At 35.4% G+C, this 70,815-nt stretch overlaps 8 protein-coding genes across 9 annotated transcripts in view; 2 read left to right on the top strand and 6 right to left on the bottom strand.

Annotated features, from left to right (window-relative positions):
* The window catches only part of LOC110724757 (cytokinin dehydrogenase 5-like), a 6,794-nt gene extending 6,792 nt beyond the window's left edge, over positions 1-2 (bottom strand). Inside the window, exon 1 of the mRNA XM_021904212.1 lies at positions 1-2. This exon is cut by the window's left edge and continues 1,154 nt beyond it. The gene's annotated coding sequence lies outside the window, so the exon portion shown is untranslated.
* Positions 3-22,336: 22,334 nt separating this feature from the next.
* On the bottom strand, positions 22,337-35,255 carry LOC110724509. The gene is made up of 14 exons (XM_021903932.1): positions 34,171-35,255; positions 33,851-34,066; positions 33,345-33,617; positions 33,004-33,237; positions 32,426-32,920; positions 32,107-32,334; positions 31,422-31,742; positions 27,587-29,926; positions 25,003-25,206; positions 24,285-24,782; positions 23,925-24,155; positions 23,359-23,751; positions 23,030-23,248; positions 22,337-22,943 (listed from the first exon to the last, which is right to left on the bottom strand). The coding sequence occupies exons 2-14, from the start codon at positions 34,058-34,060 to the stop codon at positions 22,647-22,649; spliced, it is 5,943 nt and encodes a 1,980-aa protein (XP_021759624.1). The 5' UTR covers positions 34,061-34,066; positions 34,171-35,255; the 3' UTR covers positions 22,337-22,646.
* Positions 27,247-30,308, bottom strand: LOC110724755 (pentatricopeptide repeat-containing protein At1g19720). The gene has a single exon (XM_021904208.1). The coding sequence runs from the start codon at positions 30,086-30,088 to the stop codon at positions 27,425-27,427; it is 2,664 nt and encodes an 887-aa protein (XP_021759900.1). The 5' UTR covers positions 30,089-30,308; the 3' UTR covers positions 27,247-27,424.
* A 91-nt stretch (positions 35,256-35,346) lies between the features above and the next one.
* LOC110724756 lies at positions 35,347-38,252 on the bottom strand. 2 transcript variants are annotated; one of them, XM_021904209.1, is made up of 5 exons: positions 38,163-38,252; positions 37,889-37,997; positions 37,755-37,799; positions 36,069-36,166; positions 35,347-35,752 (listed from the first exon to the last, which is right to left on the bottom strand). In XM_021904209.1, the coding sequence occupies exons 2-5, from the start codon at positions 37,940-37,942 to the stop codon at positions 35,677-35,679; spliced, it is 273 nt and encodes a 90-aa protein (XP_021759901.1). In that variant the 5' UTR covers positions 37,943-37,997; positions 38,163-38,252; the 3' UTR covers positions 35,347-35,676. The 2 variants fall into 2 exon arrangements, with proteins under 2 accessions (XP_021759901.1, XP_021759903.1); XM_021904211.1 differs by having other exon boundaries at positions 37,889-37,963; positions 38,163-38,245.
* Positions 38,253-50,964: 12,712 nt separating this feature from the next.
* On the top strand, positions 50,965-57,810 carry LOC110724752 (beta-galactosidase 3-like). The gene is made up of 19 exons (XM_021904206.1): positions 50,965-51,462; positions 51,918-52,013; positions 52,189-52,301; positions 52,449-52,515; positions 52,626-52,718; positions 52,843-52,986; positions 53,096-53,184; positions 53,289-53,394; positions 53,498-53,585; positions 54,643-54,761; positions 54,834-54,995; positions 55,080-55,258; positions 55,659-55,756; positions 55,907-56,016; positions 56,112-56,222; positions 56,307-56,420; positions 56,541-56,743; positions 56,826-57,162; positions 57,247-57,810. Exons 1-19 carry the CDS (start codon positions 51,295-51,297, stop codon positions 57,355-57,357), a joined length of 2,508 nt encoding a protein of 835 aa, XP_021759898.1. The 5' UTR covers positions 50,965-51,294; the 3' UTR covers positions 57,358-57,810.
* Positions 57,811-58,255: 445 nt separating this feature from the next.
* LOC110724754 (thioredoxin H5-like) lies at positions 58,256-59,900 on the bottom strand. Its single transcript, XM_021904207.1, has 3 exons — positions 59,694-59,900; positions 58,847-58,969; positions 58,256-58,741 (listed from the first exon to the last, which is right to left on the bottom strand). Exons 1-3 carry the CDS (start codon positions 59,766-59,768, stop codon positions 58,574-58,576), a joined length of 366 nt encoding a protein of 121 aa, XP_021759899.1. The 5' UTR covers positions 59,769-59,900; the 3' UTR covers positions 58,256-58,573.
* A 1,281-nt stretch (positions 59,901-61,181) lies between these two features.
* On the bottom strand, positions 61,182-62,955 carry LOC110724751 (thioredoxin H-type 1-like). The gene is made up of 3 exons (XM_021904205.1): positions 62,788-62,955; positions 61,680-61,802; positions 61,182-61,570 (listed from the first exon to the last, which is right to left on the bottom strand). The coding sequence occupies exons 1-3, from the start codon at positions 62,863-62,865 to the stop codon at positions 61,409-61,411; spliced, it is 363 nt and encodes a 120-aa protein (XP_021759897.1). The 5' UTR covers positions 62,866-62,955; the 3' UTR covers positions 61,182-61,408.
* A 4,625-nt stretch (positions 62,956-67,580) lies between these two features.
* LOC110724543 (putative germin-like protein 2-1) lies at positions 67,581-69,145 on the top strand. Its single transcript, XM_021903960.1, has 2 exons — positions 67,581-67,789; positions 68,308-69,145. The coding sequence occupies exons 1-2, from the start codon at positions 67,648-67,650 to the stop codon at positions 68,895-68,897; spliced, it is 732 nt and encodes a 243-aa protein (XP_021759652.1). The 5' UTR covers positions 67,581-67,647; the 3' UTR covers positions 68,898-69,145.
* Positions 69,146-70,815: the final 1,670 nt, after the last annotated feature.

The following is a 70,815-nucleotide window of genomic DNA, read 5'->3' as shown; positions in this document are numbered from 1 at the left end:
TAGAAGTGTTATGTACTTGTGTTTGGATGCAATTTACATGTATAATGTTGGGGGAGGACCGAATCTTAGATGGTATGAATATATGTCGTCACTGTTCGGTCCGAAGTAACAGTCGTATGTATTAATGTGAAAACGGTTTGACAGTTCGGTTTCGGTTCGGTTTGAAATCGGTTCGGTTTGAAATCGGGTCGGTTTGAAATTGGTTCAAAAGTCTTACGGGCGGTTTCAGTTCGGTTTAAATAATTATCGGTTCGATTCTGTTTCGGTTTATTCGAACCACGGTTTAAATTCGGTTCGGGTTGTATACGGTTCGAGTAGTAAACGGTTCGGTACAGACGGGTTGCGGTTTGTTAACGGTTCGGTGTAAACGGTTTTTATCCCAGTTTAAATTCAGTTCGGGTTGTAAACGGTCCGGGTAGTAAACGGTTCGGTGCAGACGGGTTGCGGTTTGTTAACGGTTCGGAGTAAACGGTTTTTATCCCGGTTCAAACAGTTTCGGGTTAGAAACGGTTCGGTTCTTTTTTGTTTCAGTTTTATTTTAGTTCGGTTCGTTAACGGGTTCGGTTCTTAATTAGTCAACAAGACTGTTAATCAAGACTCGTTTATCATTATATATTTGTATAAAGTTATATATGAAGATATTACAAAGTAGTTTGATTTGTATAATGAAAGAAAACATTAATGAATAAGAAGGTAATATTGATTCTTCTTTCAATCAATTATACATATACATAACATCTAACCATCTCATATTCTCATAGTTAAATATTTATTAGTATAAAGGGATGAGAATCATAAGATTATTATATTTTTGTATATCCTTTACTGGTTCACCCCTGAGGCTTAAGTCATTAATTAATAATTACTAATTTCTTAATTAGACTAACAAGTTAATAAGAAAGAGTAACTTTTAACTTGAGTCTAATAGATCAAATACTGAAATGCTATTAGTATATTACCGAGTAGGATGGTCTAGTACACTGTTAATTAATCTGTTATGCAATTATGCTAATTGATAATTGCTCATATAGTCATATTAGTCAATCACTCATGTAGTCATATCTAATTAAGTATCTGTATTTATGTACTAATCTACTAGTCAATTCTATCATTTATAAGTTTACACGATTACAAGTGTATTGCTTGCAGACATAGCTAAACTGATATAAATATAATCATATAACAAATCCGTAGTACTTCTAACTCTCTAATATATGACGTCATTATATTATTATACGGTATTCGATTTTTTTATTAATCGCAACGCTAGACATTTACACGCTAACCGATTCACATTTTATACTTTAAATAACTTAATAAGTTAATGTGTGTGTTAAAAAAAAATATATAATAGCTGATATTATGAAGGTATATATCGTTTTATCGGGATTCGAGAAATGTAATTAATTTATAAGCGGTTTGTAAACGGTTCGATTTATAAGTGGTTCGGTTCATAAACGGTTCGGTTTATAAACGGTTCGGTGCAAACGGGTTGCGGTTTGTAAATGGTTCGGTGTAAACGGTTTTTATGTCAGTTCAAACGGTTTCGGGTTAGAAACGGTTCGGTTCATTTTCGGTTCGGTTTCCTTTCAGTTCGGTTTAGATTTGGTTCGGTTCTTAAACGGTTTAACGTTTACTCGGATCGGTTCAGTTTCGGTTTTACTAACATACGGTTCAGGTCGGTTTTCGGTTTTATAAAATCGGTTTTTAATCGGTTCGGTTCTCATTCGGATCGGTTGAAACAGTTCGGTTTCACCAGTTCGGTTCGATTTTTGACAGTGCTAGTCGTATGCCTGTATTTATATAGGATTATTGTTTTAGGATGTTTGGAGATGTATTGTGATAATTTTAATAGTATTGTACTATATATGAAAATTGAAACTTATTAAGTTGTTAGAATTATTGGAACTAGGAATTTATAAGAAGATATCAAATCTGATTTTGTATAGAATTGAATTAAGATATCCTTAACTAAACCAATTTAAATTAGATGTACAACCTACTTGTACCATTTGGTAGCAAGTTAATGGGTCCGCTAGGCTACATTTTAATTATAAATATTTTTAAATTTAATAGAGTTGATATGTTCAAATCTTGACTCCATTGTTACAAAATCCGCTATTACATTTTGATGCAACATTGTATGATGACATATGATAAACAAACAAAAAAAATGATTATATATCGACATTTTATGTAGCATTATATACTTGAATACACCCAAAAACACAAGGACTTAAAAGTCTAAATAGATGTTGGAAGATTATAACTAATCTAGAGTTTTATATTATATATTAAAATGTGGATACTCCAAAGATGCTTCAATGTGATGCATATATATATAATTAAATTAATTAATAATTAGTAGTTACACGAGGTAGAAGACACTATAAATTGATAATGTTTGGACATAAAAAAATCTAGCTTTAGATTACAAGGCGGCCAAATTTAGTAATTTGATTGTAAATTTGTGAATAGAACACTCTTATTAGTGGGGGCTACAAAATTAGTTTAATGCCGTCCCAAACTACCAACGATGCATATAATTTGTTACTAGTCCATTTGATTATTAAATCAAACGTGTGCCGTGTAACATTTCTTGCGTGACTAAAAAGGAAAATAATTTAAAGTTTGGTCCCAATAATTTTTATGCCTTGACCGCGGTTTTATATCATATGATGGAAGTCAAATGTGAACACAACATATGCTATTGACTTTTTAAGTGGACATTTACCAAGTCTTTTTATTTATTTGTACGTACTCTTATTTATTTTACGTGTTTGCTTTTTTAGGATACCAAAGTTCAGTTTTTGCATTGCATGGTGGCTTTCATGGGAAATCATATTGATATTTCAGTATTAAGGCACTTATTATTTGTTTGACTATTAGCATAATAATACATGTTTAATTAACTCGATCTAGAGTAAATTAAAATATCTGATCTAGAGTAGATATTAGAAAGTATGGTTGGTAACTATCATTAGAGAGGTAGGGTACTGGGTGAGAGTTGACATAAACGCATATTATATGTGTTAGCTTACAGATATTAGACTTGGTCATGGTCTAGGCAAATAAGTTCGTCCATTTCGATCAGACAAATAGGTCGATCTAGGCTCGTTTGGGCCTAAAATTTTTGCTCAAATCAGGAAAAATTTTAGGCAGAACTACTTTTGATCATGTCTAAGGGAGATACTCAGCCTTTTCATTTACATATATTAATAAGATTTTGTTCTTATATTCTTTAATTACTTGAAATAAGGAGTTTCAGTCTAAATTATTTTAGTCTGGCATGATCTTGTCTAATTAGGGCTTGGTGTTCGTGCAGGTAAATTTCATGACCAATAACAGTTGTCAAGTTCATATAAATAATTTTATTTACTAAATTAATATAGAATTTCATATAAGTACGAAAAATTAAATAAATGAAACGTATGTATATCCGAATGTCACAACAATAGACGACGAGTCAAGTGTTTTCGATAAGCTTGCAATAATTGAGCAAACTGACCAGTATTCTAGAGATTTACATTAGCAAATAGCAATAATAAACAATTTTCTATAATGCTTGTTAGCTAGGACTTAGCTAAGAAAATTGTGACACCTTATCCAAACCTTTTCCCCAGAAAATGAAAATAACAGTTCATTTGAAATAGTCTTTTGTTTGGGTCCAATTTAGTCAAAATTGGGCCTGAGCACTAAATGATCCAATTAAAAGCCCAAGGTCAAGGTTCAACTCTCCAATTGCTCAAAAGTCAAAAGTCAGCCCACAAAGTAAGCCAATTGGGCTAAAGCCCAACCTCTCCAAATATGATGAGGTATAAAAGCCCTCATATTAACACATTCAAGGAGAATCACATACATGATCAGACACAACATACACTATCAGACACATTATCACTGGCATTATCTCATACACCGATTATTGCAATTCATATGCTCATTCTTGCATTGAGAAATACTCCACAAAAGCCTCAAGCTACAAACTCTCTTGCATAGTGTCTTCCTTTTTACACATTGTACTGACTTTAGCATCGGAGGGGCCTTCCTCGGAAACACCCCCGAGGCTAGTTTACGTGTGTTCACCGTGCAGGAAACCTTCGGCCCAACACAGCTTGGATCGAATCCAGTCTTCTCCATTTTAGTGGACCTTCGGCAAGGTCCCATTGTTTTCAACCGAAACAATTTGGCGCCGTCTGTGGGGAAGACTTTCAAAAATCTTTAAGCCAAATTCCTAACCAAGATCATCTTGCAATTATCTTAGCAGCCATGGCTAAGAACCGCAAGAGCAAAAGCCTCCGTCAAGGAGCGGGCGAAAAGCCTAAAACCCCTACACCATCGCCCTCGCCGGACCGGAACTCTCCCAAGGGTGCCGGCTCGGGGGGAGGATCACACAAGGAGGATTCCCTATCTCCTATAATGCATGACTCCCAATATAGGCCTGACCACTCTCGGTCTAGCAGGGGTCAGTCTGATCATAGGACATATTCGGTGTCCCGAAGCCAACCATCGGCTGCACGGCCTCATGCCCACACTCGGCCGGGGACCCCTTTGACGGGGCCCAGTTCGGAAGAGGTGGCAAGAGCGCTGGCAGTACTCATGGAGGCAATGAGGGCACAGAATATGCCACCGCCTCGTGATCGAACTCCTCCGCATACCCGGCATCAGCGGAGGAAGTTAGACCATGACGGTGGGAAGCTTCCTTCCTTCCGGGAACTGGAAGAGTGGGAGGAGGATTCTTGGAAAAATGAAAAACAGAGGAAGAAGAACTCTCAATTATTTAAAGGATCCTCATCCTCAAGACCAGCAGCGCATAAGAGCAGCAGCTCAGCTTCTCGGCCAGAATCTACTCGCCGGGAACCTGAGACTGCTCGCAGAAGCGTCCTTGACCGACTCGGCGGCCAGGAACCGAGCGTGCGTAGTCGCCTCACGTTCCCTGCAGCCGAGGCCCAGACTTCCCAGCCAGGGACGAAAACCACTCCTACCTCTCTAAGAGGGCGGAGCGCGGTCCCTTCGGCCAGGAACAAGGGCAAGGCCATTATGCTTCCCGCTAGTTCACCATTCGAGCAATGGATACTGGAAGAGCGCGTACCCACGGTTAAAATACCGTCGCATATCACATATGACGGGACCACGGATCCGAAGGACCACGTGGCCTCATATGAGACTCATATGCATCTTTGCCCCAGATCCGAGGCAACTTGGTGCAAATATTTCCCAACCACTCTCAAGGGGGTCGCGCAAGCGTGGATCTCCAAGGGAGTAAGGCAAGGCTCCATAACAGGTTGGGATGATCTGTCCTCCAAGTTCAGGAGCAAGTTTTCCACGGCAAACCGCCGAGAGAAGACTACCGCAGAGCTCATGGGTCTGCAACAGGGGGAAACCGAAAGCCTCCGAGACTACCTGACCCGTTTCAGTAACGAGTCATCAAGCGTCTCTCAGCTGGACCAGGGGCTAGCTGTTTTTGCAATGCAGAATGGCCTTCAGCCAGGAAAATTCCTAGACTTCATGGTCATGCATACCCCGCAGACCTTGGAGGAAGCTCTTAGTGCTTCGGATAAGTTCATCCGAGCCGAAGAATGGAATAAAGCAAAAACCCAACCTCAATCCGGGGGAGGGAAACAGAGGCAAATACCCTTGTCTGAAGGCCAAGGCCATAAGGCAAAGGGAAAATCAAAGGCCTCGGAGCCATCTTCGGCCAGCGACCTAAAGAAGGACAGGTTTGCCTCATATACAGGCAGATACGAGTCCTACACTCCGCTCTCTCTTCCACGCGCCAAAATTTACAGTGTGACGAAGGAGGAGCAGAGTTACCGAAAGCCGAGACCACTCCCAGAGTGGTATCAGCGAAAAAATAAAAATCAGTGGTGTGAGTTCCACGAGTCTTCGGGCCACAACACTGAGGAGTGTATCCAGCTGAAGGACCAGATAGAAGACATGGTTCGGAAGGGATACTTGAAAAAATACATCGCGGATCACCGCGAGAAAAAAGAATCCGAAAGGTTAGCAAAGGACCCTCGGCAGGACCTTGATTTCCCTCGGAAAAACAGTAAAAAACCGGAGGGGAAATTCCCTCCGATCAATGTTATCTCGGGAGGAATATACTCTCGGAGGGAGCACAAGCGTCACCTTAGAGCTTTGACTCACCAGGTGAACAACGCTGACATTCAATCTCCCCAGTCGCCGGTGTCGAACATGACGTTCACAGCCGCCGACTGCCGGGGGATTACGTTCCCTCACGAGGATCCGTTGGTGATCATCGCCACGGTGGCCAACCACGACGTCAGTAAGGTCCTTGTTGACGGTGGCAGCGGAGCAAACATTCTGTTCCGAAAGGCCTACAACCAAATTAAGCTGAAGCCCAAGCACCTTACGCCGGTACCCTATCCGGTATCCGGGTTCAATGGGGCTTCAACTTATCCAGATGGGAAGGTGACACTTCCTGTCACCATCGGTTGCGATGAGGCAGCCCGGAACGTCATGATTGAGTTTTTGGTCATCGACGCTCCTTCAGTGTACAACGTGATTTTGGGGAGACCCATAATTCACGAGATCCAAGGGGTCGTCTCAACTTATCATCAGCTGATGATTTACGTCTCAAACGCCGGCTTCCCCGAAAGGATACAGGGCAACCAGAAGGACGCCCGAAGGTGCAACTACCTCAAGCCATCCAGTAGTCGCCCAGATAACGACAAGGATGAGGAGGAGAAAGAAAAAGAAAGAGAGCCAAGCACAAAAAAGCCGAAAGGCCTAAGTGCTTCGCCCCAAGGATCAGTGCCCAGAGAAAAAGGTCCCGAAAGGGAAAAGGTTGACTCTTCATCTGAGCCGAAAGACTCAGAGAGCCAGCCGAAGAACACAAAGACTGGGACACCTGCTGACATTGACAGCAGACCAGATTCTGAAGAGTCCAGTCCATCAGCAATGGACATGGACCAACAGACTGAAACAGCAGAGTTGGCCGAAGGAGATGCTGAGAAATGTGTAACAATCGGGATGGACCTTGATCCTGACACCCGTTGTGAACTTATTCAGCTCCTTCGGGATAACAGAGATGTGTTTGCTTTCTCGGCAGCTGATATGCCCGGGATAAGTTCAGACCTCATCTCCCATAACCGAAGGGTCCATGCAAGGCCTCTCAAAATTGGGGATCTTGTCCTTCGGAATGCTGCTGCAGTTCAGAAAGGCCGAATCCATGGGAAGCTCTCAGCTACATGGGAGGGACCTTATGAAATTTATGATGAGCTTCAGCCAGGGACATACCGACTTCGGCAGTTGGATGGAACTGAGTTGAAGAATCACTGGAATGCTGATGTACTGAAAAAATACCATGTGTAAACCCTTCGGGGCAGAACAATCTTTGTAAGTACATTTTGAACTAATGACAGGCCTTGGAGCCGCCATTTATATAAAATTTACAACTGTTTATCCTTTCAAAATTTTCTTTGTTCTATCTACTCTTTGAGGGTTTTTTATTCAGCCTCGTCTGAAGCCTTCGCCTTCGGGTAACTGGGTTTCAGATTGCTGACAAAACCTGTCTTTTTAAAGAACACCGGTCTTTCAGCTGAAGTCAAACTTCAGTAAGACTTGTTCTCCAAAGACATGAGTCCATGGACAATTCTGGGATATTGCCTTAACTGAGCCCTGTATCCCAGAGAGCCATTATCCGAAACATTGCCTTAAGTTGGCCCTGTGTTTCGGGTATCCATTTTTCAAAGATAGCCAGAAAATCAAGGATAACAGCAACAGTTGAAAATTTTTAAACCAGCCTCGTCTGAAACCTTCGCCTTCGGGTAACTGGGTTTCAGATGGCTTACAAAACTCAGTCTTTTTAAAGAACACTGGTCTTTCAGCTGAAGTCAAACTTCAGTAAGACTTGTTCTCCAAAGACATGAGTCCATGGACAATTCTGGGATATTGCCTTAACTGAGCCTTGTATCCCAGAGAGCCATTATCCGAAACATTGCCTTAAGTTGGCCCTGTGTTTCGGGTATCCATTTTTCAAAGATAGACAGAAAATCAAGGATAACAGCCTTTTTAAATCAGCCTCGTCTGAAACCTTCGCCTTCGGGTAACTGGGTTTCAGATGGCTTACAAAACTCAGTCTTTTTAAAGAACACTGGTCTTTCAGCTGAAATCAAACATCAGTAAGACCTGTTCTCCAAAGACATGAGTCCATGGACAATCCTGGGATATTGCCTTAACTGAGCCTTGTATCCCAGAGAGCCCTTATCCGAAACATTGCCTTAAGTTGGCCCTGTGTTTCGGATATGCGTCTTCTTTAAGAACGCTGGTCTTTCAGCTGAAGTCAAATTTCAGTAAGACTTGTTCTAAAGAGGTTAGTCCCAGAAAGCTAATATCCCAAGCATTGCCTTCAGTTGGCCCTGTGTTTCGGATATCCAACTTTCAGACAATCTTCAGTAAGACTTGTATCCCAGAAGCATTGCCTTCAGTTGGCCCTGTGTTTCGGATATCCAACTTTCAGACAGTCAATCTTCAGTAAGACTTGTATCCCAGAAGCATTGCCTTAAGTTGGCCCTGTGTTTCGGATATCTATTTTGAAGAAGTTCAGAAATTGCTTATTCAACTAAAGTCATACTTCAATTTCTGTGGGGGCAAGAAGCACGCAGTGCAGCTATGTTCGGCAGAGTTGAAGAAAAGAAACAGTAAAGCATTCAAAAATAAAGCAACTGAAGAAGAAAAATTGAGCTACAAGTTCAATAATTCAGTATCGGCAGCCGCCCACAAGCGGAAAATAACAGCTGCCGAAATACGTACATAAGCAAAAAAATAAAACTGCTGTACGACAAGGCAAGCTGAAGCAAAAAACAAGGCAAAAAACTCAGAAAGCGGCAAGTCTAAAGTTAAGCACATGATGAACCGCAAGATTCTGAAGACGACTGCCCGAGTTCCTATGCTTCAGCCGGGGGATCAGACTGATCAGCGTTGAGTCCCATGGTGGCCTCAGCCCCAGCAGCAGAAGAGGCGGGCTTTGCACTTTGCCGAGCCTCCCTTTCCCTCTGCTCAGCTTCCAACTCCAGTCTTTCAGCTTCCTCTTCGGCTTCCTCAGCCTTAAGAATTTCAGCTTCAGCTGGAGTTGCATACTTCATGTGAGGGTCTTCGGGATTCTGGACCCACTCAGCACATTTAGACCAGTCCAGTTTCGGCTCAGCATGAAGGCAGACTCTTCGGCATACTCGGAATCCGTTTCTGAAACCCATCTCATATTCCTCTTGGGTATAAACACGGACCTTGAGTGAAGCCTCAGCATCAGCCAGCTTCTTCTGGGTCTCCTCCAAGTCTTCCTTGGATTTCTTCAGCTGTTCAGCGACTTTGGAGGAGGAACCCTTCAGCTCATTCAGCTCTTGCTGAATTTGGAAAGCCTTTGTCTGAGCTTGGGCCACTTCAACTTTCTGGATCAGCAGTTGATCCTCAGCCTCTTGGAATTTAGCTCTTTGAGCTTCAGCAGCAGCAGCAGCCTCTGAGAGTTGGACGTCTTTGGCCAAGAGCAACTCTTCAGCAGCCATTCGGCTGGCTTCAAGAGCCTCTAGACGCTGCTGCACTTCAGCTTGTGCAGCAGTTCCTTCTTGAATTCGGCTCTCAATAGCAGCCTTGAATTTGGAGACGTCCACTCCCATATGCTCCTGGAGGAATTTTTCCCCTTCCATCAGTGGGGGAAAAACCTCCATCTCCATAGCATCGCAGAAGGTTTTCAGAGCTTCGGCAGCTTTTTTACCGTACTCCTCAACCTCCTGCTGCTTCTCTTCAGCTGCTGCTTGCTTCAGCTTAGCAAGCTTAACTTCCTCTTCAGCCACCTTCCTTTCGTGCACAGCAGCGTCTACCCTATCTTGTAGGGTATCAATCAGCTCTACAGTGAGAGTCTGATTGTGCACGAACTGAAAACAGGAAGACAAAAAAAAAATAAGTAATAAAAAAAAAATAGAGCTGAATTTCGGAGGAAATGAAGGAAAATTACCTGCATCATCAGCAGTTGGTTAGACCTGGCTGGGTCAGGAACTGATCTACTGGATTCGCCCATCCCAGCAGTGGCCTTCAGCGACCAGATCCTTGCCCTGTCTACTTCGGACATGCCAGCAAAACTGCCGAAGTAGGCTTCAGCTCCTTCTCGGTTTTGACCCCATATGAGGTCCCAGATGTGATCTGGGATTGGAATTCGGGGGGCCGAGAAACCCATTTCTCCAGAATGCAGAGTCTGGAAAGAAGGGAAGGACGACGATGGAGCTTGATTAGCTTTGGTTGTCTCAGCATCGTCCTTCTCAGAGGAGTCAAGTACTATGACCTCCTCTTCTTCAGGGGTGAGGACGAAAGCCTCAACCTCTCTTGCGATATCTGCCGTGAAGCCTTCAGCACTTGACATCACGGCATCTTTATTTCCGTGCTCAGCAGCACTCTCCTTGATTTCTTCTTGGACCCCTCCCTTAGGTTCGGGAGTCCTCTGATCCACCTCCATCTCAGGAGGTGGCGGAGGGGTCTTTTGAGGAGATTGGGGTGTTGGCTGGGGAACCCTCGGCGATCCATTGCCTTCCTCAGGTTCCCTTATTGCGACGCCGATGGTCATCGGCCTCTGCTGAAAATCATGAGGGCCGATGATGGCCATCCTTCGGCGCCTTTTCAGAAGGGGCTGCTCGTCCATATCTGAATCTGAAGACTCTTGTATTTGATCTTCGGGACGAACACGAGCTTTGCCTTCTCTGTGTCTGTTACTCTCTTCAGACTGTAACAGACAGGGGGGAAGAAGAGTGTGAGTAAAAAAAAAAAAAAAAAAAAAAAAAAAAAAAAAAAAAAAAGAAAAGAAGAAAAGAAAAAAGTTGTCTGAAAGCTCACCGAGGTCTTCAGCAAAGCCTCGTCTTCTTCAGCTGCTCTAGCTGCAGCTTCGGCTTCAGCAGTTCTGGAGGACCCTTCTCCTCCTTCACAAGCCTCAAGTACCCGTGCAACCTCTTCGGCTGTGCGGGCAGCTTCAGCTTCTTCGTTCAGCAGCTGAAACCAAGGGTCTCTCTTCTTCCACCAAGGCTTCTGCCTCTGATACAGAGCAACAGCCTCAATTTGGAAGTGGGAAGAGTCCAGATGAACTTCCCTATGCCTCGGCTCAGTGATAGACGGGGCCCGTTTAGTTACAACTCGCTCTCGGTTAACACCAAGACGAGCGTAGTTAATACCAACGTTGGTCTCGTCCCGCTCTGAAAAAAGGAAAGGGAAAAAGTTTAGCTCAGATATGTTGGCACAGCATAAAAAAGCAAAGCGAGAGAAGAAAAAGAGGTAGTTAAAAAGCCTCGGCCCCAGCCGAAGAAGCTTACCATCCTTAAACTTTCGGCTGAGGCCAACAGCTGCTAGCATGTTCTCTTGGAAAACGTAATGCGTATCGGGGAGCCAAGTCTCCGGGATATGCTGCATTCGACCACTTCCCCCCGGGTTCGGCAGCTTGCCGAAGATATGTTGCTGATCCAAGTTCGGATCCGCCCCGTTATCTGCGGGGGGACCTAAACTTCCCATTTCGGGATCAGGCTCAGCTAAGTACCGGGGAGCGCTGAAGACGCAAGGGTGGCCCGGATCTATGGGTGCCCTAACCCAAATCCATTGACCTCTCCAGTCCTTGTCTGAAGAGTCATTTGGCCACATGGTCAAGTATTGGGGCCGGGACTCAATCCGATACCACCCAGAACCATGGCTTCCGTGCCCACTCTGAATATTTGGCACTAGCCGATGGAGCTTTCTGAAGCAGTGCAGGTTCGGCACGTATTTGAAGAACTTGCAGACCCATAAGTATGTCATCACCCTTCGGATGCTGGTGGGGGTTAGCTGACATAGGGAAATGTTGTAATGGATCAGCAAGTCTCGGACGAAAACGTCCAAAGGGAACCTCAGCCCATACTGAAGCTGTCTCGTGTACACCCCCACATACCCCGGGGGTGGACGATGGATTCTATCGGATGCTGAGGGCATTCGGCACCAATATCCATCAGCTTCAAAAATGCCGTAATGCAACTCAATTTGCTCGGCAAATCGATATTGATCGGCGTTCTCTACCCACCATGAGTAGGGGCGGTTCTTTATCATGGCCGAAGCGACTTCGGCATTCTCCCACTCTGAAAACCCAGGGAGGATATCCCAAAGGACAGCGGGAATTTCATCGTCCCGTCCAGAAGCACTCGGCTCATCCGTTCTTTGAGGAGGAGCCGAGGAAAGGGGAGTCGCCCTAATCCCATCAGCAGGGTCAGACTCCGGCCTTCGACCATTCCAGGTCCCAATCCTATTCCTAGGATCGGGAATCGGCCTTGCTCTTCTTGGAGCACGGGCTCTACCTCTAACTCCTCTTGCCATGGACTATTTCGAAGAGAAAAGTCGAAAGAAGAGGGGAAGGAGTTCGAATTCGAAGAAAAATAAACTGAAATCAAAGGAATTTACCTTAATCTGAAGCGAAATTTGCCGATTTACGAGTTCGTAGTGGCAAGTCTCAGTTTCTAAGCTCAATGCTCGGGTGAATTTGCGAAGTTTTGATGCGGGTTCTTGGATTCTCTCTCGAAGAATTCTGGGTTTATGTTGGTGAATCAGTGAGGAGAATGACGCGCCTCTGTTTATATCTCCAGGTACGGGATACGAAGAGTCTGTGCTTTAATTTCTCTTAAGTACCCACTAAGTAACCATTAAACACATGTCTTGTGATTAAACCGCCCATTATCCGTCCAACTTCCGCAAATCATCAACCGTTGTTATCTCATTAATTACGGTTTAAATTCAAATTCAAATTTTTGGATCAATTAAATCATTTACTTCCCTCCTTTTCTGAGTTAAATCAAACCCGACCCGTCATTCTTCCAAATCGGGTCTGGGGGGCAAGTTGTTTGGGTCCAATTTAGTCAAAATTGGGCCTGAGCACTAAATGATCCAATTAAAAGCCCAAGGTCAAGGTTCAACTCTCCAATTGCTCAAAAGTCAAAAGTCAGCCCACAAAGTAAGCCAATTGGGCTAAAGCCCAACCTCTCCAAATATGATGAGGTATAAAAGCCCTCATATTAACACATTCAAGGAGAATCACATACATGATCAGACACAACATACACTATCAGACACATTATCACTGGCATTATCTCATACACCGATTATTGCAATTCATATGCTCATTCTTGCATTGAGAAATACTCCACAAAAGCCTCAAGCTACAAACTCTCTTGCATAGTGTCTTCCTTTTTACACATTGTACTGACTTTAGCATCGGAGGGGCCTTCCTCGGAAACACCCCCGAGGCTAGTTTACGTGTGTTCACCGTGCAGGAAACCTTCGGCCCAACACAGCTTGGATCGAATCCAGTCTTCTCCATTTTAGTGGACCTTCGGCAAGGTCCCATTGTTTTCAACCGAAACATCTTTCAAATTCGTAAGACTAAAATTTGACAAATCAGTCAACCTCGTGAGCCCCTCTTACAAATTTGGTTGATCTTGCTTGTTTTAATAACAACTTTGAAATTTTCTACGAGTATATATATAATTATTGAACTTTTGTGATAGTTATTTTTAATGAATTATCTATTGGTTTAACATATCTAAGTCCATTTAAACAACACGACATGCACTAGCACCATTTAATGTTTGTTATTGATCTTGAACACTTGATGTAGTTAAATACCCAAATTAGGGTGTCTTAATCCATATATATGAGAAAGAGTTTTATATTATATTATTAGTTAATATTTTGATATTATATTACTACAAATTTACATAATATTAAAGAAGTTGTACCTATATAATTGATTAAAAATTGACTTATCTTATTTGAACTTATTTGCAAAATGAGCTATTAAAGTGTGAAATACATTAACACAAGCTAAATCTACATAAAGTTACTGGCCTACACTTTAATTGCTCTTGTTGTACGGTAATTTATATGGGCATCATATCATCCACTCTTTGTTATCATACATATTCTTGGGTCACAACCATATAATAAGTTTAATCTTTTGGTTGAATTGGTCCTTTAACATAGTATGTATCAAAATCAGTGTGACACAAAGGTCACGGATTCGAATCTCATCCACCCCCAACTTTCAAGTGGAAGATGAGGGCCCATGATGTATCTACATTTTAAGCCCAAAGGGCTTCCATGTGAGAAGACGTGATAGAGTATAACCCATATTTTTGGACCTCAGCCATCAGCTTAAACTTTTGGTTGAGCTGATCCTTTAACACAAACAAGCTAAGTTAGATCCTTAACTCTATATTGCAAGTCTTCTTGTTATTGCCAATGTATATGGACTCACAAATTTACTAGTTACTTACTTATGTATGTTGAACTAAAAGATCTTAAAATAAAGATCTTATAAGAAATACGTGACACTGTGTAGGTATAACTTGTATTGGCTCCATGACACTTGAACATGAGATCAAATCCCACTATATGCTATATACGTGCGGCGAATTGAAAGATATATGTGTTTCTGCAGGAATCCGATGACCCAACTCCAAGATCCGAAGCTCGAGTATATAACCCGCTCTGCTCCTATCAGTCAAACAAGAACCTACACACGGAGAAGAAATTAGCTAGCCCCGGGGTGAATCCGAGGATAACCACTCCAATGATTAAGTCAGTAATTGTTTATAGAAAGAAGAAAGATAATTTAGAGAGAGAAATTAGTGAGAGAGAGAGAGTGTGTAATAAATACTACCTTATTTATGAGGTAAAACCAGATTATTTATAGGTTGATTAAGTGACGGGTGGCAGTTTAATATGCAAAGTAATTTTCGCCACGTGTCAAGCGTGAGAACGACACGTGTCAGCTGCTTACATGCCGATATATATACTTTATATATAAATGCCGATATTAACAAGAATTGCTGATGAACCGGATTCGAATAGTATATCGGCCTAACAAACAATATCGTCCTATCATACAATATCGGCCTTAATGTAAATATCTCCCCATACGAGGTTAATTTTTTATGAAAAGGATGTGAAAATGTGAAAAGTAAAAAAAAAAGAGAAAAAGAGGTTAAAAAGGAAGTTGAAAAGGTGACGTTTGATACGACACATTGTCAGAAATCTAACGGTTAAAACAAAATGGTAATTTAAAAAATAATTCGTTAGATCATCAACACGTGTCCTATATTTATACAATCTTCCCGCTTAAAATTTTAAGTCACTCGTATACGAACATTAAACTTCCAAACTCACAATTAAAGTGAACCTAGTTTGCTAACGGCAAACAAGGTTACTTGGGGGGAAAAACGGAGTTTTTTTTTTCGCTCCCAGCCCTATTACAATTATAAAGTAAACCTAGTTTGTTAACGGCAAACAAGATTACTTGGGGGGAAAAACGAAGTTTTTTCGCTCCCAGCCCTATTATAATTAAAGTCAACCTAGTTTGCTAACGGCGCACAAGGTTACCTGGGGAGAAAAAACGAAGTTTTTTCACTACTATCGGTAATAATTTACATGCCCATGCTTTTTACTCATCAAATACACAAAAATATACCAGAAGTTATCCTAAATATTCATATACACCATAAAAACTAAAATGCTCAACAGAGTGCAAGAATACACTGTATTAATCACGTTAAAAGCCAAATCGCAGATATATTACATCAGAGTGAGAACGTTAGATCATATAATCAAACATCCTCACTTAGGGGGGCTAGTTGTATGGGGAGATATTTACATTAAGGTCGATATTGTATGATATGCTGATATTGTTTGTTAGGCCGATATACTATTCGAATCCGGTTCATCAGCAATTCTTGTTAATATCGGTATTTATATATAAAGTATACATATTGGCATGTAAGCAGCTGACACGTGTCGTTCTCACGCTTGACACGTGGCGAAAATTACTTTGCATATTAAACTGCCACCCGTCACTTAATCAACCTATAAATAATCTGGTTTTACATCATAAATAAGGTAGCATTTATTACACACTCTCTCTCTCTCACTACTTTCTCTCTCTAAATTCTCTTTTTTCTTTCTATAAACAATTACTGACTTAATCATTGGAGTGGTTATCCCCGGATTCACCCCGGGGCTAGCTAATCTCTTCTCCGTGTGTAGGTTCTTGTTTGGCCGATAGGAGCAGAACGGGTTATATACTCGAGTTTCGGATCTTAGAGTTGGGTCATCGGATTCCTGCAGAAACAATATGCATACATCGACAACATAGTACAAGCTTTAGCAATAGTATGGAACCCAATCTAGCTAGGTGCATGCATGCTATCTAGAAGAATAATTTAGACATGGGTAAGCTAAGCAATCTCTTCTTTGTTGCACCCTTGAACATTATCCACATGACAAAAGATAGGGAAAAGAGAATATAGCATGACATTATGTTTTTTTTTTTCTTTTATCTCCACCCTCATCCAAAGAAGTTGACCCATATGGTTGTTAGCTAGGCTTTCTTGAGGGCCAATTTATTTTTATTTATTTATTTATTTATTTTTGGCAACAATAATGAACTATACACATACACATAGATAATGATCATAAATGCACATGACCAACTTTGTAGCAATAATTCAAAGGAATATATAATTTCCCATGCATCTAAAATTGTCTACCTTTTAAAGAAAAATATTACTAAAAATGGAAAATTTACCACTTGGAAAGTTCAAAAGAGGAAAGAAGATGAAGATTTACAAGATCTTAAGTAATTGGGCCACAGTTGGAAGTGTATCAATCATGGGGTCATAACAGAGATGCTATTGGATGTCTCAAAATTGTTACTTGTATGGGAGAGATCAACAGGCTTTATCATCTTTTCTCGTCAGTTTTTGTTAGCTATGAAGCTTTATGTGTGGTTTAGCTTTTATCTACACTTTGTTTTAGGTTTTATGAAGGAATATTACATGGATATTATTGTATGTATGGTACATGCAATAGCATATATAGCATCTTCCTGTCTTGGCTCCTCGTTCATTAATTATCATGCATCAATTGAATTCAAGATCTGATCTCCAAATCCTTAGTCCTTATTCTCTTTGTTCTTGATTGTATTCGTTTTTTCACTTTTACGAGTTTAAGTTAGTGGATTATAGGAAAAATTGAGTTTAGAAATCCCAATTTTGAGCGGTTTACTATAAAAAATCTCAACTATGTATTATCCCTAAAAAAATCCCAACTTCGATACCCATTTTTTTTTAAAGATCCCAGATGACCGGTTACCTGAAGAGAAGGTTAACTCGTTTTTTCTAAAAAAAAATTGCCACTTGTCAGAATTTTAGTGGTCCAAAAAATAAAATTAATTTTTTTAAAAAAATCTGATTTATTCAAAAATAAAAAAAAAAAAAAAAAAAAAACAGCCCCCAGCCCCCCACCCCATCCCGGAAAACACCTCACCCCCACCCCACCTTGCCGGGCAATCGCCCCCCATCCCGAAAACCCCTCCCCCGCCGCTGGAAAACGGCGCCCACCCTTCCCCCACCCCCGATAATCCCTCCCTGCCACCGGAATCCGGCGAAAAACCCTCCCCCCCACCCTCGCGAAACCCTCCCACCCCCTCCCAAAACCCCCACCCTCGAAATCGCCCCTCCTCCCTTCCCTTACCCCTGAAATCGACCCACAGTTAGGAAAGGGGAAGGGGGCGTTTTCGAAGGTGGGGGTTTGGGGGTTAGTGGGTGGGTTTCGCAAGGGTGGGAGGAGCAAAAGGGGTGAGTTTCGAGGGTGGGAGAAGGTTGGTCGTCGATTTCGGCGACGGGGAGGGGTTGTCGGGGGTGGGGGGCGATAATCCGGCGGGGGAGGGGTGCGGGTAGGTTGTTTTCCGGGATGGGTGGGGGCTGCTGTGTTTAATTTTTTTTTTGGTTTTTTTAGTTTTTTTTTTTTTTTTTTTTAATTAATTTTTTTTGGGTTTTTCTACATGGTACCCCCCAATTATTGTGTATTCTATATTGTGCCCTTCTAAATCCAAACTTCTACACGGTGCCCACAAGTTTAATTAACTTTATCACTTTTAACCATTCATTAAGTTACTGTTAAACACTTTAAATTAACTACTAACTATGGTTAGCAATATTTTTTTCCATTTATTTTATTAAAAACAAGGTCAGTAAGATGTAATTATAACTTTATAAGATAATGTGGTTCTATTTCCCCCAAATTCAAGATCTTCCACCATTGTTAGCTCCTTCTTCTCCATAATAAACATTGATAAAATGAACTCTTTTACTCTGAACTTTCTCAATCTTCTCATCACTAATTAAAATCCAAATTCTACAACAACGAATTAGCAATCAACCTCAACCAATTTCTAATCCGCAACCTTCCCCGTTAAAACCCAAAAATCCCTCTCCCGTAAAACCGTCCAATTCAGCCCCAATATTCACCATATCGTCATTCTCCGATGTCAAATCGACTCAAATGTAATTGCAAAATACAAAAACATGCTAAATTGAAGGTGTCTTCTACGAATCACAATTTCAAGAAGGGGGTGAATAGCAATCTGTCATTATTTTGCTGGTTATTTTTATGTAAAAGTGAATTAATAATTAAGAATGAATTAGCTTTGATTGTAGTAAGTTAAAGGATGATTAGCTTTGTTTGTTTTGTAGGTGGATTTGTGTGAACATCATCAATGAAAAAATTCAAATTTGTGCCAATTCTTTCTCTGTCATTTTGGTTTTCTTTGCCTAGATTATTTAAATATTCTTTCTGTCATATTTGTGAACATCATCAATGAGTGTGAGAGGTTTAATCAGAATGGGCTTTTAATTATGTATTTTATGTCATTTAAATTTAAGTAGTAATTAACTAAGGTGGGTGATTAACTTAACCATAAGTTAATTATGGTTAACAAAACAGCTTATAAAATAATACACAAAACTTGTGGGCACTGTGTAGAAGTTTGAATTTAGAAGGGCACAACATAGAAAACGCAATAATTTGAGGATACCAGGTAGAAAAACCCATTTTTTTTAGTTTTTTTTGAATTATTTTTTGACCAATCCCGTGTTGACACGTGGATTGTAACCTAAAGTAACAGGTTTGGTGACCTGTTGGGATCTTTAAAAGAAAATGGGTATTAAAGTTAGGATTTTTGAAGGATAATGGATAGTTGAGATTTTTTTTTATAGTAAATCACCCAAAGTTGGGAATTTATAAACTCAATTTTTCCTAAATGATAATAAAGATATATTTCAGTATTATATAAGAAAATGAGACCATTTAGATGACTCCAAATTAAATGCATGGAATATGAGACAAACAAATAGAAATATGTGTTTAACTTTGAGCACTTGAATGTGTGAAGACTAAGGGCATGTTCTCATTGACTGAACTGAGCTGAAATGAACTAAACTGAATTGAGCTGAGCTGAGCTGAACTGAACTGAGCTGAACTGAAATGAATATTTTATAAGAGAAGGAAATTAGGAGCTGGACTGAACTGAACTGAGCTGAACTGAACTAAACTGAATTTCAACGTAAGAGAACAAACCCTAATTAAGAGGTTAATAAAACAAATCAATCGATCATCTCTCAAAAATTATATGTATATCTCTTGTTGTTATGAGGTTAATATACCTAACATCATTACAAAATTTAACTAATCAGCACATTTTTTACGGTAATAATTTAGATTCTTAGATAACATGATTTTTTTTTTCTAATGTTGTATAGAGAGACACAAAGATTTTTAAATATAGTCGAGACTTTATCATGTTTTAGGTATCTCCCTAAAATTTGTCAACAAAGCCAAGTGATTAGACATCCACATTCGTAAATTGACATGATAATTACTACTGCCAAACTACTTGTAACATGCATTTGCTTACCATTTTTAAAAGTACGTCATATTGAAAACCATCACCCACGTAAGCTAAGCATCTTTTAAAAAGAGTCGTGATGAACCACAAAAATTATGTACGTACTTCCTTACTTTGTTAATATGCATAAATGAAATGAACTAAAGTAACTAAATTCGTCACACCTAATCTCCCTAATAAGGTTGAAAACGAAAAAATTATCGAAGGACCACTCTTCTTTGAATTATGGTGCATATTATTCAACTATTATATGCTATATGAGTCATATTCAATTTTCTACTATGACAATGATACTATATAGGAAATAGAGCACAATAGGTTTGCTATTAATTTAACACGTTGATTCTTTCTTTGTGTCTAAGGTTTTCATCACGTTTAAAAATAATTCAATATATTGACATGCATTGCAAAGATATAATATGATATTTTTTTTTAATTCTAAGTTATAGGATGAGTTGATAACGATTAAGGAAATTGTAATAGAGGAGGGGAAGTTGATAGAAGAGTATAGGTTATGATGTGATCCGATGCCCTACGTTAATTCTAGACCAAGATGAAACCAAGAAGACAACTACTAGCCTTAACTTAATAGTCTAATAACTAAAGTGTTCCCGACCCTTACAAATTGATTTTAGGACATAACATCGCCGTAATGAGTAGGCCAGTAATTCGGCTAATTCCTTTATTTTTCAATCAAGCAAATATAATTAAATTATTAACATGAGAACCGTCGATGATTGTTCATATGTATTGTGTATTTCATTTTGGAGCGAGAGCTTGTACTTACTTTGTGCCTTTGTGGGATACTTAGCTTAACACTAGCTAGGCACATCCCACCACTCCACTAATACACCACAAGTAACTCAAATTTCAACAAAAGTTGGTACATAAAAAGTGTAATTAGTTGGTAAGAAATCCAACATTATAAACTTTAATATGTAGTACATGTGATAATTAATGTACTAAACTTTAATTAGAGCATCTTCTTAGAACCCCTAACTAATTAGCTTACAACTTTAATGTAGTACTACAAATGAGTGTTTGAGTAGTACAAGATAATAAACTTTTTTAAAAAACAAAAAAGGGTTGAAAGATAGATTTGGATTCCGATTGGGTACCAGTTTCTACGGCTTTACATTGTTAAAGGTCTTTACTTTATACAAGTTTTTTTGCTTACAAGGCAACATTAACATCTAATAGTGGATTAGTTATGTTTAATTCTCTTAGTTTCTTGTTTAATTAACTTTCTTTTTTCCCCCTTAAAATAATTCACAAAATTTATATTAAACTTTACAGCATGCAATATCTTACAAAATATCCAATTTCTCCCTTTTTTTTAAAATATACTGAATTAATTAAGAAAATACTTGTATTAAAATAGATTTTTTTTACTTAGTTTTGAGGGATTACTAAAGTATAAAGATTGGTCCATATGCTATAAATATAGGATGAGGTTGAGAGTAGGAGAATCCGCATCATTTTTGCATTATTCTGACACCCTTGCTTGTATACTTTGGTTTTTAGAGATTAGATTCCCTTCTTTCTCTCCATCTCATATACTTTAAATTGTTTCTTCCTATAAAGTTTTTAATTTTCTTAAAAGTTTATATGAAGCAAAAAGAATAGTACGATTTATGATTTAAGCAATACTTCTCTATTTTTTAACCGTCTTTTAAGATTATATACAAGTATTCTTAAATATTACTCGTAATAATACATTTGTATCTTTAGATAATGAGTATGGGTCTACGGGGTATAGTACTAGTGTGATGATACATAAACAAATGAAAACATCGTGTATAATTAGTTTGTTTTGATAATATGATATGAAATTAGAAGAGTAACTCTCTATAGTTAGCTTAGTAAGGAATGTACAAGCTAAAGTAGGAAGTGATACAAAGAAGGAACCAAAAACCAAAAAACAGAAATCACAGTGATGCCAAACAAACCCTTAATTAGTTAAAATATTAAGGATAATTGTAAATATTACTTAAGTTTTTTTTTTTTTTTTTTTTTTTTTTTTTTTTTTTTTTGTCCTTTGCTTTTCTATTTACAGTTTACACCAAATTAATTAATAAAAATAAAATTTCAGACCCATGCTGACTATGGCTTATTGGACCCAACTAATTCAGCCCTTGGGTCAATATAATTAGGCTATGGATCAGATTTGGGGATAGGTTATTTGGGTCAATTTCATGCTAATTGGGCTTGGCGCAAATTTGAGTAACTGACTCAAATAGTAAAAGAAAACACCCACCTGCTAGAATTTTTTATGGCATGAAGGTATATAAACTTCATACTACTCTTCCGTACAACTTTTAAACTCCTTCCATCCCTCGGTTGCTATTTGGGCGCCTATTTCGCGCTTTTACGGTATTCACATATTTTACTTTGACCATTTTGGTAGTTTACGGCTAAATCGACAACTATCTAATCTTGCCAAAATCACGCCTGATTAACAAATGACAACTCTAGCAATTCATAAATGCATGACCACATCAAATGTACTAATTCATGGCTCTGATCTTGCTTGCATCATCTACTAGCATTACAGAGTTGGATTTTTGCATATTCACACACATGCAATTCATAATCAAGCTGTAATATTTCACAATTCTAGTCCTATACTCGGTCAAAGTTAGTTCATTAAGAATTTCCTTCCAAAAACATAGTCCAACAAGAAATCAAGAATCACACTAAACAATCCTTGAACAAAATAGTACACTTAGAATCCAAATGATTCAATCTAAAGTCGTCTTTGATTCAATCTAAAATTGTCTTCTCAACGATTTCCCAGGAAAACCAAAGGTTCGCAACAATCTGCCTTGATTTACATTTACTTTGTACTGTATACTGTATTATCGAAGAAGACATCAAATCGTAGTTATTCACTTATTCAGCCAAACATGTTGAACAGAGAAGGTTTTGCCTGCTTGTAATTTCCTAACCAGTGCTGCATATGAACACCAATAGCATCCAAGTATGAGCCACTTCTTCCGTGGAAGCCAACCACTTTTCCTTCAGTAGTTGTTGATGTGAAGAACGTTCCTGTTTCCTCGCCAAATGGACCGTACTTTCCTCGACTAGTATAGAAAGTTAACGATCTGATGACTTTGGGATGATCATCCTTGGTAACTGGACCATAGTAACCTGATATACAGGTAAGGCTTTCATTTGGATACTCCAGTTTGATCTGCAAGACAATGATGAGAAAAAATTAACATCAAATGACTCAGAATAAATTTCAAGAAACTTGTAAAAGGATTAAAGGCATTATACCCGATGTGTCTTGGTGCCAGTGTTAACGCCATGTTTGATGGACCAAACTGACTGTCCATTTCGATCATATTCAATTTGTATTGAGCAAATTACTTCAGATTTTGTCAGAAAAATCTGTTTAATTCCAGTGAAGACTCCATCATCCCAAGGCTTCCCTCCATCACCGCCCCAGGGTCCAGGTCCACATGGTGCTGGTTCTTTTACAATCTTGTGAGCAGGCTAAAACATATGAATTAGAATAAATAAAAAATTACTAGGTTTCCAAACCTGTGATTTGCAACTCAAAGTACACAAAAGAGGAGATAGAATGTTGAACCAAGGAGTAATACCTCTTCTGTTAGTGCTCCTCGTGCAACCATTGGTTTGCTAGGCCACAAGGGATTCCCTTCTATAGCAGGTTTAGTAGCAGGTTTAATAGCAGGTTTAATAGCAGGTTTATTGTCATTCAAAGGCAAAGGAGGGCGCACTTGTGGTATTACTTTTCCCTCTTTAACATGAACCCCAATGGCATCCAGGAAAAGACCTTTTCGCCCATGAAAGCCCACAATCATCCCTTCCTTCGATTTGGAGGTAAAGGCCACACCTTGCTCTTCACCATATGGTCCATATTTTCCTTTCGTGGTATAGAATGTGAGTGATTTAATGATGCTAGAACTGATCATAGTAGGGCCATGAAATCCCGTTATATGTGTCAAGATTTCATAAGGATAATCAAAGATTATCTGCCAAGGTGCAATGCAATACAACACAAAACATATGGTCAGTACAAGAAAAGAAGCTGACAAGTCATTTTGATTTGTCAGTTATGATCCAAAAACCAACATGTATTGAATCTGATTCCATTAGTCCAGACATTGACATAGTTGCAAATTGAAAACACAGTTAAAAACTTTACCTTGTCTTTTTTGAATCCACCAGTCCCTCCATTTCTTCTTCCCCATACAGCTTCCTCTTTCTGCTCATATAACACTTTCATATAGACAATACCAACATTTCGAGATATGATAATCTGCCTGATGCCAGTGTACGTTCCATCATCAAATGCAGTTCCTCCATTACCACCCCAGGGTCCATGAGTCACAAGACCTGCGAGCTTTTTATCAACAAGGGGAGTAGGGGCAAACACCTGTACCAAAAAAAAAAAAATAAAAAAAAAAAAAAAATAAATAAATAAATAAATTCACTATTCATAGATAACTGCATTGAATGATGTCTGAATATAACAGAATAATTGTTCCTGAAAGATGTTTCCCACCTTATCTTTACTCTCTACATCAGAGGAGTCAGAAGACTCAGAACGTGAACTTTGTCTTGAGAATGTTAATGGTGAAGTATTGGAGTCCAATTCCCTTATTTTTGGTGGAGCAGGAGCATTACCGAAGTTTTCCCTCTGTTTTATAGCAAGCACTATATCATAATCCTTCCCTAAACTTCCATGTATAACTGAGTAACCGGAATTATCAGCCCTGTTAGAAACATAGTTTTGTGAATAAGGTACAGGCTTCTTATCAAAAGGCTTCAGATACACTCCAATGGCATCTAGGAACCAACCACATCTACCGTAGAAACCAATGATCTTTTCCCCAACCTTTGGGCAGGAAAAGAATGTTCCCAGCTCCACACCAAATGGTCCATGTGTTTTTTCATTGCTGACAAAGGTCAGTGATCGAACACAGAGAGGGCCACCATGATATAAGGGCCCATAGTAACCATGGACAGAAGTCAAAAACTCTTCTGGATATGCAAGTTTTATCTGTAGAATGGAAAATAGTCCGTTAAACTCTATATTCAAGCAAATATTTCAGTTTTATGCAAGTCAGTATTTATTTCCCTTCCCCTCCTGTTCCTCCCCCTTCAAACTTCTAAACAATCAGATATAAGAATTTTAAAACAAACAAGGGGGAAAAAAAAAAAAAAAAAAAAAATCTCTTCATGATACAGTGATTACTCAATAATACATAGTTGTGACAAACCTCATCTGTTTTATAGCCTCCAGTTCCACCATGCTTATCTGACCATGCTGGATGTCCTTGCTTATCATATTCAATGTGAATGGAGTCGATACCAGCTCCATGTGTAATTAGTATGCGTCTCACAGTTGTGTATACTCCATCATCCCAATTAGATCCAGTTTGACCACCCCATGGCCCAACAGCAACTGGCTTTTTTTCTCTATCCTGAAAATCATCATGACAAATTCAAATGAGCCATTAAGGTTAAAATCTTATACTGAAAGACAAACAAATTACACCAAGAAGTTAAAGCCAGTAGTTAGTCTAATTACCATTTTTCAATGCTGAACTACTGCTAGAAAGCAATGAACCAGCTTATCAATTTGTTGGTGTTTCTACTATGAGCTGCATACAAAAGAATTTATAATACCTACAGAACTTATTCCAATATGGCAAATTCCCAGAAATAATTCAGAAAAATTCAGAAGATGCTAATTCTATCACCCACTTTAAAAGAGGGGGGATGAAAGTAAGAGCATCAGATTCAAAAGGAACTAATTCAGGAATTGCTTTAGATTAGAGAAGCATTCTGCACTTAGAACGGTCGTATTTTTATCTTAATTTTTTATTGACAATGGCGCACAATAAACACATACAGTAAAATCAACAATAAATCTTATTGACAGAAAAATAATAATTGAGAGACTAATTTAATAGTCCGGAGTGTAAGCTAACTATGATCCCACCAGAGAAATAACATTGCTATATAACAGGTACAGGGGGATTCAGCATTGCTGTTACTTGGGCTTCAGAATGTGACAGAATTGTTCATGCAACAAAAATGTGGTCAATTAAGTGACCTGTGGTGAAGCCAGCTTTTGTTCATGACTTTATTGCAATATTCTTCGTAGGCGACTAAGTCTCTCTAGGTGGATCAGGACTGAGAAGGAATGCCATTCTTCACTTTGCTCAGGATCTATCAGACACATTATCGTATCAAACTCTCAGTGTCACACATGATTCATTTTGTAGCCCAGCAGTCAATTTTAGTTCAATCAAATTGATCAAGTAGTAAGCCAAAAAAATTGAGCTTGTTATAAAAAGGCTGAAAGCTATCTATCACTCTAACTTCCAATCCTTCTCCCTGCTAAGCCACAGAAGAAGAAAAAGGTCAGTCAGTATTCCTCTTACAGAAAAGGTTATACGTTGACATTTATCCGAAAGCCCCTTACACTAAATTGCACAAAAAGAATGGTCTTGATAATTCTCATGCAACTATAAGCCTCATTCTAGCTTCATAATTTTGACAAATAGGAAATATCAAATAATTTTTAAATCATCAATCAAATCTAGAGAATCAGATACTGTTTCTTAAAGATGGCAAACGATATAAAATGAATTTAAATAGACATAGGATCCTCAAAGATAAAAAAATTCCAGGTTGTAACATATAAATTGGAACTCTCTATTGTGTAAAACATGGTTAAAGTTTAAATGATATTTAATTCAAAGATCATAGAAGCAAGAATCATGGGAGAAGAAGAAAAAAAAAACTGAGATTGAAAAGTATAGAACAAAAATTGCCTCACATTACAATGTAATACACCCAAAGCAAACCATAGACCAAAAATTGAATCGATCCAAAAAATAATGTAGCAAATGTTACACGAATGAATCCACTTAGATTTGTTGAGAGTAAGTAACTAGCATAACTATGAAGAACAAATACCTGGTACAATATAAGTTAAACCTTCAAATTCACTTTTCAACACATATTGGACACATCAAATTCACTGAATTTGTACAATGTATTATCTTAAAGTTCAAACTGCAAAGTAAGAGAGTGGGAAGAAAAAGATTCACAACTTAAGCAGTTAGTTCTAACCTGCTCCTTGCCCCTCCAACATGATTTAGGGAAACAAGCAGTCGGAGCCACATTTCTTTCATGTGCATTAAGGATGCAGAAGACAAGCAAATTTAACAAATGGAAATTCCACTGACATCTTTCTGTACCATATGTCAATGATGGGTGGGTATGCTTCTGGAAGAGAATTCATCCTCAAGCCCTTGGCTTTGCATTAAGCAACCTGAAACATTTATGGAAAAGAGGCATTTTACAGGCAACAGAAAGAGCAACAATCAGGGTGCTGAGACAAAAATCTGAGCACTTCTGAGTCAAGACAATTCAAAACTTGCACAAGATTGAATTGATTGAGATGTAAATAGATATCACTCCAAGCAAATAACAGGTCAGAAACATATGAAAACTAATAATGTGGATCATTTCATCATTTATATGTAAGTGCCATATGATGCAAAAAAATGTCTTATCTTCAGAAACTACACATTGTTAAGATTCCTGTCCAGCCAAAAGACATCTGGTTCACTACATATTTACAGATTGTCAGTGAATACAATTGGTTGCCAGTCATTGTTATCTACACTACCAATAATCCCCACAGGAACATCGCCCTTTTTTGAAATGATGCAAACACTTTGTATCATTTAATAATATTTCACAACCATATGCTGAAGAAATATATTTAGCTGTACAATGGCAGTCTTCACAAATTCGGTAGTTCTTCACAATCCTTATGCATTTTACTTTAAATTCTGTGTTGAGAAGAGCAAAACCAAGGGCAAGCTTTTCACTGTGTAACCCACTAACTTCTTCAAAATCTTCTTCATGTACATAGTGCATACTTTCAGAGTCAGGTAATTTAATATCCTCTTCAATACTCTTTAGCCAAGAAGAAATAGCGCTCAAACCTGAAGTACAACGGTCACCACTAACAAACTGATACACCTGATTTTTCCATTCAAGCAAGCTGCACCCACAAGGTTTTTTCAAATCCAAATTTCCAAGTGCCCTGTGTTCTAGAGTGTTGACAGATCTTTCAGATGCCATATATGCCTGTGAAAGCAAATGGTGGATTACACCATTTCCAGGGTTCAATTTAAGCAAATGTTCACCTGCATGGATTATCAAAGCAATGTTACCACAGGATCGACTTGCTGTCAGCAATGCATCCCATACAGCTGAATCAGGTTCCGTCTCCATGCAGTTAATGAATTCAATTGCCTCTCTAAGCCTACCTGAACTGCCAAATAAATCTACCATTGCTGCATAATGTTCAGAACCAGGCACAATTTGGTAATCTTTGGTCATGCTCCTGAAAACTTGCTTCCCTTTCTCAACCAATTTTACACGTCTGCATGCAAGTATAAGACTTATAAAAGTACCTCTATTAGGCTTATATCCTTCCCTTGTCATCATATCAAAGGCTTCAAGTGCATCATTTGAACGGCCATGTAAAACATAACCAGCGATAAATGAGTTCCAAGTGATGATATCCTTTGACGACATACAGTTAAATACAGAGCTCGAGTAAGCAAGGTTGCCTGACTTGCCATAAACGTCTATAAATGAATTTGAAATAGCAATATGGGAATCTAAATTTCCGCGCAGCACACAAGCATGGATTTCTTTCACTTTGTTTGCTGCTATTAGATTACCACAAGCAGGTAAAATTGACAAAATTGTAACTGGATTGGGTCGATAACCAAAACATTGCATTTGTCGGAAGATCATCAGTGCCTCATCCTTGCGTCCCATATGCAGATAACCAGAAATAAGAGAGTTCCATGATGATGTATTAGGCTTTACTATTCCTTCTTTCCCCATCATCTGAAAGATCTCCATGGCTTGGTCTTCATCTCCATTTTGGATGTAACCTGAGATTATGATGTTCCAAGTCACAACGTTGGGTGATGTATCTGATTCCTGCATCCTCATAAGCAGCTCATGGGCTTTGCCACAATAACCACCTTGGCAATAGCCTCCTATCATTGAATTCCATGTATAAACATCTTTTTCAGACATCAAATCAAAGACCTTGCGTGCTGCTTCAAATTCTCCACATTTTGAATACATGTCTATAAGTGAATTCCCAACTAAAACATTGCTACAAAAACCCATTTTAGCAGCAACTGAATGAAGCTCTTTCCCCTTCTCAAGAAATTCCACAGATGCACAGGCAGAGACTGCACTAGCTATGGTAACCTCATTTGGATGAACATCAACCAAAAGCATCTCCCTGAAAAGTTCTAATGCTTCAACTACCCTATTGTTCTGTGCAAGGCCTGAGATCATTGAGGTCCAGGTAAAAACATCAGGGATCATTCCGAAACCTCTCATCTTGTTGATGAGTTCCAATGCAGCATCACAATTACCTGATTGATTGTAACCAGTAACTAATATGTTCCACGTTATCATGCTAGGTTCAATCCCCTCTTCAAACATCATATTCAGTAACCTATGCGCCTCAACATTCTCCCCTGTACGACAATATCCGGATATCATTGAGTTCCAACTAACAATATCCCTCTCATCCATTTCCTCAAAAAACCTCCTAGCCAAACTCATTTTTCTACACTTTACATACACAGCCAACAATGCATTAATAACCCGCTTACACGAACTCATCCCACTTCGAATCACCAACGAATGTATCAATCTTCCAGTCTCAAAATCCTCACATTTCCCACAAGCTTGTAAAATCTTAGGAAACAAAAACCCATCAGGCAAAATACCCTCTTTCATCATCAAACCAAACAACCCAACCACCTCACTCCATCTTTGCTCCCTAGAGTAAGCCCCAATCATAGCTGACCAACTAAACAAGTTTCTCTCAGACATTTCATCAAACACCTTACGAGCATCATTCAAACACCCACATTTAGCATACATACTAACCAATTTAGTCTCAACAAAGGGGCAAACATCCTGAACTAAGTGTACCCTAGAATGCAATTCACGCCCTAATTCAGCTGAATTAAGTTCAATACAACAATCTAACAGCTGTAAAAATGCATTAGAATTAAGCCTAAACCCATTTTCTGAAATAGAATCCAGGACAATTATAGCTTCCTTAAAATGACCAATCTTGAGAAGATGATTCAAATGAGCAAAATCTGGGATTTTTGAGGGAAATGGTTGATGGGTTTTAGAAAGAGAAAGAGTTGATTTAATGGGATTGTGAGAAATATCAGAGAAGATTGGTATAGTAGGAGGGGTGGATTTGCAGGGGATGATTAAGCTCTCCATTGAAGAACAACAATTTTAAATCTTTCTGAATTATTGTTTCAAAAATTGAAATGGGTAATCCTAATTTTTTTCTGGGTATTCAAAAATTTGTTCAAGTTTGAAGATGATGAAGAGATTTGGAGAATTAAGGTTGTGGCGGGGAATCCACTCTATCTTAGTTTGGAGGGATGGGGCATTATCTTTTTTAGTTCCATTCTATCTTTCCTTGGGACAAAAAAAAAAAATTGCTTATTATATTATTTTTGTGTCGTTTACGAAACACGAGTTCTACATAGTGATATAAGATCTTGATCTTAAGGGCCTTATACTGATTGACTGGAATGAGCTGAACAGAACTGAATTTATTGGAGCTGAACTGAATATTTTATAAGAGAAGAAAATTAAGATAAGAATTGAACTATTGATACTTCATTTCAGCTCAGGTCGTTTTAAATACAGTTCAATTCATGTCGTTTTAGTTCAAAAAATCTTTAGCAATAACACTATTGATACTTATTGTGAGTTAGGCTATGTTTACTTTATCTAATCTAAGTTGAATTTATTTTTTTCAATCTAATTTGAATTTATTTTTCCCGATCTTGGCAATCTAATCTAAAATAATAATACGGATTATTTCATACGGAGTAATGGTCTACTATGAGTAACACTGCTTCATAAAGCTCTTAGATAAGATGAACTAAACATAGCGTAAGTAATAATAGTCATGTATGCTTTATTCTTATAACCATGTGTATCTTTTAAACCAATTTCACGGTTTCACTTTCACCCAACCAAAAATTTAAACAATTGACCCATGGTAAATCTTCAATAGAGCAAAACTAATTAAACAAAGGCCCAAGGCAAGGCCCCAACCTCTTGGTTCTGAATCTTTTGATGGTTGAGTTTTTGCTATCAAACTAATAAGATGCTAAGCAAAAGGAATGATTACTGATCTTGCATCTTTTTTGATAGCACTTATCTTGAACTTACCTGTCGTCAACATTAATTCTTTCTTGTAAGGTACAAAGTTCAACACTAACATAACTTTTCATAGCTTTTGCACCCATTCAATGCTCATAAGTTTCTCATCTAATTTTATCTTGATTAGATAACAACCAATTGCAAGCAGATTGTTGCATTTTATATGAATCAACTGCGCGAGTAGCCTTTGCAAAACCAAGATCATACGAGTTTTATTATATAAATGCAGATTAGATGATCAGTACACATAAACATGCATAATACAAAGTTGATTAAAAACAGCAAACATAATCTGAAACCTATTATACAAGCTAGCAGTTTCTACACTGCAATATGTACAAAGATCCCATGCATAATTATACACACATCATTTGTACATTTTGTTCAGGATATTTCTGAAGCCTCCTCTCTCAGGAGAATATGGTTGATGAGACAAATCGTCGCTCACCCAGTGCTGCATATGAACTCCAATAGCATCCAAGAAAGTGCCACTCCTTCCATGGAAGCCGACTATTTTACCTTCTTTATTACTCGAAGAAAAGTGTGTGCCTATGGGTTTCCCATAGGGTCCGTATTTAGCTTTGTTCGTATGGAAGGTGAGAGATCTTATTACCCTTCTGTACATATCTCCGACTAGAATATCGTAGCTTCCGCTGATGCTTGTAAGTACTTCATATGGGTAATCAAATTTTATCTGCAACATAGAATCAGGGTCAAATTACTTTAAATGTCTAAATTTCACAGATGAACAAAAAAAACTGACATATTGGTGCAGTTGTGTGCCTATTTTATAAAGACAGTGGACAATAAAGTAGGATTCCACATTGGCATATTATGTTAGGACATCAGGAAAAAAAATGTCAGCTTAATAGTTTGTGATAGATGACCTAATATATTTTTTTACCTGAACTCGAATGAAGGTGTAACGGGTATGTTTGAAAAATCACGTCTTATCCATAATTATGAAACGTTAAGATTGTGTAAAACTAATGAACAGAAGGAGAAGAGTACAAAAAAGCATCTGAAGAAATGTTAGAAGATCAGAAGAAATCAATTACATGGTATGTGCAAGCGTCGTTGGCTATTCCGTGTGGGGCAGACCAAACAGAGTGGCCGTGTTCATCGTACTGAATCTGTATTGAGCAAATAGCATCTCCTCTTGTTAGAATAATTTTCTTGACCCCAGTATAAACTCCATCATCCCATGACTTACCTCCTTCACCTCCCCATGGCCCGGTTTGACCTGAATCATAGAGAGCTGGTTGTCTTGGCATTCCCCATACTACCTGCAAATAATACAGAATGAAAAATTAATGAGACAGTTTTCTTCTATTTCTGCTGTATTGCTAATTGCTATGCACATTACATATCATGTACCTCAGGAGGCTTTACGCCGGGCATGTCATAATGATCAGGATAAGGTGGACGGAGGGGTGGTTTTCTTTCAAGAACATGTTTAGGCATCTTGTCATAATGATCAGCATAAGGCTGAGGAAGGACTGGTTTTCTTTCAAGAACATGTTTAGCCATGTCATAAGGATCAGCATAAGGCTGAGCAAGGACTGGTTTTCTTTCAAGAACATGGTTAGACATGTCATAATGATCAGGATAAGACTGCGGATAGACTGGTTTGCTTTCGAGAATATGGACTCCAAGGCTATGCACAAAATATCCATTTCTTCCATGAAAGCCAACAATTGCACCTAACGAGCCTGTGGAGAACGGAAACCCTTGTGGATCTCCAAATGGTCCGTAACTTCTTTTGTTGGTGTGGAAAGTAAGTGATTTGACAACTGTAGGTCCTCGCAGGATTGTGGATCCATAGAATCCTGTGATATGAGTCAGGACTTCGTAGGGATAGTCGAAAACAATCTGCAAAGTGCCTTAAATAATTAACAAAATTCTGTTTGAGATAGCAGAATAATCTACAAAACAAATAGGTAAGAAATACAAACCTTGTCAAGCTTGAGTCCTCCAGATCCACCATGCTTGTTCCCCCAAACCACCTTCCCATTTTGATCATAACAAACTCTAATGGATACCAGCCCTCCTGACCGTGTTATATGTACTTCTCGAACCCCTGTATATATTCCATCATCGAAGTTTGATCCACCATCACCACCCCACGGTCCAAGTGACAGGACTTTCTTGTTAATCCCAGGAACTCTAACATGAGTAGTAGGGAGCATCTATTGTTGAATTTGTCAAAACGTTAATCGATTACAATTTTGAGTTTAAGCTTGACACAAAATAAATCAGTAGGAAAAAAAAAAAGAGATGCAAATCTTGTCCATACCCTATGTGTCTCCAAAAGATTTGTCTGCGGTTTAGATTTTACGTAAACCCCAATTGAATCAAGGTATTCACTGCTCCATCCATGAAAACCCACTAACATCTCATCATTAACAGGCAGTGAGAAAGGAGCTCCTTGCTCAATACCAAAAGGTCCATATTTTTTCCTGTTGGTTTGCAAGGAAAGTGAGCGGACAATCACTGGACCACCTTTCGGAATAGAACCACAAAATCCGCTAATTGAGACTAGATATTGAGTAGGGTAGTCAAGCTTGATCTGCACAACCATAGCAATTTATATATTTTGAGAATCTAAAAGTCATCTAATATACAAGCAGATTGTATAATGAACATAAATAATTTTGTTTTTGGTTTGAAATTGGGCACCAGACAATAATCAAGAACAGGCTCAGATCATTATAAGGTTTTATACTATTCCGTACTCCATTAAGAAAAATGGAAAGTTTGGTTCAATCAGAAGGTAGCTAACTGAAGACATATGAATGTTACCTGATCAGTCCTAGTACCATTGTTGCCACCATGCTTGTCAGACCAAATTGCGCGACCCTTCTTATCATACTCAAACTGGATGGAATGGATTCCAACTGAACTGGTAGAGATCACTACTTGCCTTACACCTGAATAGATTCCATCATCCCATTCATACCCACTTTGACCTCCCCACGGTCCATATGCTATGTGCTTCACCTCGCTCCCCATCAAGTTCTGTCAAGATCAGTTCACAGTATAAACAAGATCAGTGAATAAATTAACTGACAGAATAAAGACACACGAAATGTATGATCAATGAATATAATAGCTTCAGTTACCTTTTCACTATCAGTTCAGCAGCAAATTCTCAGACGTCGTGCGTAGGAGAAATTTGACGTATTAGAAGTTAAGCAGGAAAAACATTATGGTCTCAGTAGTTTCTGATTCTGCAGAAATCTGTGTTCCTGATTTATAAAACGGATAGTACAGTAGTTTACGTGGACGTCAATCCAAATTTTAGAATCAAATATTGTCTGCATCTCTTCCTTCAGTATAAGGCTCGAAATGAGAATATGATTCACAATACAGGTATGAAGAGTCCTTTCACAAAAAGCTGATTCTTAGTCAATTTGCAATACTTAACTGAATAGACAACGATATATGCTGATGCCTCCACTGTTAGTCACACTTATCAGCATCTAGCATCTAAGTAACTTATTTTCAACAGAGAAAGAAACATACGCATGTCCAAAACAATCGAATATAATATCCTACCAAATTCAAGGACGCATCTAATTTACTTACTTTCAACTGAGAAAGAAACATACGCATGTCCAAACAATCGAATATAATATCCTATCAAATTCGAGGAGGCATTCGAATTTCTTAGATAATGGCTAGATGCTAAGCTAAGGCATCTGCTTTATCTTTTCGTTCATTAACTGGGTAATATGCTAGATGTTGATCAAGAATCACCAGAAGATAATATGCCTTTTTATTTAAAATTAAACCAAATCAACCACATTTCACGCAAACATTGGCTGCAGCGAGAGTGAATATGCAAAGAAAACTGAAATATCTTGCCAACTCTGGTATTGCAGGATAGAATATTAGGCATGGAGCATTTCTGTCCATATATACTGCAGAATCCCCCATATCTTTGATTAACTTCTCAATATTTTGCAAAGTTTTATGGTGTACAATTTGGATAAAACATATTCTAGCTTACAACAGTCGCCGGTGTAAATAAGCCAAGCCAGATCAACCAAGCACCGTATGTACGTCCATAACCACACATACAGTCGGTCGTTAGTAACTAGCATAAGCAGACATTATACAAAAAACCACATACGTGTAATTTGTTAACGTTCATTCCCATATTCATCTTCATGTTCAGGCACCAATATTCAAAATATTCAACGTGAATGCCCGCTGTGTTGAACTTGGCAGAACCCTAAATTTGGTACCAGTAACATCACTTTGAACAACTTAATTGAAAAATATTCTACCAAAAGTTAGAACAATATAGATTTCTTATTTATATCAGCTCGTAGTGATGTCGAAGATTTGATCCAAAAGGACAAAAATAAATCAATTGTTCCAACTTCTATAACAGCCAGTTGGATGACACATCGTAGCAAAATCTTAAAAGCTCGTTCGACCTAGTCTCTTCTAATATGGTCCAGTACAATTGGAATAGCTCAATACTTTTCCAAAGTATTTTATACCACTAAAATGCATAGCACTATCACAGTACTAAAATCAGTTATTACAACATACTCAATGAAAAGAGCATCAACACCAACAAATGGACCATAATCTTCAATGCAATGAAGTAAAAAATCTTAGCTTTTGCTGAACTTACGACCAGATAGTTTTTCTGACTCATACAGCATATGATTTATAAGTCCTCTTGCCGCACTGCATACAAACATATTGAAACCATCAGAAGTTCGAAAACTGGTTGTATTAGAAAAGTAGATTAAGGGCATATCACAAGGAATAAGACAAGCAATATGCACCTCAAAAACTCCCTCAGTTCATTTTATTAGCATACTAGGACCATTTTACTGAAATATTTATATTTATTTAACCTCTTAAACATCATCCCTCTTAGAACCAGAAACAAAGGGGCATAAATCAGGCAGATTAAATGGGCTAAAGAATATTGTGAAAATGAAATATTAAAAGTTGTTTTGTGTTGTCACAAATGGTTAGAACTAAAGCAAAAGCTTACTCATCCTTTAACTTATGAATCTTCTCTGGATCTGTCTCATGCATGTTTCTTCTGAATTGCTGTCTCACCAAGTCAACCAACAGTTCTGTGTTATATTGCTGCATATTCAAGACAAAATCAATAGACAAATGTCAAGAAACATATATACTTTTTACTTTCATACACTTGTATAACAATGGTCATAAACACCTGATCAATAGAATATAAGAGCAGCCTGAAGGTCAAATGGCGAGAACTTGTTATTCCATTAAAATTATGAATCTTCTGTAGTGGTTTTCTGAACCTAAACAATAGTGGCCTAATAGCCATGCAATTGTTATCATGATCTGTGAATAAAGTTGCGAAACTCCAGAATTATCAAAACCATAGACAGTGGCTTATACATCCACTAAATTATTGAAATTATAGATGAATTGCCCCCACCAGTCTTGACGTCTGTACAATTAATAAAAATCTCTTACCAAAGCTAAACTACTGCTCTAATGCCTCAAAACTCAGATCGCTTAAGACTATATTTGAGATAAGCTCAAACCTCATACAATCACTCATCAGAGAAGCTTCAAGTGAATGTAAAAAGGCCAAATTTGGTTTCAAATTATCTAAGATAGGCAAGATCATATTTAAGAAGACTTTTGGTTCACAATTTTTCATTTATATTTTTAAAGAAAAGAGAATTACTTAATCTGGAATTCTGAGTTCACTCGTGTTTCATTTCAACATAATTCATCCATGTCATATCCCCTCATCACCTCAAACACCTTTCTAGGCCAAAGCAAAAAGGAAAACAAGATAACTCCCTTTCTCTATTCACTCTTATTTCCCCTTATTCTTTCAAAGAGCTACAGTATTAATGATCAATGATAGAAACCATCTTTTTGGGGACATTGAAGAAGAGGGGTGCCTTAGAAGCATTAGAATCAATAGTCAAATGTAACAAGAGCCACATCCTATTGAAATTCCATTGTATTAAATTGCACACCTTCATCTCTATGCTTTGGAATGGACTAAATCTATGACATCACCTCTAGCTAAACCATAATATTGATTGTTCCGAGAATTTCTACTCAAAAGTCATTCACCAAAGAAGTTCTAGACTTTAGAAAAAAAAGCAATTTTTTTCATCTTCAAACTCAGTTCTTGAACACTCAGTAACCACAGTAAAACATACAGAGTTCCATATATTGTTATATCCCTGAGTTTCTACATCATAAAGATATCACAACAGATTAAAGTCGCATTATACGGCCTTCATGGTTACATTCTTTACAACAACGATAACCCCCACAGAAATTTTCCAATCCACACACTGATTTTTAGCTTTCCATAGTACTAATTCTACTAAATGGAAATTTTAAATATGATGGCTCAAATCCCACATCCACATAATAATCCTTACAAGTTTCGAATCACGATTTCAGCTTCATCATACAAATATCGATTCAATATCTAACTAAACACAACCCCTATTGCACCTCCATCCTTAAAAAAAGGCGGTATAGCAGCAACATTGCATTTCCCAATCTCCAAATCACTACCAATATTCCTAATTTTGGAATGAATTGAGCCAAACTTATAATCTAAGATCATCATATTCATGTAAATTAATAACATTTACCCTAAAACTAACAGATAGCAAGTAATTCAGTGAACAAAAGATCGAAAAACCGGCGAAACGAAAATACGAACCTTAGCGCCAATATATTTAGCTCGTCGGAGGCATTCACGGTAAAGCTATATATACACAAACAAACAAATGAAATTAAATTTAATTCCAAAAATAAAAATAAAAATTGATCAAAATTAAAGGAAAAGATACTAACTCTGATGGCATTGTTGGCGAGTTCTGGAGGTAATGAGGTTTGCAATGACGGCATTATTGCGATTATCTGCAAATTCTGTGTGATTATACCCAAAAAAATGAAATTCAATCTGAAATCAACAAGAAATTTCGCAGAAATTAAGATTTAATTGAATCAAATTACATGAAAAATTAAACCAACTAAGATACTCAGAGATTAAATTTCGAATTTTAGAGAGATTGAAAAGAAGGGTTTTAGCGAACGTAGGAGAGAGAAATAAAGAGCCTCGGAAAACCTTGTTGACGAGACTGTGTTGTTCGGAGTCTTCGTCTGGTTAGAAACTGTAAAATGGTAAGCGTTTAACGAGTATTGTATTTTCTTTTCTAGTACTGTTTTTTTGGGCTAAGGCCCAGAAGATATGGGCCTGTCCATGTAGTAGCCCATGCAAAAAAAAAAAAAAAGTTTTGATGATTTATATAGAGATTTAGAGGTGATCATGAGTGGTCATTGAGTTTATATAGAAAAGAAAAGCATTACACAAAAATATCAATTTAGGAGGCCAATATTCTCATGCCCAAAACATGATGAACAAACTCAAAATGTCTACTCCATATTACCTTTATCTTATGGACTACTTATTTAGCAATCAATATTATAACTTGTCACGTAGTGTTTCTAAGAGGCGAGACTAGTTTATTAATATGGGACATAGGGAGTAACATGGTGCGAGGCCTGAAATTGTTAAGACTTAAGAGTGAATAGTTGTATCTCCATGCACTAGTGCGTGCGTCACTTCATATGTGGCTATGTGTATCTTGCATGGGCTAGTGAGGCTGTGAGGGAGACCATTTTCATGGCTTTCAAGTAACGGTAGAAGTCTTATATATACAATAATTTTCTCTACAATCTAGATTATTTCACTCTAATCCATTCCCAAGAACGTCCACCTCGAACTTACATCTAGTGACCCAAACATACAAAAGTCAACCTAAGATGAATAAAAAAGTATTATCCCCAAACTACTACAGATATCCTTATAAAACTTAACCACTTAATAACCAGCAAACATCGGTAATATTGTTGAACACTCATCAGTCATCACATCGCACTTGTAAATATCCTACACTAGTTAAACTGGAGAGACAGTTTATTATAAGTTAAATTAGTTACTCTTACTACCATCAATTGGTTTAAGTATTAACTATCTTTTAAGCTTGTAATTGAACCGATTTTCCTCCTCCTCCTCCTCCTCTTCTTTGTTTGGATTGCCCAGACTCGTTTTATTACTTTTATATAACCTTTAAAGTGAACAAGTCACATGATTAGGGTCTGTTCTGATTGACTTAATTGAATTGAACTTATTGGAGTTGAACTGAACTGGACTAAATATTTTATAAGAGAAGAAAATTAAAAACTGAATTGAATTTATTGGAGCTGAACTAAACTGAACTGAATTGAAAATAATCTAAAGAAAACAAATCCTAAGTCTATAATACATAGGTAATCTAATACTGAAACGGTTAAATGGATCGCCCACAAGTTTTTTTTTTTTTTTTTTTTTTTTTTTTGCATTGAGAAACGTACGACAATGTACAGCATGAATATATTACTAGTTATCAAGGGCATCACAATAATTATCATCTTCACATGCATGCCCATTTCACATTGTCAACCCTTACTTGATTCTTTCACTTATAAAAAAATACAATAATTAAAATCACAAGACCCCAAAATAATGAAAATATTGTACTAGAAGTGATGATAAAATGAGAAAGAAAGACTAGAAGAAGGGCCTGCTCACATTTATTTAATTTCAGTTCAGTTCAATTCATTTCAGCTCCAATCAGTTCAGTTCAGCTCCAATCAATTCAGTTCAGCTCTTAATTTCCCTCTCTCATAAAATTAGGGATGGCAATTGGGCGGTGCGTGTTCAGTTACCCCCTCCCCCATACCCACACCTGCCAAAATATTTTATACCCACCACCTACCCGCCACCCGCGGTGGGTAATTTTTCAACACCCACACCCGCCTAAGCGGGTAGAAACCTAAACCCACACCCGCTCCACCACCTGCTTTACCGCCTTTACCCGCTAACCGCTAACGAAATATCAGTTTTTTTTTATATAAATTTCTTATATAAACTGTCATTATACACTGAAAATTGTTGCAAGTATATAGTTAATTTGAAATACAAACAATTAAAGTAGTCCGACATCATAACAAATACAAATTAAATTACATAAAAATTTCTCCATAAATGTTTAAAGCAAAACTCAGTCTATATGCACAACTCCACTTTTTCCTGAATCCATTTCATCATAGCCATCATCACAATTATTTCCACCCACTATAATACATTCACCACTTCCTGCACAAGCATAAACACAAATACATAAATTAGATTCAAACGTATAAAAAAAAAAAGAAAAAAAAAAAAGAAAAGAGATTTTAACTTTACCTTAATTAAACAACATAAGTAATTTTAATAGGAGTAGTGAGTACATTACCTTTATAATTTGCCCAAATCCAATTTTGAGATTAAACAACCAAGGCAGAATACTATCTAAACTAGTAGTAATCAAGCAAAGATTAATCATTACATGCATTAGAAAAGGATCTAAGTACGAATTAATTCTACTGGAATTAATAAAAATTCGTTCAAGATTTAATTAAAGCAAAAATGAAAAATTAGTATGAATTACCTCAAAATATAGAGAGAACTTTGATTTTTTTGAATTGTTTGTCCAATTCAACTTCGTTGTTGTTAGATTCAATAAATTTGTTAGTGAATGATGAAAGGAAAAGAGTAGAATGAGTAGTGGAATGAGTAGTGAAAAAATGAAAATGGGTGAGATGAGCAGACTGTAGATGACGGCTAGGGGGAAAACAAATATGAATTAGGGTTTTGATAATAATTATAAGTGGTTGGCTGACTTGGCTCTAATAGTCTTATTTCCTAAAAATAAAAACTATAACTAAAATAATAATAGTCTTACATTGGTGGGTATTTGGGCGGGTATGCGGGTAATTAGGCGGGTAGGCAGGTATTGGGCGGGTATTACTCAAAATCCACCACCTACCCACTATCCACAGCGGGTATGACTTTTATACCCATACCCGCCTACATACCCGCCAAGCTTGTACCCATACCCGCACCAACTGGGGCGGGTGCGGTGCGGGACCCGCATTTTTATACCCACCAGCCTTCCCTACATAAAATATTCATTTCAGTTCCAATCAGTTCAATTCAGTTCATTAAATGTGAACAGGCCCAAAGCATGTGAAAAAGGGACAACTACCCATGTCATGAAATTGAATATTGAGAATTGCCAGGTAGTTTATTTTGGGAAATTGGGTTTTTGAATTGGTTTCGGCCCATTAACGTAATCCAAACGCAAACCTTACTAGTAAAATTTTGAAAGCCCGAAAACAACGTGAGTGACAAACGGCGCATCTACGGTGTCTCCTCTTTTTTGGTTTCCTTACTATTTTCAACTAATTGTACGTACTATACTAGTACTCATCACTTACTAATTACTATGACGCCTCTTCAACTAAATTCGTGACATTTAACTACATAGTCTACTACTACACTTATTAGCTTAGTCACCTACGTCACTTATGTCACTACATAAAATTGATCCGTAACATATTTTATATTCGGTGCAAAATGTACTTATATGACATGATTTAGAGTGTTTGATACTCCATTGATTTTTTTGTTACCGCCGACAAAATAATAATACACATGACATATTATAGACGTGGTTACATATGTGATTTAGATCAGACTTGTATATTGATAAGTTTACGTATGTCATGTGACATATGTCACATTATCATAGTAATAAGTAATATGCTTCATTAATTCCAATTTCCAAATATGACTTAAAATGAGCTTATTTGCACTCTAATTATCTTTCATATGCATAGATGATCAACATTTTCTCTTCATTTTTTATAACTTTTGAAAGATACACATCAAAACTAGTTTATTTGTTTGTTTGTTGTTTGTTTTCCTTACTTGTTTGTATAGTTGTCCCACCTCTTAATTTCGAAGATTCGATACTATTATATAAGATCATTGACACAAATTTTAATTAAAATTCATTATTAAGATGGTATATAAATTAATAGATTTAATACCATGACTAACACTCCCCAAACGGATAACTACATACGACCACCACCTCCCAAACGACCAACACCATTTAATCACCAATATAATTAATGTAATATATAACATATGAATGTATAATATCCTTGGCTTGGATAAGAATGAAGATCATAGACATCGCATTTTCGTATTTATTAACTCAATGACATGAACCACCAAAATTGTTATTTCACTGGCTTGCCTCTTCTGTCTATTTGTTTTTAATATGGCTGGACCACTAGGTTTAATTTGATTTGTTTTCGCACACACTTACTCTTTTTTTGAATATTATGTCGTTATATAATGTCATAACAACTAAATTTATTTACACTTTTTTATAGTTGAATATTATGGCTAACAACTAAATTTAACCAAGGATAAAGTACGTATCACAAAAAGGTTTCAAAAAAAAAAAAAAGTACGTATCACAAAAATATCATTGAGATATAGGCCTTCTGACAAAGATTAAGAGTCTTTATACGATATTTCTCGGTGTGTCATGTCATGTAAGGGATTTATCGGCAAAGATCATGTAATAATGATATAAATAGTTTAAAACAGTCTTATGTTCACAAATTTCATCATGCCATAAGACTAAACAACATTATCTTCACTTATTGAATTGGAAAGATTATGGATAAATAAAATGAAAAAGTTGTGAAATGAAAAGTATTATTCTCAAATTATATATATAACCATTAAAAAATTTGATGATAAAAATAATGGCTCCCATTTTTTGTCTCCTTAGCGAATAGCGATTAAGGATACAAAGGTACGACCTATAGAATTGATCCTACACAAGTATGGTCGTAATGGTTCCTTTTTTTTTTTTAGGTTACATCATTATGGCATTTTCACTAATAACACAAGCAAAAAAATTTAGTACACAGTTACACACGTTTACTCTTTTAGTGACGAGTAACATGGACATCATGAGTTTATAACAACTTTGCTTTAAGCCTTTTTTACTTTACTTTGATGTTTCCACTCTTATTTTCTGTTTTGCTTTCTTCTTTGAAATCTTACTTTTTAAAGTTTCAAACCCTGACAAGAAATTGTTGAAGGTCATTTTCCTAAAAATGAAACACCATATTATTACTACGGAGTAATACAATTACTCCACATCTACAAAATATTTCAAATGCTAATTAATTTTACATTTAACACCTTGAAAATTTATTATCCCACCACAAGAAAATAATCTTTTCGTAGCGATTATTTTAACCTTTAGTATCGATTGTAATTGCAACAAAAAGCTTTCCCAACGAATGGTCATTCGATACAATATCCCTCGTTGCCTTAACCTTTAGTAGCGGTTTTCAATATCGCTGGGGTTGGCCTCAATAATCGATACAAAAAATTACATCCAATCGTGGTGATTATTGTAGCGATTACAATCGCTATAAATGTTTAACTCATTTTCTTCATTAAAAAAAACATGCGTATGATCTTATGTATTCTTTGTCAAACAATACGATTTCTCAAAATTATATAAATGTGTAAAAATAGTATGGATATGTATTATTATGCTTTCCGTATCGATTTTATATGGAAAAACCATGACGATTGTAAAAATGATACGACATCCTTAATTATTTCACAAACATACTTGCATATTGTAGCGAATGAAAAATCGCTACGAAATAATCGCTACAAAAAGTGATTTTTCTTGTAGTGTCCGTCCCGATCTCGTAACTAAATCGATCTAGATAAATACTCCATAATTATACTTCGGGCCTGTTCTAACTTAACTGAACTGATTGGAGCTGAACTTAATATTTTATGAGAGAAGAAAAATAGATACTGAACTGAACTGAATTGATTGGTGCTGAACTGAACTAAACTAAATTGAAAATAAACTGAAGTGAACAAGCTTCAGTCAAATAGCGGAACTCATTTTCTAGCTTGATTTAATCATGGATAGTATATGATGCACAAAAGTGCGTAGTCACAGTTGTAATAAGGTTAACCACCTCGTTATAATTAATAATAATAATAAATAGTGACGTTGAATGATCGAAAAAAGAAATAAATCCGCGTAAATAATCTCTTCCACCGACTCCAACCAAATGGCATAATTGCATGAACAAACGAAAGAACATTATGGTGGATAACAATTCAAGTCACACCTCTATTCTTTCAACACTCAATTAAACAATTAAGGTCGTTTTCTTACCTTAGCTTGATTAGTTTAGGGTTTTGGTATTAATTGATGATAATGATGATGCGTGTGGGTCATACTTGTTATCCTTGCTTAGCCTTATGGATTATGTGTTTCATGATTAATACTTTGAACATATCTCATATTCTCTCTCCGATTTCTTCAATGCACAGAGTCGAGTACGTTATCATATATAAAAATGTACGATTAAGTAAATGGTCAGTTTAATGAAAAAGAAAAAGCACGTACTAAGCTAGATGAGTATTGATTAAAATGACTTGACGACAATCTAATTAATTAATTGTAAAACTTCAATTCTTGTCATAAACTCATAATAAAAGCAATTTTTTATATTGAGTATCTAAAGTTAAATGTAGTTTCATAATTATTAGAAATGGAGTTAATTTAACAAATGAATTTGAGTTAAACGTCTATGTTAAGTCATTGACGTAGAAAGTACTAATTTGGTGAGGTGGACCTTCTTTTCCTAAAGTTTTCATTTTTTTTCCACTTATCACTAGTATTTGTTTTTCACTCATTTATCTATCCAAGTTCAAAGTTTTTATTTTAAGACTCATTTTACCGACAAAAAAATTGATTTAAGTGTTTGATAATTTACAACAAGTTTTTCCACATTGCAAATTAATTGATTTCTATCGTAATCAAACTTCATGAATTTCAACAAGTCTACAACTCTAAGCTATAAGGGTCTGTTCTTTTCAGCTTAATTTCAGTTCAATTCAGCCCAGTTTCAATTCAATCATTTTAGTTTAGTTTAGTTCAGATCCTAATTTCCTTCTCTTATAAATAATTCAGTTCAGCTCAGCTCAGACCCTAAATTTTTATTGAAGTAATCAAAACTTTAATCACAACTCATTCACAAGCAAGAAAACGCTCTCATTATCAAAACAAGTATGGAGTAATAAATGTAATGTCACCTTAAAATAAAATATTAAAAACCGCAAAACACGTGTTGATTTAAAATACATTTTCACACCTCAAAAACTTTAGGATTTATAGTTATCATTTTATATACATTCAACTTTTTTTTGAGACATGTCTTATTCACTAAGTTTGACTAAAAGGACTATGTAATCAAGAGGATTACATGTTAGAAATTTAGCTTGCAAGCAAGTTACTAGCTTAGATCTAGTTACCCTTAATCATGTTGTGTAGTGTGATGATGATGAGATCTGTAGATTAGAAAATGATGCTAAAAATTAGATCTATATGACAAATGGAACTATGGTAGGTCCAAAATTAAAGTAACTAATCTCTTTAAACTATACTAATCAAAATCTGTAAAGATCATATTAGGTAACTAATATTCATGTGACACGGTAATTAAAGACAAAGTTTACAATTAAATTAAATGAGTCTTTTTGACACTTAGTGGAATTAATTTTTTTGAGTAATTTAATTAGCAAATGATTATCGTCATAATATATTAATGCTTAAGTTATACAAGTACGAAGTCTTAAATTTTTGGAGGTTCCCTTCAAAACATAGCAGTCTGAAACTCTGAACACTATACAGCTACATTATTACGAAGGAATTAATAAAGAATTGTATTAGTTATACTGAATTTTTAGCACTTGCATTTGTCGTTGTGTTAAAAAGTTGGTAAATCTAGATTTTCTGGAATATATGAACATGTTACATGTATGTCCAATCAAATGTGCAATTGTGTTCAAAAGTTTGCTTAGCTTGGTGCATGATTTTCTTTATCGGACATGACATATATTGTATCGTTAATTATTATGTACAACTTTTGAATTTTTTATACAACCTTTAATTTTTATTATTTAGAATTTTAAAATATTTTATATCTTACAAATAATACCCCAAATTTATAAATAATAAAAATCGAATTTAGTATCTTATAAATAATATACAAAAATTACATATAATTAATAAAAGTAGCATATATACGGAGTATTGATTTACCTCTCAATAATATAACATATCATCCCTCAATATTAAACAACATTAAGTTCATCTTAAAATAACTTTTTTTTAAAAAAAATTGATAAAGAGGAAAATCATATAGTAATTCAAATAAATAAAGTTGGTATATTCTTATCTTTAATTTATTCATTTGGTTTGTAGCTTAGTGGCAATGATTTTTTTTTTGTTAATTTTTTTTAAAGGTCATGTATTGATAAATACAGTTGGTATACTCACCTTGTTCCTCCTCTTTTCGCCTCTGTAATTTTATGATTTTACACTTACACTATAACGAAGGTTATGTTCTGATTTACTGAACTGAGCTGAACTAAACTGTTTATGAGATAAGAAAATTATATGTGTTTTCCTTCGTCTTTACTATTGTCTCATTATTATTTTGTGGTACTTTTTTGTCTTAAACATCACAAAAATAATAATGAGACAATAGTAAAGACGAAGGAAGACACATATAATTTTATCAAGAACACTATAGGTCAATATTTATAATTAAATTGGGTCCAAAAAATCTAACTTCAAAAAGATGGAATCCTAATTTTTTGACAAATTATTCTAGTATTATAATTTGAATTTAAAAGCAAATATACCCACGATTGAAGCCATATAGTACATTAGTAGCGCTGTCTTAGGGGCTATGCTCCAAAATTGTTTTCTAGCCATATCCTCGTGATACTTTACCATGTTTGTTTGCTAAGTAAAGTGTCCCCCCATTTACATTTCTACGTACAACACGAGAACTTTTACTCCTTATGGTAACAAAATGACAATGGATTGACTATGATCACCATTGCTACACTACAACATATGATGCCACCTCTAGATTTTAATAGCGGTCGAGTAGTCCATATAAGTAATTACGCTTGCACTTGACTGTCGAAAATTTATCCAAAACAACATTCGTGAATCGAATTTTGTGACATTTAATATCATAGTTACATAGATTATTTATGTATATATAGGGCGTGTTCGGCGCTAATTTTTGAGTAGCTTTTAGGTAGCTTTTAGTGGTGGAGGTAGTTTTTATTAAAAATTAGGATTATTAGCTTTTGAAGTTAGAGGTTGCTTTTGAGGTAGCTTTTGAAAATTTAATGTATAGTTTTAAAAATAAAATATTGATTCTTAAATGTAACAGCTACTCAACCACTACTTTACCGAACACTCATACCTAAATTATTTATTTTCACAGCTAACAACTTGTTGACAGCTAACAGCTACATACACAGCTACAGCTACCTTCACAGTTATATTTTGCCGAACATGCCCATAGAGTATATTTTATTTAATTTTGGTTTTTATATCGGATTCTTGTAGCAATAAGCTAGTAGATTGTAGAATAGTCAAATGAATTATTTTTTACATCATGTTAGATCACCAGGCCAACTAGTCTAGATCACTTTGCATATCAGTTATATTTATAGATTATATTAGAATTTCGAATATAATGATACCAAAACAATATACGGATTACTCAATAATTCATATTTGGCTATATACTAAAATTATAAAACTTTTGGCAAAAATTGGCGTAGCTTTGAAAGCATTCTTCCCCCATCCACAAAACCAAAAAGAAGAAATCAGAATAACAGCAGATAATGGTCTAGTTCATGATCTAAATAATGCCCCACCATCACAAATTTGAGATATTTTTGTGATATAAAATTAAATTATTTGTGACCATACCTTAAAAATAGTAGGACATACCCTCCAAAAATAAAATGCATAATTTATTCATGGGCATATATAATTGGTTTTTTGACAGAGAATTTGATAATTGTTAAAGGTAGGCAAAATAATTTAATGCCACTTTCTATAAATTAGTAGAATTTTGAGTTAAAAATTGAAATAACCCATAACTACTTTTTTTTTTTTTTTTTTTTTTTTGTTTTTTGGTGTTCCACACGGTTCATCATAATCCGGATTCGGGGATTAGTTCTGGGTGGTTAGGTTCCACTCCCTTCCCAATTGTTGTTATGAGAATCGAACACGAGTCCTCCCTACTAAGTGTAGTCCCAATCACCTACACTAACATCCAATTGGTACCCATAACTACTACGGATATACTCAAGGCCGTCAGCCTCCAAGTTCATTCAATCAAAAAATTTATGGGTCAACAAACTAATTAAACTAAAGGGACAATATGTATGTTACATGTTTCTTCATTCCAAGTTATTATCTGACATACCAAATTAATAATAAACAGATGGAAGTACGATCTATCTTACTATCTAGATAGGGTTCTTGTAAAATCATGGGTTTTGACTAGTATGTGCATTCATATTGCTAGAATTTCTTGTTCGGTGGAAATTAAATACTCAAAGTATTACGTATAATGCATTGGAAAGACTGAAAGATTTTTTTTAACTTCATTGTCAAGAATAATAATGTGAACGAACTTGACTATAAACTAATATGCATGGAGTACATCTATAAGAAGATTGAGTACACAAAATGGTTAGACATTTTCTTTATATGGTGTAAAGAACATGTACAAATGTTGAAATGTACATATTATAAGTTCATGGTAGCTTAGGGTATATCATAATGTGGTAGTAATTATGTAGTATGAGTAGAATTGATAATCACTAAATGTTTTTGATAAGATTATTAAGATATGATCATTATTATGTCTAAAAATAATTTTTTAAAAAATCCAATAAAAAGTATAATTAATCTTATAATATTTCAAACCGAATACCTCTTTGTGGGTGAATCAAATGACATTATTTTGAAACGATAAAGTTCAAAGATTTTCTTCGAATTTAATGGCAAAAATATCTTACTCCTTCAGAAATAAATGCTTAATGTATTCCTTTTTTTTTTTTTTTTTTTAAATTGATTTCACTTGATAAATAATTTTTACAAAGGAGTATTTCTTTAATAAAATCAAATAGAGTGAGTACAACAATAAAATCAGCATACATTAATGTGAAATTGCTCAAAAAATCAAACTTCGATATGATAAAGTTGGAGAACAGATAATTAACAATTAAGTATACTAAATGAAAATAAACACTAATGTGAGATTGGCTTCGTTTGCAACCACTTTGAAATTCCAACCACTACCATGGACTTATGAAGAACTACAACTACTAATTTAAGGGGAATAAAATTCATCACCATTTTTCTTTAAAAAAAAAAAAACCATCACCATTTTTCTCTCATCCTCATTTTAAATATCACAAAATGTTGAATTACCTAGTAGACGTTCTACAAACATGTTTTTCCTAAAACCAAAGTAATATATTTTTCTCAAAAACTAAAAAGACAAATTTAAATATTAGCTTAGGCATATATTCAACCTAGTTGGATTGCAATAGTATTTTTTTAACATGTATATTTTTCATCTAGTGACGTAGGTTTATTTTTACCAACTAATGTACTTAATTTAAATATAGTTGAATTTATCCCTTATGAACTCATTGTAGTCGTAGATTGAATTGAATTTAGTGATATATATACACTCTATGATTATGTTGATCCTATTTTTACTCATAAAAAATGTTGAGCCGATTTTATTTAAGCTTATTAATCTTTATCTAAAATCATATTTGTTATCTTAATCTTACTTAGTTCTTGAAAAAAATAATTCAAATAAGGGTTAGGTTTACCATAGATCATCTCAAATTAATGGAAATTAGGCGAATAAAATACATTCTATGGGTGTGTTCACTTTCTATGATTTTAATAATATGAATTTACATGAACTTATCTTAGTTGTATAAACTAGGATAACTCTTATGGTACCTTATTTTTCTGAACTTTTTTATTTTATTTTTTTTTGAGGGAAATTTTTCTGAACTTATTTGGCTTAAAATTATTATTAATTTTATTAATAAATGGAAATTAGGTGGGCAAAACTAGACTGATATGATAATATAAGGGATAATATGTTTAACTAAGATAAGGGTCGAATTTGTTAAAAAAAATAAAATAAAAGAGTTGATAGGCTAGGAAAGTAAAAGTTAGTAAGGTTCAAATATTCAATAAATCCATAAGATAACATAAGGGATAATAAGTTCAAATAGAATTAAAGTTGATAAGTTTGATGATAAGGGTTAACACGACATAACTTTTTATACACACGGGTGCACATACACTTACGTGCACGGTGCAACCAAATGTGTATGAAAATTTTCAATAACACGATCCATGTTTAATAAGGTCCAATAATATACGATAATACTCCATATAATATACGATATATGTTAATACGGAGTACTGTATAAGATAACTAGATAAGGGTTGATAAGTTCAGATGTTTAGATAAGTTCATGCATATGCATATCATATTCTATACGCAAGTAATGGTACTACTGGTAACCAATAATTTTTCCATACGCAAATAATGATAACTATCAATTAATTTTCACAGTAAAATATGCTGGATAGTGGACTAGTAGTAACCATCTGTAATTAACTAGTAATTCCCTTTAAAATTGGGATTAGAAACTTATAATTTAGGATTAGAAACTTATAATTAAGGATTAGAAACTTCTTTCACATAATTAAGTAGAGAAAGATTACGCCTTCAAAGTTAAGCAAACAACCTTCTTCTTCCATAGTTTGCAGCGCTCTAACGTTCAAAACATTTAATCACCCACTTCTTTAGAACCACTTGCATTTTTATTATTTTTTACCACTTGCATTTCTTTATTTACTCCAAGTTAAAAAATCTCTTTTTTTTTTCTTCACTAATTTCCATTAAAAAAAGCTTCAAACTTTACCTTTTAAAAATATTATTATTAGTTTTATTTATTTATTTTTATTTATTTTTTATTTGCATATATATTATATGAGCTCATATTAAAAATGTGGCAGTGAGTTTGAGAGTATGAACTGTGAAGTGAACACATTGATACACTGTTGCATGGCCTACTTCTCCCACTACCTTCCAATCTACAATTTTTTTTATTAAATTATTTTTCATTTAAATTTCTTTTGATAATTATTTTCAGCCATTTTTATTTTTTACCTCAGATTTTAAGCTCAAATTGAGTACAAGTTAACTTCACAAATACTACTTTCTCTCTCTATCACATTTATAAAATCCAAAATATTTTTGGGTTTTAGAGAGAGAAACAATCCAAGAAAAACCCAGAAAACAGAGAGTTTTAGAGAGAGAAAACAGAGTTATTTGCAGAGAGAATGGAAACAATCTCAGTTTCCAAGCTGATTTTTTTGAGCATTTTTCTGGGTTTTTTCCAGTTGATAAATTCAGCTAGAATTGGTTATGATAATAAGGGTATTACCATTAATGGCCAACGCAAACTCCTCATTTCTGGTTCCATTCATTATCCCAGAAGTACCCCTGATGTAATTTTTACTTACTTTCTCCCTTTTTGCTGAAATTTTGCTGCTTTATTGAATTTGTGCTTTTTTTTTTTTTTAAAAAAAAAATTAATTATTTGTTGCATTTTAAATGGGTATGTTTAATTTCTTGATATTTTGAAATTCATTGTTAACAATGTAGAATATTTTTAACTATATTTTTGAGCTTTTAGATGATGAAATGGGTTTTTGTGATTTGTTAATTTTTAATATATAAAAATAAGTAGTATAGATATTTTGAAATTAATGGTTACATTGTGGAGCTTTAAAAATAATTCTTGAGATTGGAGTTGTGGGAATTTGCTATTTGGTGAAATGGGTATTTTATTGTTGAATTTGAATTACTAGTTGATAATTTTTTAATGGTGTAGTTTGAATTCTAAATAATTTGAAATTAATTTTAACATTTAGGATAATATTTTATTATTTTGTGAGTGCAGATGTGGGAAGATCTTATAAAGAAGGCTAAACATGGAGGACTAGATGTTATTGATACTTATGTATTCTGGAATGGGCATGAACCTTCCCCTGGAAAAGTATTGTTCTTGGATCTATATTCATCTTTATTTTCACTAATCGTAGTCCGGATTTAGTTGTCACGTTAGTAGTTCAAATTACACTATCCGCGTGACAATTAGTTTGGCACGACGTGAGTATGATATTTTAAGAGTATAAGAATCTAATTTGTTGAATATTAATTGGAATTTGCAGTATCATTTTGAAGGGAGATATGATTTAGTAAGGTTCATAAAGATAATTCATAGAGCTGGACTGTATGTTAATCTCCGCATTGGTCCCTATGTTTGTGCTGAATGGAATTTTGGGTAATTATTATTTTTTTTAATTGTTCTAGAATCAATTCTAGACTATATTTTCAATTCTTTATATTTTATAAGTGATAATTAAAAAAATGCTTTCTAATTTTAGTAATAATTTGGTTTGTTTTCGATTTCCTCTTCGATTGGATGCAGTGGATTCCCTGTATGGTTGAAGTATGTTCCTGGAATCAGCTTTAGGACAGACAATGAGCCATTTAAGGTCCTGAATTTTCTTTTGCAATTTTTTTTAATTATTAATTGTACTGTAATCTCAGCAGAATTTTACTGAAAATTGTTATTTTTTTGGGTGTTACTGTTGTGATTATACAGAGAGCAATGCAAGGTTTCACTGAGAAGATTGTTGATATGATGAAAAAAGAGAACTTATTTGCATCTCAGGGTGGTCCTATAATCATGTCTCAGGTCTATTGTCTTATAATTTTCTCCCTTACCATACGCCGCTTTTCAGTTTTGCAGTTTATGGTTTTTGATGTGTTTAAATGAAGTCGCGTGACTAGCACTCACATAATTTGATCATGTTTATTAGATTGAGAATGAATATGGTTCGGAGGAAAAGGAATATGGGGCTGCTGGTAAAGCATATGTAGACTGGGCTGCAAGCATGGCTAATGGATTAAAAACTGGAGTCCCATGGTTGATGTGTAAGCAAGATGATGCCCCGGACCCATTGGTAAGATAAACCTACCTTCAAATTTGTAGTGAAACGTGATTAGATTCACGATTAGGAAGTATAAATGGTAGACCATTTGACTGATATATTTTGTGCTTTCTGGCGATAGATAAACACGTGCAATGGTTTCTACTGTGATTATTTCAAGCCTAATAAACCAAACAAACCCAAGATGTGGACTGAAGCTTGGAGTGGATGGTAATACATTTGCTTTTACAACTTATACCGTTACTATCATTGAATTCCTGTTTGCATTTTGTCATTCTTATTTTGGTGATAACATTCTTTGCTGTCATTTGTAGGTTCACTGAATTTGGAGGTCCAGTTCATGAGCGACCAGTTGAAGATTTGGCATTTGCGGTTGCTCGTTTTATACAAACCGGTGGTTCATACATCAACTATTACATGGTTAGTAACTATGTTATGATCATCCTCTTATTGTTTTACTGATTGATATTAGAAGGTTCATGCCTATCGTATTTTGCTTACTGATGATTGCTGCTACTCACAGTACCATGGTGGAACCAATTTTGGACGAACAGCTGGTGGACCATTCATTACGACTAGTTATGATTATGATGCCCCAATCGATGAATATGGTAAGACTTGAACTTGCATATCTTTGTTTGATGGGTATAGGGTGTCATAGCTCACAAAACTACCTGTAGTAGATACAATATAGGGGGAAAAAGTAAAATAACCTGACAATATGTTACTGTCTTGAAGATTTCATTTGCTGTGATCAAGCAGTCTAAATAGATTTTAGAGTAGCTTACATTCATCATATATCAATGCAGATAAGTTTATAAAACATGGCATTTATATTGAGCTTCTTGAAGCGTTGCATTTGCATAAGAACATATATATTTTTTTGCTCTAGAAAGGTCATGTTCAGCTGGTTATAAAGAGCATTATATTTTGTACCACGTGTGCATTTGGTATGGTTGGAAACGGAATAAAATGGAATCAATGGAATGGAATAAAATCATAGATAGTTTAGTATTACATCGGAATGGAATAAAATCAAACTAGAAAAGGGAGAGGAGTGATTGAGGTTAACAATCTGTGTTACCAGTTACCACTCAGTTGAGGAGTGTAAAAAGTGGGTGGAATCAATTACCCTTGATTAAGGAAAATTGTTGCCATACCCTTCAAGCCAAACAATCTATAATTGAAATACTTACGTGATTTCATTTCCAGTTACTACGTTTAAAGATTTTCATACCCAAACACGCTCAACTTTTTTGTACAGCTTGGAGTTCAATCTGTATGACCATGCAATTTTATTTTCCATAGGAGTAGTTTGAATTCCAAGTCAGCTCTTCAGAGGAGCAGCTTTTTCTTTGAAAACCCTTCTCGTACTTGCACAAGAAAATAACATACTACCTCCGTTTCAAAATATTTGCAACAATTAGACATTTTCTACTAATACTTTATACTAAATCGTTGCAAACGGAGGTAGTAAATCAGATGAAATAGACCTTCTCTTCCACCAAACGGCGCCTAAGAAAACAAAAGGACAATATTCTTGCCATTCTTCTGAAAGCTCTCTTTTTGCTCTTTTTATATTACAAAAGGGTGCTTGGTACCTATCATTGAGTTTAATTATTGGTGGTTATCTAAGACTTTTCCCATTAAATGTAATATTGTTCACAGGTTTGATTAGGCAACCTAAATATGGGCACCTAAAGGATCTACATCGAGCCCTCAAGCTTTCAGAACGAGCATTACTCTCTTCAGAACCTGAAATCACTTCATTGGGAACCTATCATCAGGTCAGTTTCTATTTCTGTAAATTCACTTTTTCTTCGCCTTGTGTTGTTTGGCTGAATAACCTTTTTTTGCAGGCTTTTGTCTTCAAAGGTCAAGGAACTTGTGCTGCTTTTCTATCCAACTTCCATTTCACTTCATCAGCAAGGGTGAAATTCAATAATAAGCACTATGATCTACCTGCTTGGTCTATTAGCATACTCCCTGATTGCAAACACGTAGTCTTCAACACTGCTAAGGTAAGTCATGAGTGTGTTAACTATTCGTATAATTTAACTGTGCCGAAACTCTATATTGAAGAGGTTTCAATTCTTGTCATCTAGGTTGGAGTTCAAACCTCACATACTCAAATGATACCAGCCAATTCTCGGTTGCTCTCGTGGAAGATGTACGATGAAGATCTTTCTTCGTTGGAGGAAAGCCCAACGATGACTGCTCCTGGACTTCTAGAACAGATCAATGTCACCAGAGATAGCAGTGACTATCTTTGGTACATGACCAGGTAAGCTCCCAAAAGTTGCTTTTACTTCTTTGTTTTCCTCCTAGTTCTCGGACAGGAAAAATAGAAAATGAAAAGAATATGACTTACCTACTGCTCCTAACTGTACAAGTGAAGCATGGTTTATGCAACAATTGATTTGTCCCCGTGTAGTCCGATTTATAAAAAATTACCTAAGAATTATCAGAATTCATCAAAAAGTACACTTGCTTTCTGTATGTATGTAATGCATCTTTCTATGGAATGCACTTATGCACTACCAATTTACCATTTGTTATGATTGTCTGAAAGCTGATTTGGCATCTAAGCGTCTTACCTGACCCCTTCTTTCTATTGGTTTCCAAATTCGTCGAAAGGTGCTGCTTCTATAAAATCTTGACATTTTGTTGTTGCTTTACTCCAGTGTCCATGTCAGCCCATCAGATTTGCATGGAGCTCCCAGTCTCATGGTGGATTCAGCAGGGCCTGCACTTCATGTTTTTGTTAATGGAAAGTTTGCAGGTATCTTTTCCTTTAATCTTCAAATAACGATTTCAATTATTTGAGTTGGGAGTGATTATGCCAAGCACGTAAATGTTGTGCGAGGATAAATAAAGACAGGGTTATGGTTAATGAAGCAAAAAATGAAAAAGCTATTATTTTTATTAATAGGGTCAGCTTTTGGGAATAGGGAGGACAGGAGATTAACATTTAAAGGACCTGTCAATCTTCACTCAGGAATGAACAGAATTACTTTGCTAAGTGTGGCAGTTGGTTTACCGGTAAACTTCTGACCGTGATGTTAATGCTCTAAATTTTAGAACCTGATCTCGTTAACATGCTGATAATAAAATCTTTTAACGATTTGTTCATTAAGAATATCGGGACACATTATGAAGCATGGAAGACTGGAGTTCTTGGTCCAGTGGTGTTGAATGGTCTTAGCAGTGGCAAGAAGGATTTAACATGGCAAAAATGGTCATATCAAGTGAGTTCCATACATAATCGACACATTAATTTGTCCGTTGATGAACCTTAAGAACTTCAGTAAACTAGTTATTTTGAATGACAGGTTGGATTGAAGGGAGAGAATATGCAATTATCATCTCCAAATGGAGCTTCGTCTAATGAATGGATTGATGCTTCACTTGCTGCACAGAAAACTCAACCCTTAACTTGGTATAAGGTAAGAACCTGTGTGTTGCATTTTTTTTCTTCCCTTTTTTAGATTATTTTATGACTTTTTAAATTGTAATGAAAAGTAGTCTCCCCCATCCACTGATATATTCGCATTGTAATGTTTTAGGCCAACTTTGATGCACCTGGTGGGGTTGAACCATTGGCTGTAGATATGAAAAGCATGGGTAAAGGTGAAATATGGATCAATGGTAGAAGTATAGGAAGATATTGGACTACTTATGCAAAGGGAGATTGCAAACCTTGCAGTTACGCTGGAACATACCGTCAAGGAAATTGCCAATCTGGCTGCAATAGCCCAACCCAAAGATGGTAATAACTGATTTTATCAGCATTTACTGAAATTTGAATGTAAGGGCATATCAATTTAGACGTGTTATCTGTTGAATTTTAGGTACCATGTTCCAAGGGCTTGGTTAAAGCCAACACAAAATCTGATGGTTGTCTTCGAAGAACTAGGTGGGGATGCATCAAAGATCTCTCTGGTGAAGAGATCAGTGTCACGTGTTTGTGCAGATGCATTTGAACACCATCCAATGGTTCAGAACTGGCGGGTAGATTCCAATGGCGATCAGCAAATAATGCACCGTACGAAGGTTTACTTGCAGTGTGGACCAGGGCAGTCAATATCGTCCATCCAATTTGCAAGTTTTGGCACCCCATTCGGAACTTGTGGAAGTTTCGTCAAGGGAGCATGCCACTCTGAGAGCTCCCACGATATAGTAGAGAAGGTACATCTCTATACTATACCTTACTTCGCTTCACCTTTTCTTCACGTAAAATCTTGTTTAACAATATTTTGTTCCTGGGTGCAGCTTTGTGTTGGTCAAAGAAGATGCTCTATTCCTATATCCAACTCAAATTTCGGGGGAGATCCTTGTCATAACACGTTAAAACGACTAACAGTTGAAGCTATTTGTTCTTAAGCACAACCACCAAAACCAAACCAGTCGAAACTTTCCAGTTTGTAAAGGCTATAGAGCTCTACGACCACGTGTGTTCATATAGAAATTGATAAGGGAGGAGGAAAAAGGAAGGCAAAGATAGATAAATAAAGGTCAAAGACCATCAATGGCATCTTATCCTTATGGAAACGGATACACAATTCAGCAGATTATACAGCAAGGTGTCTGTGTATAGTTGCCATTCCCTCACCTTTTATTAGGGAATGAGATAGAAGCAAAGGACTCGATAATTATATATTCCTAGTATTATTTATGTGTGTTCCAGGAGTAGGTATCTTAGAATTATGGTTGCTTTTCGATTTTTTCTTCTTCATATCTTTGTTTGTGCTCCATCCTTAATCTATGTGTTTTGAACTACTCCGTAGTATTGTTTCTCATTTGAGCCTAATTCAATGAAGTAATTCATTTTTGGCACTGTTTTATGTAAGCTCTAGTGGCCATGAGAGTGATGGGCACATACATACAGATCATCAGCACTTCAGAATGCAAAAAAATGCAGGCATGCAGCAGTCAGTCATATTGACTCTTGTTCATAACTTCATACACTGCAAGTAAGATGACTTGAGTTTGAATTGACAAAATATACCTGTCCGCCCAATTAAGTTGGACGTGTTTTGATTTGAATTTATCGCAAAATAATAGGCCACTTTCTATCAATTCAATTCCTTAATGTTGCAAGTCATGTAACGATAAACACCGTGCCCACACAAGAGGGCGGAGGGCCTAAGGAATACAATGCTTAAAGGGCAATGGTCCATTACTGTGTTTTATTCACAAAGCCTCATTTTGACCATTACAGATAAGAAACCAAATATGAAATTGAACAAGACAGTTTAGATTTTTGTCGCAGTGAAAGGTATAAACCAGAAAATCCATAGCATTGATAACAAACAAGGATCTTTAACATCAAACTGTCCATTCAGTTCATATATTGGTAGTAACCCTACTGTTTGAACAACAGATAAAAAACCCGAACACAGTACAGAGAATGAGAGAAAGATTGTCAAACTATAGGTATAAATCACACAATCAACTCATCTATATAAACACACCCACCACGAAAACACAATATTATGTTATCTTAAAAACCATAAACCCAAAGCTGAATCATACAATAATAAAGTCATAATCCAGGATGTATTAACATGGCAAAGTAAAGAATTCATTGATAACATCATTAGGTGGATGGTGCGGGATCAGCCTCAGGCAAACTTCGACCAGAATGCTTAGTAACGAGTTTCAGAAGAGTCTCTTTATTTGCACCTACGAACCTGTTAACTTCTTTTCCGTCTTTCAGGAAAACAAAAGTTGGCAGGGAGTGGACTTTATAATCCTCAGCAATAGTCTGAAAGCAATTGATTTGCAACACCAAGTAAATGAAGCTGCAATTAGAGTAAACATAGAAGTAGCATTGTGGCAAATTTATGCTTTCAGAATTTCAACTATTTACCTTGAGCTCATCAACATCAACCTTGAAAAACAACACATCTTCATACTTGTTGGCAAATTCAGACAGAATTGGTGCCATGAAACGACACGGTGCACACCATGTTGCAGTGAAATTGATCACAGTCTGCCATAAAATTATTCATTTAGTACCCAAGACTCTTAAACTCGAACAATTGATCATCGTTTTTTATCCTAACTCCCCAACACAAAGACATTAACAATGCCTTCGACAACTCACAACCTCAAACAAACACAAACACATAACTCGAAATCCAACCCAATTGTGGACAACTTCATATACTACCTCCTTACATATTATTTGCAACGATTAGACATTTTTCCTCTCTACTTTATGTTATATCGTTGCAAATAATATGTAACGGAGGAAGTATTAAACCATTTAATCATCTATTCCATCCTAACCAACTAGGAGCAATTGCCCCTAGTTGTGGATTGTTTCGGCTCCAATCCAGATTAATCAGAGTCTAATAGCACTAACTGTCACACTCGACGCTGATTGTCTCACAAAAAAAGTCAAAGTACGATCAATTCAAAAAAAGTCGTATAAACATTTCACCATTCCAATCGCTTTCCTCACATTTTATGAACTAGAAATCGTAAGAATCAATCAAAAATACACAAATACATGCAATTTAAACATCAACATCATCGAAATTCAAACAAAAAGATGACCAATAATCAATCAAATACACCTGATACATGGAGCATAACCTTCAATAATGAATTAAATCCCCTAATTTCTCAAAATCTTCCATTTAATAATACAAAGTTCAAAGAAAAAAATTAATTTGGTAGCAAACTAGAAGTAATAATAAAGAAAAAGTTACCAATTTCTTAGAGTTTCCATCCTCAAGATTCTGCTTAAATTGGTCAAGGGTTTGGCAACTAAGAACTTCCGCCATTGTTATTTCTTGTGTTTTCTTTCTCGCTTTTAGAAGGTTTCGTCGTAAATAAGAAAATGCGAAAATCAATATTCCTTCCGTTAAATGCTAGAAATAGGAATGTAATTTAGGGAAGGAGGGAGTATCACTTTATTTTTTAAAAGGTGGCCGCAGAATTTTTGGTCTGGCCTTTGCTATTTATACTAACTTCGATTTATTTCAGTTGTAACTTTGAAATATTTTATATATCACAAATAATATTCCAAAGTTGCAACTAAAAAAAATCAAAGGTAGTACATTTTTTTTTTGACATGATATTCAATTATTTGTTAATGAGTAACAAATAAATGAATACCATTTGTGAGTAACTTAATTAATTCCATTTGTTTAATCAAAGATTTAGTAAATTATTTGTATTTCCATTCAAATTATACAGCTGGAGAATATTTTAACAATGAAAGATACATAAAGGGATGATTGGATATGTTTTTATAAGAAAAAAAAAAAATTGTGTAAATGGAATAATTGGTGGAAAGCTTATAAGATAAGGAAAGAAGTGTGTCCTTTCAAAAAAATAAGTATGAAGTAAATCTACCTTTATTACCACTTTGGAAAAAATTAGGGGATGAACTTTTATTATGAGATAAAACATAAAATTAATTCAAAATTACTCCGTAGGATTCACCACTTCACCAGGGCATGAATGTATTGGAAAGATATTTCTTACTCCGTACCATATTCATTATTCATTTACATCATTTATACTCGAAGTTATAAAGAACGGACAAATGGGTAAACATAAGGTTTAAATGTCTAATTGCCAAATTAATCCGTTACATCACTTAAATGTCCATACCAATTAAGGATAATAATGGTAGGACTCCAATATGAGTATATTAATTGAATTTAATAAGGAATGAACGCCCCAAGAGCGTTGCATAAGCTAGTTAAAAATAGAAAGATTAAACTAAAATAATTATCCAACGCCCTGGGCGTTCGTTAGCAAGACCCTTTATATAATACATTACAATACAATTATTCCTGCAATGGGATTATCAGCACAATCGTTTCTCTAAAATGTGTGCCTCAAACTAGTGGGCATGAGGAGTCGATGCTTTAAGCCTTTTAACAATCCCTGAAATTCGATTTGGCATAAGTTTTCGGCCTAACAAGTAATCCTCCCTTTCAAACCACACAAAAAGACTAGCAAAGCATGGGTGACAAATCTGACAACTAACAAAATGCTAAATCTTCTTCCTGAGATGAAGCTATTCAACAACCAGTTACTAGGTGGTAAGCCCTCCCCTGTCCCGATAACCCCTACAAAGGGGTTCGGTTTCTCATTACCTGTTACGGGGTATACTATTACTTCGACCTGGAACAGATCACACTAGTAATGCAACAACTAATTCCATGCAAAGAAAGCAATTATAATTGTAAGAAACAGCTGATCAACTCTTAGTTTAGCAATAAGCATACCCATGAGAACACAAGTAATCCCACAAAATACAGTACATAATTCGCTATTCTGTCACTGGTAACAACCATAAACCACAGCTGAATCATACAAGTATTCATAACCCAGGATATGGTAAAACATTAATAATACTTATAATAAATAAGTTTAACACGGTAGAGCAATGAGCACGAGATTAACTTCATTAGGTTGATGCTGATGCGGAAACAGTTGCAGGAACTGCATGCTTCTCTATTTTGGCGAGGAGGGCATCTTTGTCAGCACCCACAACCTTGTCAACTACATTTCCGTCCTTTAGGAAAATAAAGGTCGGCATTGCTTCAACTTCATACTGCTCAGCAACACTCTGCAAGCAATGATTTCCAACACAAAATTCATGACTGCAATTATACAAATACAAAGAAACAAAGTAGCTATGGGGGCACAATTGTGGTTTAAGAGTTTCAGTTACATACCTTCAACTCATCAACATCAATTTTGAGGAACACAACATGTGGGAATTTCTTGGCATACTCAGCCAGAATGGGTGCAATGAAACGGCATGGTGGGCACCATGAAGCAGTGAAATCAATCACAATCTGCCATAAAATTCATCAGCTTACTAATCCAGTAATCCTAACTCGAACCACAAAGAATAAATTATTGTTTTTGACAGCTCAAAACGTCAAACAATCACCCAAAACCATACTTGAAACCCAATTGAGAGTCAACATAACCAACAAGTGTTTTGATCGGCTAATTAGAGATAATACTCTAGCTCAACCGGCACTAGTAAGGACCATATACTGATATACCTTCAATTGGCACACACCACACTCGAAAGTTGAAACCCAATTGGAATTCTATTCTCATAAAACCAGGATATCAATGACCAACAAGAGTTTAGATCAGCTAGTATCCCTCCAATTGGCGTATTTCCTCACTCAAATCCGGATTAGTCGTAGTCTAATGAGATCTGGATTATTGGGGTCTCCTAAAAACATTACAACACCAAATATATCATACTACTTGTGGATTATTAGGGTTTCTTAAAACATTACTCACCCAAAATAGCATACATTCACAGAAAGTCTAATTTGTGCTTCTTGTAATAACTCCCAACTTTCTTCACTTTTACACAAATATCATCCATTCATCATTCCAATTACTTTAACCATAAACAAAATTCTCAATTTATTTTCGTGAATTAGGGTTTGACAGAATTAATTCTAATTCAAATTATCAAATTCATAAACATCAATCAAATTAAATTCCGTAAAAAGAATTAATCTTTGAATTCATTCAATTCAACCCAATTGCACATGTAAATCAAATCAAATCATATACTCCCCAATTCATAATTACATAAATACTTCCCCACGTTACATTATTAAATCACAAATTAATAAAAATTCATATAAATTACATCACTCCATCCCATATAATCATGTAAAACTTAGAAGAAAAAAAAAAAAAAACCCAATTCTTCACCATTTTTTTTTAAAAAATAATGCAATCATATATAAAAAAAAAAAACTAATAAATTCGTCACAAAATCACAAAAAATAATGACAGAAAAATTACCAATTTGTCAGGACTTTTGTTAGAATCAAGCTGCTGCTTCCATTGGTCAACGTTGTGGCATCCAACAACTTCAGCCATTTTAATTTCTTGAATTTCTGTTTTTCTAACTTTTTTGAGACAATGTAAATCGAAGAAGCGATGATTTAGCTTGGGTTGAAAATGGAAAGATTCACCTCTTCAACTGTTTATAAAGGAATATATGTAAAGTTGGGCCGCGTATTTGTTGGGCTGGGCCCATTTTCTTTATTCGCACTATTAACTTTCCTTAACGCGGTGTTTTAATATTTCTTCACGTGAGTAATTTAATTTTACTCCGTACTTCGTACTCCGTATTTGATTTTCTTCTTCTTTTTATTCAAAGGTTTTTGTAAATTTGTTTTATCTTTCCATTTACAAAACAGCTAGAGAATATGCCAATATGGGATATTTGACCTTTGATATTGATAGATAAAGAAAGTGATCAAGTTTATTTTGATATCAATATTATCACTATTTTTATGGGAATTTCCAACGCGGGTTCGTATAGGCTTTCCACAACAAAGTTGTTGCTCTTTTCATCCGGTAGAGAATTTAGGGCCTGTTTACATTTACTGAACTGAAATGATTAGAGCGGAGCTGTACTGAACTAAACTGAACTGATTGGAGCTCCGAGCTTAACCAAACTGAATTGAAATTAAGCTGAAGTGAAAAGACCATTAATTTATTATTTCCGATGTTCTGCTAAAATTTTCTAACACAGTCAATATCAATCTCTGAATCCAAAAACCGGAAATTAAAAAACTCTAACCAACTGAGATATCCATAATCCCTTACTCGCCTAACTAAAAATGTTTTATAAGTTACATGTAAGCCAGGCATGTCGATAAAGAAAAGATAAGCCCACTTCAACTTATAAAAACAATCACCTAAAGTATGTAAGGAAACTGTTTTGGGTCAGCCTTGCCCACCTAGCGTGCCCATTAATTCTCTAATGGGCCAGCCCGTATTTATTTCTAGTCTAATTGAGCATATCAGCCCAGTCGTCCGGGCTCGGGAGTATAGTCCTTTATTTATTTCTCTAATAAATGTAACCCAAAACCCATGAGAGTCTTAATGATGGCTACATTATTCCTAGTCTTATGCTTTTAGTTGACTAATGCCTTAAATCGTCAACATATTCAGAATCACAGTGGGTGTACAAGGAAAACACTACTATTGCCAAGCTTGACACTTTGTAGATCTTTCCTTTATATATTCTCAACACTTAACACGAAATACTTATCCATCTGTAGCGTATATTTTGCTTCCGCTTGAGTAGACAACCCTCATTTGCATCCCCGTGGGAGTTGGAGGTGTTCATTCGATAGACAGAACCCTATATATGTTTTTTTTTTTTTTTTTTTTTTTTTTTTTAATACTTCTAACAACATAACTCGATCTTTGACATGGTATTTACTAGCAAACGGGACACAATAGTGATCCCTCAAGACTAACTACTGTATAATCCACTTCCATATATGAATTAACCCTAGGAACAACAATTCTGTCACAATTAATATGCAGATTCGATTTACATATATCTTGTTGGTTTGAATAAAATGCTACATACACCCCAAAATCCGCCTTAACTTGGTTAGCCAATTCGCCAAGATGATACCGATGTAAGCTAATCTTGGTGTTAATTATAGTCCGTATGTACAACATTGGTGCTAATGTGCTATCCACAGTATAGCAAACACATAACGTGCTCTAAAATTGTCAAAATCGAACTAATAGTACTGCATTTTTATTTCTTATTGCCTAGGTTTATAAGGGTACATATGGCTAAATAAATACTACTTATTCATTACTTGTTTATAGAATTGATGTTTTACCTAAAAATTAATGGTTTTTAACATTTTCTTGGTGCAAACAAAAGAATGATGTATAAGGACTAGAAAACGTATAGGCATAGGAACATCTTAGCACAATCGATTCAATTCATTTGCAAGTTCAATGCATGTAAAATTCTGTATGGCTGCGCGAGTTTTTTTTTTTTTTTTGGAAGGGGGGGGGGGGGGGGTGCAATTGGATTTCAAAGGGCCATATGCTAGTAAAAGACTCAAACTAAGACCTACATCGAGGTTATTATGTATTCGAATGGTCAATTATACCATCAACAAAGTAATACAGCTACAAAAACAATAATTGTAGGTCCAAAATCATGAAAAAAAAACCAACATACAAAATTACAAGAGTGTGGAAAGTTATTGATGTATGAACAAATGAAATAAATAGAGAATCATATCACACCATAGGAATAGAGAACACTAGACATGACATGCATTAATTATGATGGTGAAACATGTCAAATTATTTGCTCTAGCCTCTAAACTCTATACAAATATAATATATTACAAATCAGTGTATAGCAAATTATTATACCACTAATTAAATTTCAAATTGCTTATTGATTCTCCCAATTATATATAATCTGATATCTAAGCACGTTCAAATTGTATTTTATGACCTAATAAAAATTCTATTGGATTTAATGTGAAACATTTTCAGTGAAAATTAGTTTTCATGAAAGACGTATTTTCAAGGAAAAGTACAATTGCATTTGTTTGGTTGCATACAAGAAAAGTTCAAGAAAAATAAAAAATAGGAGTGGGAATATGGGGATGGATGAGAGAGAAGTAAAAAAAGAGGTTATAAGAAAGAGGGAGGAAAATGTAGCTTCCCTTGCTTTATAAAGAAAAATGTTTTCCATTAATAAGGATACAATTTTCCACCATTGGGAAAATTGTTTTTCATCCCTTCACAAATCTAATAAAAGAAAACGGGAAAATCATTTTCCATACAAACATTTTACTTCAAACCAAACGGAGCCTTATTTATCCAACTCATTGATCCCTTCCTGATAAGATTGAAAGAATAGTAATAAGAGAATATAATCTCAAACGACTCCAAGTGCTCCTTGGGAGATCGAGTCAAACTAGTGACCTGGCCTCCAAATCACAAGCTCAACCCGGCCCTTTACCACTAGTTAAGCAATTTTTTTTAGGGAACCATAAGGGCAACAAGGTGATGAAAATCGATTCCAGGATCACCTAATAAAACCGGGAAACTAACTCTAAAGTAGTTAAAGAATCTACTCCTTTTGTACCCAATTTAAGCAATCACTTTGTAGATTTGTTAAATAAACTACAATTGATTTAATCATTAAATTTAAAACATAATTTTAGAGCACAATTACAAGATAAAAGAGCACAATAAAACCCTAGTTCAATCCTTGATCAATCTTGAATTAAGTCTCCGATCTCCTTCCTTAGTTTAAAGATATCTTAGCTTCCAAATTGCAAAGTTCTGGCCCCGTACAAGTGCCATGAACTATGCATGTATAGTTGTATTGAACTTCAAATTACTTTATTAGTTCCCAAAATCTGATTGAGTTTTAATAGAATCTTATTAATGTGCTGGGCTTTATATTTTTTTTTTTTGACTTTTTTGTCACCCTAATTTGTCAGCTAATTACAATTTGTTAACTAAGGAAATCACTAATGTGGCACAGGATTGGCATATATGGGTTATAATTCAATGAAAGTTTGCTTTTAAGGCTATGCGAAGTTCGACTAATTTCAAAATTTTAATGCTAGCTTGTTTAGCATTTGACTAATTAAATTGGAACAAATTTGCATGGGTTATTAATTAATTAAAAAAAAAACTCGGTGCATAGTTTTATGTATGATGATAAAAATAAGATAAATAATAAATAATGCATCTCTCAGGGCTAAATATAAGAGGATGAAGAAAGAAAGATTAAGGGCCCGTTCTTTTCAACTTAATTTCAATTCAATTCAGTTCACCTTACTTCAGTAAATCAAAACAGACCCTAAAAGTTATTAATTAAAAAAGGTTATGTAATATATAGCCCTTAGGGTTACAAATATGCATTTAGGGCCTGTTCACATTTATTGAGCTGAGCTGAACTGATTGGAGTTGAGCTTAACTGAACTGAACTGAGCTGAAATAAATATTTTATAAGAGAAGGAAATTAGGAGCTGAACTGAATTGAACTGAACTAAATTGACTGAACTGAACTGCTTGGAGCTGAACTTTACTGATTGGAGTTGAACTTTACTGATTGGAGCTGAACTGAACTGAAATTAAGCTGAAGTGAACAGACCCTTATTTTGTTCACCTTGTTTTCACTTGTTTCAAATGTAATAAATTCAGATAAGTTCGGTTAAGTTCGAATAAGTCCAATTTAGGAAAAATAAGTTCTAATAAGAGTTACTCAAGTACAAAAATCAATTGAATTAATATATTAATTTAGGAATGCATGACAAAATAACATATAAATCAGTGTAGTTAATGTTATATTTACATTTATGCATTTTTTTAACACCGCAATTGTTTTTTCTTTTTAAAAACGGTTGAAAAAAATTAAAACAATTATAAAAAAAAGGTAATTTAATAAAAACCCCTTTTTTAAAAAAAAAATAATAAAAAAAAAATTGGGATAATTTTGTCATAATTTAATATAATAATAATTATAACGCACTCGGCACTCCATATTATATCAAATATAATAATTTCTTATATAAATACATGCATGTGCTCCCTAATTATTTAGTACAGTACGATGAAGGATAATTAAGTCAAATTTGATCTACTAATACCATTATTAATGTGGGGGCATGCACAATTTCTGACCTAAATTAGCAATTCTCACGTTTAATTTGACAATCAACGAACACAGTTAGTGCTACATTTGGCTATAAATAGGCATCATAAATACCTCATTTATGCAATAACCTCAAAGTAGCAAACAAAAGAGAGATATTAATTACTCCATAAATCGAAAGATTAATTAATTATTACTAATAATAGCACATTATGGAGAAGATTAGAGTAGCTAATATAGCAATTTTGGGCATGACTATTTGTTGCATGGCCTTTTGCTTTAATGTGGCTAATGCCTCTGATCCTGGTCTTCTTCAAGACTTCTGTGTGAGTGCAAATGATCCTCATTCCGCAGGTATATGTATTACATTATTATCCACCTAAATTATACTCCCTTTCCAAATGTTATTGATTATGCTTTTCACATTCTTACTTTATCGAGTATGTATGAATTATTTAATTTTTAGTTAGGAGTCGTTACACCTCTCTTTTTAGTCTTAACCCTACACAGAAAGATTAAATTTTTACCCACTTTTTTATGACATACGGAGTACTTAGTTACTTTTGCCTAAGAATTACTCCGAATAGGTGAATACTTCGAAAGAACATTTAAAAAAAAAAGTAGTATTAATAAATATATATTGAGAGTGAGAGATAGCCCAAATGGTTAGAGCTTACTTCCCAATTTCAAGAGATTCTAGGATCGATTCTCACCTTGACCCCGCCCTTATGGTTCTCTAAAATCAGTGCCCTATTTTATGTTTAAATTCTCTCATTACTCATTAGTATTACTACCCCGTACAAGCCTTACAAAGTTTTCAAACACTTAGCTAGTTAATTTTCTAATATTTCTCCGTAAATTTTATTTTTCAGTGTTTGTGAATGGGAAATTCTGCAAAAATCCAAACGACGTCAAAGTGACTGATTTCTTATTCAAAGGGTTCAATAAGCCTGGAAATACAAACAACCTTCAAGAAGCATCCGCCACAATAGTAGACGTTAACCTATTCCCGGCACTTAACACACTAGGGGTCACCATTGCTCGTGTAGACTTTGGGCCTTATGGCCTAAACACTCCTCATTTGCATCACCGTGGATCTGAGGCTTTCGCGGTGATGGAAGGAACCCTATACGCGGGTTTTGTCACATCTGATAACAAACTCTTTGACACGGTAATTACCAAGGGGGACGTGATTGCGTTCCCCCAAGGCCTAATCCACTTCCAAATGAACATGGATAACACACATGCTTATGCAATAGCTGCATTTGGTAGTCAAAACCCGGGAAGAATTAATGTTCCTAATAGTTTATTTGGAACTTCTCCGCGAATTTTGGATGATGTTCTTACTAAGGGATTTCAGGTGAGTGTGAGGGAAATCGAACAACTTCGAGCACAATTTAATAACACTCCCATTGATACCGGGAGATCCATTCTCAAGTTGCTATCCGAACGTTCTTATTAATAGCCTTAATCCAAAACCTAAATAAGATGTTTGTCCATCATATTATATTCTATCATTAGATTGAATATAATCTATAATATTAGGTAATTACAAGTATAAGTATGTATTCCTTAATACTTGTAACGTTTGTGATGTTTTTTACTTGAGTTTGTCTCCTACGTACTTATGTAGTACGTATGCTTGTATTGTCTCTACATGACAACATGTAGTGTTTTGTATGTTTCAATAATAATAGACCGCATTTTAATTTGGTGGTTAAGTTTTCAATTCGCAATAAATGTTTGCTTTTTCAGTTTTCTCATCCATGCACGAGCTCAATAAGTACAATAATGACTATTAATCAGGAATTAATCTTATGTAAAGTGGCAACACCATGTGCCTAGTTACATACATATAAAAATTTGTGTTACTCAGTATATATATTAGGGGATAACAAAACATAATTAATTTTTGAAGGGCAATGATATATGCATGTATTCTTAGATCTATATCCAATGTAAGCATTAGACTACCAACAGTGATATAAAGTCGTTGAAAACTCATGACAAAAACACATGTAAATCGATGTTATTTATGTATATCTATTCTTAATGTTTTCTCTTATTGTAATATTTTCCTTTGAACTATAAATGTTTATCATTTTACTTTATAAAATGCATGCATGCATGGGCATGCCAGCCAAACACATGTACGTTTGAGTCATTGTGTGGCCTCTAAAAACCTAACAAATCTCCGCCACCACTTCGAAGAGGTCCATGTCGTCGTGCAAATGGCGTCTTGCACGGATGCGAGGCAGTGCACGGCCGTGTTATATATCGATAATCAATGCTACCATTGCACTTCCTTCTTCGTTACCTACTGAACATAGAATTGCTTGTAATTTCCATGACATATGCTATTGTCCTATTCCTATATTTTCTTTTTTGAACCAGCAGCCTTTTTTTTCTTTCTTTATTTATTTATTTATTTTTGAATAGTCTTTATTTATTTATTTATTTATTTATTTTAGGATAAATAAATTAATGTAAATCTTACATTATCATTGAAAGAAATGTCAAATTCTAGAGAGTAGAGAGTAAATACTGGTGTGGGCATACCTGGGGAGGGAAGGAGGTCAAAATTGTACTCCGTAATATGTAAAAGGAGATTACTTGTAAAAGTTGGTTATGTGTTTGAACATTTAATTTCTCACTGATTAAAATTAAAAATAATGTCCAACTCCTGGCCTATGATATTCAATTCCTATGATCTTAAATTCGGTTCAATTAATAATTCGTTTACTACGAGTATCAACTTTTCTTTTTCCGTCTTTCTTTATTACTCCTTCAGTCCTTTTTTTTTTTTTTGGCACGAATAAACTCTACTTCGTATTCCTTTGAACAAGTGCCTGAGAGGATGAGATTTCAACTCTCCATTAGCTACAACCTACAATAATTAAATGAGAAATACAAGTGTACGAAGAAGTTAATAAAAGTACATTGAAAAGGTAAATCTACACGAGATTTGTACAAAAGTAAAGATAGAGAAAGTAATAAAAGTTCATGAAAACCAAAATTTATATAAAGAAGCTAATTTTGCACAATATTATTGCAAATTGAACGGTAACTTAATACAAATGGGATGAACATTTTGGGACTAAAATTTGACCAATTGTTAGGGAAGGAGAAAGTATAAAATTTTAACCTATTACATGTTGATGATTGTCATACTGAAGCAATGAAGTTATTACTTCCTTCGTCTCTTTATTTTTGCCCCATTGTCATTGTTTGGATGGGTTAAATTTTGAAAATTATGACTATAAATTACCGTTAATTTATAAAAGATGATATAGCCATAAGTAGTTTTGTTAAATTTGTCTCATTTTATATTTTATAAATATTACTTTTTTTTTATAATTTCTAAGTGTATGAAAATAAAA

The sequence above is a fragment of the Chenopodium quinoa genome, unplaced genomic scaffold, assembly GCF_001683475.1.
Source record: "Chenopodium quinoa cultivar QQ74 unplaced genomic scaffold, ASM168347v1, whole genome shotgun sequence".
Lineage (NCBI taxonomy): Eukaryota > Viridiplantae > Streptophyta > Magnoliopsida > Caryophyllales > Amaranthaceae > Chenopodium > Chenopodium quinoa.
The sequence above is the reverse complement of the archived record's forward strand: the minus strand, read 5'-3'. Positions and strand labels throughout refer to the sequence as shown.

What these genes read in the sequence shown, in the direction of transcription:
- LOC110724755 (XM_021904208.1), bottom strand. Translation starts at nt 30,088, where the DNA reads ATGGAGAGCTTAATCATCCCCTGCAAATCCACCCCTCCTACTATACCA.
- LOC110724509 (XM_021903932.1), bottom strand. Translation starts at nt 34,060, where the DNA reads ATGGGGAGCGAGGTGAAGCACATAGCATATGGACCGTGGGGAGGTCAA. An exon ending in ATCTTTTGGAGACACATAGG is followed by an intron (nt 33,238 to 33,344) that starts GTATGGACAAGA and finishes ATTCAACAATAG; the next exon opens with ATGCTCCCTACTACTCATGT. An exon ending in ATGTAGAGAGTAAAGATAAG is followed by an intron (nt 24,156 to 24,284) that starts GTGGGAAACATC and finishes TTTTTGGTACAG; the next exon opens with GTGTTTGCCCCTACTCCCCT.
- LOC110724756 (XM_021904209.1), bottom strand. Translation starts at nt 37,942, where the DNA reads ATGCCGTCATTGCAAACCTCATTACCTCCAGAACTCGCCAACAATGCC. An exon ending in TCGCCAACAATGCCATCAGA is followed by an intron (nt 37,800 to 37,888) that starts GTTAGTATCTTT and finishes GTGTATATATAG; the next exon opens with CTTTACCGTGAATGCCTCCG. An exon ending in ATTCATAAGTTAAAGGATGA is followed by an intron (nt 35,753 to 36,068) that starts GTAAGCTTTTGC and finishes GTTTGTATGCAG; the next exon opens with TGCGGCAAGAGGACTTATAA.
- LOC110724752 (XM_021904206.1), top strand. Translation starts at nt 51,295, where the DNA reads ATGGAAACAATCTCAGTTTCCAAGCTGATTTTTTTGAGCATTTTTCTG. An exon ending in TGCCCCAATCGATGAATATG is followed by an intron (nt 53,586 to 54,642) that starts GTAAGACTTGAA and finishes TATTGTTCACAG; the next exon opens with GTTTGATTAGGCAACCTAAA. An exon ending in CCCACGATATAGTAGAGAAG is followed by an intron (nt 57,163 to 57,246) that starts GTACATCTCTAT and finishes TCCTGGGTGCAG; the next exon opens with CTTTGTGTTGGTCAAAGAAG.
- LOC110724754 (XM_021904207.1), bottom strand. Translation starts at nt 59,768, where the DNA reads ATGGCGGAAGTTCTTAGTTGCCAAACCCTTGACCAATTTAAGCAGAAT. An exon ending in ATGGAAACTCTAAGAAATTG is followed by an intron (nt 58,970 to 59,693) that starts GTAACTTTTTCT and finishes ATTTTATGGCAG; the next exon opens with ACTGTGATCAATTTCACTGC. An exon ending in TTGATGTTGATGAGCTCAAG is followed by an intron (nt 58,742 to 58,846) that starts GTAAATAGTTGA and finishes AATTGCTTTCAG; the next exon opens with ACTATTGCTGAGGATTATAA.
- LOC110724751 (XM_021904205.1), bottom strand. Translation starts at nt 62,865, where the DNA reads ATGGCTGAAGTTGTTGGATGCCACAACGTTGACCAATGGAAGCAGCAG. An exon ending in ACAAAAGTCCTGACAAATTG is followed by an intron (nt 61,803 to 62,787) that starts GTAATTTTTCTG and finishes ATTTTATGGCAG; the next exon opens with ATTGTGATTGATTTCACTGC. An exon ending in TTGATGTTGATGAGTTGAAG is followed by an intron (nt 61,571 to 61,679) that starts GTATGTAACTGA and finishes CATTGCTTGCAG; the next exon opens with AGTGTTGCTGAGCAGTATGA.
- LOC110724543 (XM_021903960.1), top strand. Translation starts at nt 67,648, where the DNA reads ATGGAGAAGATTAGAGTAGCTAATATAGCAATTTTGGGCATGACTATT. An exon ending in AAATGATCCTCATTCCGCAG is followed by an intron (nt 67,790 to 68,307) that starts GTATATGTATTA and finishes TTTATTTTTCAG; the next exon opens with TGTTTGTGAATGGGAAATTC.